This window comes from Corapipo altera, unplaced genomic scaffold (genome assembly GCF_003945725.1).
Source record: "Corapipo altera isolate COAL_440 unplaced genomic scaffold, ASM394572v1 146, whole genome shotgun sequence".
Taxonomy (NCBI): Eukaryota; Metazoa; Chordata; class Aves; order Passeriformes; family Pipridae; genus Corapipo; species Corapipo altera.
This window is the reverse complement of record NW_020884981.1, coordinates 292,341-361,650: the sequence shown is the minus strand read 5'-3', so window position 1 is coordinate 361,650 and position 69,310 is coordinate 292,341. Positions and strand designations below refer to the sequence as shown.

Sequence of the window (69,310 nt, the reverse complement as noted above, 5' to 3'; positions counted from 1 at the left end):
CCATCACTGACATGATTTTGAGTGTAAGCCCTGTGCTCACAACAGACCCGACTCATAAATCATGTCTCAATATTTCCAACCATTCCCTAAACTACTAATCAAAAGACTTACTATTTCTTCTGTTGTCTGCAGTGTAAAGCATGGGGAGGGACAATGACCATTCTGTACCTTATAAGCCTAAAGGTCCTTTATTTATTGTATCCCACCTCCCTGTCAGGCTCAGCTGTTGTCCCATGGCCTGAGTGACTCCTTGGTGCAGCATATGCTACAGGAGGCAGGAACAGAGCACAGTGATGGGCACTCCTTGCACAGGAACCACAACATGCCCTAGATGTGCCCCAAAGCCCCCTGCACTCCCCAGCTCTCAGGCCACAGGGCTCTCCAGGAGGTCCAGACAATGACACCAGGATGGTGTCACAGCCATGCTGTAACCCCAAACCTGGCAACTGTGCTCCACAAGAACCTCTGCAGCAGCAGTGAAGAGACAGGGACTCTGGGGCTTCTCCAGAGCTTCAAGAGTTCCCCTCTCCTCCTCCTCTCCTCCAGTTCCCCTCCAAACCACTGGGCAGGGTGCAACTGAGGAGAGCACTATAAGGCTGAATCAAAGGGATGGGGTGAACAGCTTTCCTGTCCTCTGCCTGTCATGTAGTTCTATTTTTCCAGGTCACTACCACAATAAATAAATATTTAAACACAGGAGAACTGAAAGACAGGTTGCTTGTACTACTGTGGCCACCATTTCTACCAGCATAAAAGAACTAATAAATTAATTGCTGGTTAAACTGTGAATTGAAAAGCACTCCACCAGGACTGAACGCTCCACCAACTGAAGGTAGGCCTGAGGGCTCTGTGGCGCTCGTCCCCACCCAGAGCGAGGAGGGAAGGACTCACCGGGCCCCGTAGACATAGAAGCAGTAGATGTGGAAGGTGAGGAGCGCGATGATGTCGGAGAGGATGCACAGAGCCACAGTGAGGCCCAGACAGGCTGACAGCCCCACATACCACAGGATCATCTCGATGAAGGGCGACATCAGGTGGATGTAGCCTGGTGGACATGGCAGAGGGTCAGTGTCACCTTCCTCCTGGCACTCTCAGAAGTCTGATTCCCCCTACTCTAGAACACTGCTCCAGAAACCAGAGCCATGAAAACATGGAAGTGAAGCTGGAAAGCTCCTTTAGATGTCACCTCCTTTTTAGGAGGGCTAACTAAAACTCTCTTTCAGCCCAGGTTTCTGTCCAGGTGTGGCAGCTCTGTGAGGAAGGCGAGGACACACTTACCTTGAACAGAGCAGCCACTTGCTCCACATGTGATTCATAGAATCAGCATGGCATGGTTTGGGTCAGCAGGGACCTTAAAGCCTATCTTGTTCCATCCCCTGCCATGGGCAGGGACACCTTCCACTAGACCAGGTTGCTCCAAGCCCCGTCTAACCTGGTCTTGAACACTTCCAGGGATGGAACATTTGATTTTCTACACCCGTGTCTGGGTTCTCAAGTACATTTTTAACTGCACACATCATCATTTACTGCAACCATTCCTATTTTCCTGCCCTTCCCACAAAAGCCACCCCATATGGCTTTTATAAAACAAAACAGTGTGGAGAAATAGTCTCATCACTAAAGTGGGGCAAAGTCACACAAACAAGACCATACTTGATTGGTGAGCAAAGTAAAGCAGTATAATAACTACAGGTTTCATGTCCATCATGACTGTACTCCTCCACCAAGGACAGAAGGAGGGTGTTATTTCAAGGGGGAACCTGAAATAATGAAATTGCACTAAGCTCAAATTGGGAATAGAACAGGGCTGGTGTTTGCATCCCTGCACATTCCTCATCCCTACCCCATCAGCTGCCTTCCATATGGTAAAGGCCATGTAAACGGTGTGTCAGACCCTGTAGAGGTGCCTTCCCTCGGACATCCACCACCAGTGACACCAAGAAAGCTCCATGGTGATCTGCACTTCTTGCAGAGCATCAATACCAGCACTTTGCTTAATGTGCATGATTTCCTTGTGTGGGAATCCAACTTTGGCTTCAGTTCCCACAGCAGGAAGACTCAAAGACAAGTCTGTACTTGCAGAAGAGCATTTTGATTCATTACTCACCTCCAGGCAAACATTAAACACTCAGAGGAAAGAGATGAAAAGGGAGGCTGGGAAGTTAAACAACTGCACTTACTAATCCAAAGATGGATGTGGTAGAGGAAGAAGCGGCCCAGAACCTGATCCAGAGCTCGGTTCATTTTCAGTCCAGCTGGGGCTCCCATCAGCCACTGGAGCAGGTCCTGGAGCTCCTCAGCTACGTGCTGCAAACAAAGGGAAATAGGGACTGGAGATAAAACAGTGCTACCACACCAAACAGGAACTGTGCACTGTTAGTGCCCCCTCAAAGGATTCTTACCACAACCTTCAAACCCATGGAAAAAAATCCAAACAGCTACTTTACAGCCGACCAGTCAAATCAGAACTGCACCTTCACTGACTCCTTACTGACTCAAACACAACAGCTGAGAGGAACCTGCACTGCTTCCATGGTCTCAATGCTGGGAACATGAAACTGTGTCATCTCTGGTAGACTTGCACACTGTGAAATGAGAGTTCTGGAAATTGATGGCAAATACTGGTGCACAAATGGACTTCTGGAGACAGTCAACTGAAGAGTCAGAGCTGAGCTTGGGGAAGGCTGCCAGGATTGTAAAAGGGGGGAAGATGGCAGTGCAGTGAATTTTTACAAACAACCTTTATGTGTTTAGAGTAGGGTAGAAAACATCATTATATAAATGTATTTCATACACAAAATTTCTTGATACTCTGTGGAGTACTAGGCAAAATTAACCCTGCTTATAGCACTGCTCTTGCCTATCACTCTTGTGTCTCTCTGTAGGCTCCATGGAGAGGTACCTATGGCATTCCTGAAACAAAGCAGCCTCTGAATCACTGATGAAAAACACTAATGGAGCTTGTCCCCATATCACAGAATCAGAGACCATTATAGTTGGAAAAGACCTCTAAGATCATCAAGTCCAACCACTAACCTAATATGGCCAAGGTCACCACTAACCCATATCCCCAAGTGCCACATCCACATCTTTTAAGTCCCTCCAGGAATGGGGACTCCACCTCTGCCCTGGGCAGCTCTGCCAGGGCCTAACCACCCTTTCAATGAAAAAGTTTTCCCAATATCCAATTTAAACCTCTCCTGGCACAGCTTGAGGTTGTTTCCTCTCATCCTGTCCCTTGTTCCCTGGGAGCAGAGCCCAATCCCTCCTCCGGCTCCCCCCTCCTGTCAGGGAGTTGCAGAGCCAGAAGGTCCCCCCTGAGCCTCCTTTTCTCCAGGCTGAGCCCCCCCAGCTCCCTCAGCCACTCCTGCTGCTCCAGTCCCTTCCCCAGCTCCGTTCCCTTCCCTGGACATGCTCCAGCCCCTCCATGGCTTTCTTGTTATGAGGGACCAACACTGTCCCAGGACTGGAGGTGCAGCTCCCAAGGGACTCTGGTGCTGAGCTCCTGGACATGTTCCCACCTGCCCTGTGTGCTGCCACTTCGATGCAGCAGAACAAACCAAAACGCAGCTCTGGGATTGTTATTCCTTACCTCAAACTTGTGCTCCAGATCCTTCACAGGGGGCTTTGACTCACAATTTCTGGTGATTTCATCCCAGGCTGAAGTTATTTATTGATTTTCTCTCTCCACCCCACTACTCCACACTCCCCTTGCAGTGGGCTCTGCTGCTTGGTGCTTCTCACCTGCCCTACTCCCCTGAGCTGAAACCAGAGGTGAACTCCATCTACAGGCTGTGAACTGAGGTAGCTGAGAGTGGTAACCTTCAGCAAAGAGCTGGGGAACGTACCTGGAAGAAGGGACCTCTGACATTGTCCCACACAAACAGATTGTGAGGAAAAGCCCTCTACCTCCAAAAATCCCACTGACAGTTAAGTCCACGCAAGTGAAGGGCACTGAAAACTGCCCACATGTAGAACCACCAAACCACACTCCCTGAAGTACTGCAGCCTACTTTCCCCATCATTCATATGAATAATTTCCCTACAAGGAAATTGTTTCCAAGGAACAATTCCACTTTCTTTATTAACCAACAAGATCCTGGCAAAATGAGTTTGTAAATATTTACTTTCAGTGCAGTGGCAAAATTAATGGCTCCATCTCTAACTTCTCCAAAAGGCTGTCTTTCTGTTCCCTCCATTTTTCCTCTCACTGCAAGTCAGACTGATTGGATCCCATGGAGCTCACCTCTGTGGCTGGGAAGCGTTTGCTGCTTTATAAATAGACTGGGTTTAATATTTAAAGTGTTGGACTGGTAACTTAGAAAAAGCATTTGGGGATTTTAATGAAATATTTAAATGCTTGAAAGCAGTCCTTCAGCAAGGCTGGTTTTCAGCAGGCAGTATTTCTGGAGGCTGCCAGTCCCAGAGGTGCTGCTAAACCCTGACAGGGGCATGTAGCCCTGGGAAGGTGCCCTATCTTGCTGTTATTTACCTGGGCAAGGCTTCCCAAAGCACAGTCCCAAGGCATAACCTTGGAGATTGTTTTCCAAACAGATATTTTAGGATTGATCGATAGCCAGGAGAATCAGAAAAGGTGACTGGGAGGCCAATTCTCCTCCTGCAGTCATGAATACTGAATGTGGGCAGTATTAATAAATCACACACAGTGGGTTGAAGTGTTTCATAACAGGGTGCAGGGACACGACCAAACTGGAGAGAGACTGAAGCTAACAAAGGCTAGATGAGCTCACTGTGGAAATATTCCTTTACTGTCATGGTTTTTCTCGTTTCCATATGCAGAGGGACTGATGGTGATGTGACATGGATAAGGACACACAGGACACCAGGAAACCTGCTGATGCTTCAGGGAAGGGAACGGAGCTGGGGAAGGGGCTGGAGCACCAGAAGCAGCTGAGGGAAGTGGGGGGGCTCAGCCTGGAGAAAAGGAGGCTCAGGAGGGACCTTCTGGCTCTGCAACTCCCTGACAGGAGAGGGGATCTGGGGGGGGGTGGGCTCTGCCCCCAGGGAACAAGGGACAGGACAAGAGGAAACAACCTCAAGCTGGGGAGGGGAGGTTTAAGTTGGATATCGGGAAAATTTCTTCATGGAAAAGGTCATAAAGCACTAGAAAAGGCAGCCCAGAGCAGTGGTGGAGCCCCCATCCCTGGAAGTGTTCAAAAAGCATGTGGATGTGGCACTTGAGGACATGCTCTAGTGCTGAACACAGTGGTGATGCTGGTTAATTGTGGGATTTGATGACCTTGAAGCCTTAATGGCTCTATCTGGTGCAGGTTGGAGCACACAGATCCAAAGCTCTTGCTGCCAGACACCCCTACCTGTGTCTGCTGCAGGTGTTTGGGGCTCTAAGACACATTATTTTACAAGTTACCATCTATAAATATTTTCCAGGAAGTGTTCTCTCTGCTTGCTTTGTTTATGCATCAGCGGAACAAGGCTGAGTAGGAATGTACATCCAGTTATCTCCAAGCCCCAGTAAAGCTTTTGGAGGCACAATCCATGATAAATATTTAACTGTTTCAAAGAGATTACAGCTTTAGAAAAAGAGACATCGGCGAGGATCAAAGAGATGAAGGAGGTAAAAAAGAAACAGAAGATAGTTTATAAGTGAGTGTAGTGCTTTGAGTCAGGTATTTCTGAAAAAAGGCTGTCATGGAAAAGGGACAACCACTGGCAAGCCTGGTGGGATCAAGGGGAAGGAGGAAGGTAGGAGTTGTGTGGGCACCTACAGAGAGAAGATTATTCCCGTTTTCCATTCTTGGATTTGAAAGCCTGCTCCAAAATCAGTCCTTGGTACTGCACACAGCTCCTTGCCAGTGGCTCCCTGGGTGTCTGTGAATCACATCTGCCTCACTGCCTGACAAAAGCAACTTGTTATTACAGCCAGCACAGCACAGCTCCTCAAGCTGTGAGAGTGAGATGCCTTGTGCAGCATCAACAATTGCCAGCTAAGTGCTGATTTGAGAACCATTTCATCAGGGGATGAGGAATGATGGCCAGGGAACAGGGATTGAGCCTCCTGGTAGCAGCTGACTGTGTGACCTGTGCTGAGAGTCAAAATACCCCACCTGGACCTCCCTCCTTCCAGAGAGATGTCTGCTAGGCAAAAAAATGAGCAGTTTATCCAGGCACAGCTGTAATTTTGTCAATATTAAAATCAATCAATCAAACCAATGAGGTTATATGTTATATAAGGTTAGTTTGTCAACAGGAAAATCAGTGAGGTTAAAATAAGGTTATGTATGATTTATAATATATTAGAGTACATAATAATCTTATTATAATAGAATTGGGGAATACCCTGAATGGGAAGGGACCAACAAGGACCCTGCCTTCCACGGGACACCCCAACAATCCCACCATGTCCCTGAGAGCGTTGTCCAAACACTCCTGGAGCTCTGGCAGCCTTGGTGCTGTGCCCACTGTCCTGGGGAGCCTGTTCAGTGCCCAACCACCCTCTGGGGCAAATGATACATCCAATATTCTATTTACTAACACACAGAGGTGTAAGGCCAATGCCATCAGCAGATCTGGAGCACAGCTCAAAAGCAGAAGAGAAGGAGCTTTAGGGAAGGAACAGGAGCTCTGTTACTGAACTTGGCAAAACACAAGCACCTGAGAAAGCCCCAGTGATGGGAATAATGCATTCCAGATGGACACTCAGCAGCACAGAGGAAACCTACTGCTGAATGGCTAAGGGGAGATTTTGCTGTCATACTGGAAAAGAAGCGGAGCTGGCTTGCACAGCACATGCTGAAGTCATCGGTATATTTTGGGATCGCTCAGATCTGCATTTTTAAGGCCTGCAGAATATGCATATAAATCAATACCCAGCAAAGGCAGTAAAAGGACTCCATATGATTTTGTGTCCACAGTCTAATATGCCTGAAAGAAGAAAGTAAGGCTGGGAAGTAAGGAGAGTTGTGAGTGGCCCGAACTGATAAGCCTGGATAAACAGGGAAGAAAGGCACTGACTGGCTATCAGGGCCCCCCACACATGGAGGAGTCAGCACTTCCAGGAAGGAAAGCAAACAGCTCCTGGTGATAGCCAGGTAACCAAGTCCACACACGTAGGAGGCCTGTGGAGATAACTGACACTGATGCACGAGCTGAGTGACAGGTGAGCTAAATCACTGAGAGAGGAACAAACAAGCAACCTCACAAGCCAGCCTGTCCAGGACAGGTGCTGGGGTTGGACATACCTTGAGCACGGAGAGTGTCCATCTGCCAAAGACACTGGGCAGATGGAATCCCTCCCAGAGCCTCCTGTGCCACCAGGAATGCAGCCAAAGCCACTTCCCTGCAGACTTGTTAAGAAAGTAGATTTCTGAGAGCTGGGCACTTACAATAATTGCATAGGGAGAGCTCTAGGGAACCTGAACTTCTCCAGTTGTAAGGAAAAGACTTAGGAATAAGGCTTAGAAAAATATTTGTAGGGTATAGCTCCTGCAGGAAATGTGGTCCTTTCTACCCACCACTGCTGGTGAACAGTGGCTGCAGCAATCCTTAAAACATGCTATCCTTGAAAGTTTGACTATGGAAGATAAGAAGAATAGCAATAATCATGATCCACAGCTATGCTGGACACTCTATACATACTTTGTGAAAGCACAGCACGTCCAAGAATGATCAGAGACTGATGGCTTGCAACAATTAAAGGGTTAGACACAGACCAAGCAGATCATCATCAAGGGAAATGGGAGCCCTTTTCAGGAAATGCAGCATAAGTAGGAAAGATAAACTGCTGCTGGAATTCTCTAATCAGAATCAAGAAGCTGGAGAAAGAGCAGAGAGAAGATGTTCTCCAGCTGCTAGAAAGAAACCAATGGAAAGATCCACTCAGAAATGAAAGAAAAGTGGGCAGAGAAAGGATTAGGCTGTGCAGCTGCATGGCAGGGCTCAAAATTGGCTGCACTTGTATTCCCAAGACACAGACGCTCTTAAGACAGAGTTGACCTCAGATTAGTGGTCTGGTCTCCAGCTTCTGAAGTACATTATATGTTCCTTATTGCCACTAAACAGATATATTGGAGCTCTGCACCTAAAATGAGCCACCAGAAGAGCAGGACGGTGTGAGTCAGACTTGCTCCTCATGAATTTCTGCTGATGCTGAGGGATCTTCGTGGGCAAGAGGAGTTACGTTTGACAGAATCACAAGACACAGCAAGTTTTCCTAATTTAGCCTCTGTATCCCAAAGCTCTTAGGCAGGATTTCAGGTGTTTGTACCCTGACCAGCCAAACCCTTTGGACTTCCCCACGAAACCCCTTTCACAAGCACGGCTGCACTGCTTATCAAGTCTGACTTTTCAGCAGTTTATCAGATTCAGCCCAAGTTACAGCTTTGTTTCCCCCAAACAATCTGAGGACACTTTCTGTTGACTCAAGAACAAAATAAAAGTATTGTGGCTCCATAACCGCTCAACCTGCAGCTGCAGAGCTGTCCAAGCCATAATTGTTCCTTCAGGACCTGGAGCAGCCCTCCAGTAAACACCTAATTACCATGCACAGCACATGCAAAGCAGAGCTGTGTTCTTTTTGAGCAGCCCCAACAGGCTTGATTGAAGATTTCACTGTTCTCGAGGAGACCTAATTTGCATGACTTCAGACAGGACTCTCTGAAACCCTTGTGTGGGAGGCACTGCCTCCTTCCAACTACCCCAGGCATCGAGAGCTGCTCAGCACCCAGAGCAGGTGAAAGAGGAACAGCCTTGGCCAGACTTACGTCAGCCACAGGGATGAGAGTGTCAGCAAGGTGACCAATTCGGTTCTTCCTGTAGAGCCAGGACATCAGCAGGATCCCCAGGGCCACATCAATCAGTAGAGAGACAAAGATGTTGGCTTTCCTGCATGCAGGAGAACGAGAAACAGTGTTAGAGAAAAAGGAAGGACGGTGTTTAATGTTTCAATGACAACTGTTGGCTTTGCTTACATTGCATCTCTAATTCCCAGGGACAACAGGACAACCCAGTGAAGAGGAACAGTGTAGGGACCTTTCGACCTTTCCTGCTGTGCTGTTCCTTCTATGTTCAGCCAGGAGAAGAGAAGACTGAGGGGAGACCTCATAGCAGTCTGCACCTTCTTCATGAGGGGCAGTGGAGGGGTAGCTCTGATCTGTGCTCTGTGACCAGTGACAGCACCCAGGGAATGGCTGGAGCTGTGCCAGGGCAGGGTCAGGTTGGATCTCAGGAAAAGGTTCTTCCCCCAGAGGGTGGCTGGGCACTGACCAGGCTCCCCAGGGTAGTGGGCACAGCCCCAAGGCTGCCAGAGCTCAAGGACAATGGTCTCAGGGACAGGGTGGGATTGTTGGGGCGTCTGTGCAGGGCCAGGAGTTGGATGGATGATCCCTGTGAGGCCCTTCCAATTCCGGATAGTCTGTGATTCTGTGATTCTAAACATGGAGCCACTGAGAGTCTGCCACACCACAAAACCTTTTTTAGTAGGGAGTAAAGACTGGATTGAAGCTACAAAGAGGAATGTTAGACTGAAAGGTAGAGACGTACTCAGGGGGGGATTTACCAATTACCAGCCCTGAGGGCACCAGCACTTGGAGCATCCATGTTGAGATCAGATGGTTTCCCAACTCAAGGTAATAAATAGTGTTTCTGGGTTCATACACAAACCCAGAAGGACTGCTGAGTTCCCCCTTCCTGCTGGAGTTTCTGAATGAAATTTCATGACGTGAGTTATTCAGGAAATCAGATTAAACAATCACAGTTACTTTTGGCCTTCAAATCTGCTAATCTATTTTAAGTGTTCCCTGGGAGTCTATTACTGCAGGATCAGAGAAGCACACAGAACAAGACTGGTTGTGGAAGGGCCGCAGGGCATTCAATATCTGTCTCAGATCTCTGCTCTGTTCCACTCACTGTGCTGCATGTTTGCTTTTTCTCTTACACTGACTTTGTTACTGATGTCAGAGTTTCTGCAAGAAAAGGTTCCCCAAAAGAGTGGGTGAAAGAAAGGAACATTTAAACCTTTCTGCTCTTATGGAAAGTGCCACTGAACACTGATGGCAGTTTTTGGTTAACAGCAGCACACAGGAAAGCAATGAGTTTGTGGGATTTGTGAGAGCAAAGCACTCACACATGGGTGCAGGACAAGCTTTTGGGGGGCAATATCCCAGTTGCTTTTCTGAGGCTTGGGAAAGAGGCAGATATCTGGCAAAAGGCATAATTAGCATATAAAGTTATAAACATATATGCATACAAATGGAGTGCAGAGCAAAGATGAGCAAATGAGCACGGAGCAGAGCAAGGGGTGCAGTGATGACCCCATAGTGCTGTGTGACCATGGGATCCATGGTTTGGGCTCCCCAAGGGAGACAGGAATAGAGCAAAGACACACATGACTTTCCATGTACCCCATACCTCATCAGCTGAGTCTGGGTTTGAGCCTTCTTGTTGCTGCTGATGACCTGGAGGTGCTGCAGGCGATGTCCCAGCTGCTCACAAGTTGAGAGTTTGCTCCATAAGAAAGACAAAGGCCAAAACTTCAGCACCCTGTAGAAACACATGGGAATGTCCCCTTTTGCCTTTGCCATGCAGCAGGCAGGCCAGTATCCCAAATCCATGCAAAACAGTCAGGGCACAGTTAAGGCTGTGCAAGCAGAGATGGTGATTAGATGTTAAGGACTCTCTGAAAGGTTAACAGAATTAAGGAGCCTTGCCACACCAAGACATCTAAAGCAGACAAGCCAACCTCCCATTTCCACTCTGTCAAACCACGTGCCTTGCTCTTCCAAGGAAGCCACAAGGCAATCCTGACTCCAGCCTGTGCTTTGCAATACATCACTGGGCTTGCACAATGCCCTGAGCCTCCAGCAGAGAGAAGCCAAGGCAGTTTTGTGTGCAGGGCAACAACACAACATGGTGTAACTGCTGCACAAATCCCAGTATTACCAATCATAGAATCACTGAATGGTTTGGGTTGGAAGGGACCTCAAAGCTCATCTCATCTCAATCCCCTGCCATGGGCAGGGACACCTTCCACTAGCCCAGGTTGCTTCAAGCCCCATCCAGCCTGGCCTTGGACACTTCCAGGGATGGGGCAGCCACAGTTTCTCTGGGCAACCTGTGCCAGGGCCTCCCCACCCTCACAGGGAACAATTCCTTCCCAATATCCCATCTATCCCTGCCCCCTGGCAGTGGGAAGTCATTCCCCCTTGTCCTGTCCCTCCATCCCTTGTCCCAAGTCCCTCTCCAGCTCTCCTGGAGCCCCTTTAGGCACTGGAAGGGGCTCTCAGGTCTCCCTAGAGCCTTCTCTTCTCTGGGTTGAAGAATTCCAACTGTCCCAGCCTTTCCTCACAGGAGAGGGGATCTCTGTTTTGCGTGAGATTGGTATAACAAAGAGCAGTGCTCTCTGTGCAGTTTCTGTCCCTTTCCCCCCTTCTTTTCTTTTTTCTTCCAATTGATCCTTTTTTCTTTTTTTCTTTATTACTTCCAAACTCCTTTCTCAGGGTCTTGATTTCTACCTTCTCTCCACAGCCTCCCAGTGACCAGCATTATGCAGATAACACGACACTCGGCACTTAATTAGGTTTCAAAGTTAACATTCACATGAGGCTTGTAGGGGAGGAAACAGTCACACGGTTCTTTTCTTATGACTCAGAAGAAAAGTACTAAATGATGCTCAATTATTTTGGGGAGTTACTTTTATTGCCACACAACCTACAAAGCAAGGACTGATAGTGCTTTGTGTGGGTTAAAATGACACACAGCACTGGGTGCAGAAGCCACAGCAACAGAGAGCACTAGGTTTGCTTTGGGAGCTAAACTCTGATGTGGACATGATCTGAATGCCTTCTCTCCTGTACACAGTTATTGTTGCACTATTTTCACAGTGTTTCACTGTTTTCTGTTTAGGGTCCAGGGATCTACATTCACTTTTAGTCACTCCACCTACTCTCCTGGACTGCTTTGCCACGGTCCTGCAGTTCATGTCAATCCACACCCCAACATTATTCCTTGTATCCTGCTTTGCTTTTGAAATTGTAGAGCTGCTTGGATCATTACTGAGCGTGACCTGGAGATGTGTGTCCCTGCAAAGTGTGTTGCCTTCCACGGATTTCACCAGAGGACATCAGTCCACGCCCAGCAGCAGAGTGCCCGCAGGACAGTCTGGGATGGACAGACTATTTATACATTTCATACAAATCACAAGGGTATGGCCCCTCCAAACCTCACTCAGCTCCCCATGGCTGCTATCCCCTCCTCCCCACATCCCCCTGAGCCCTTCCACCCACCCTTCGTGCAGGTTTTGTCAGCTTGAAAACCCAAGTGCTGAAGTGCCCCCTTCCCCCTCCCTCCCCATTCAGATTTCAGACACATTGGCTTTGAAACACACGCAGTGTTCTGTGAATCATTCTTAATTTGAGGTCTCCAAGTTACTCAGCTCTTCGCTACAGCCTCCCACCTTGGAGACAAATGAAAGCACTGCTCCTCAGCTGCCTTGCCAGAGGAGGGGTTGAGGAAAGAGCTCTGTGCAGGGGGAGGAGAGAGGGGGTCACTGATGCAAAGACCTGGGCTCACAGATTCACAGAGACACAAGAGCAGACGAGCTTTCTCTTCCAATTATGCCCCAGCCCAGCAGTTACAAATTCTGCTGTTGCAAAACTTGACTAGAGCAGAGAACTGCACTTGAAATGCAAAGGAGGGGGAAGGAGAAACGCTCTACCTGTGGGATTATGTCCAGATGGCTGAAGGTGAGGAATTACCAGTCAAACCCCAGCTGCCAGACCCTCTCAGCTAAGGCAGAAAGCAGCAGATCCAGGGCCCTGTGCCACACACTCAGAGTGACAGTCCCACATCCTCTCCCAGCACTGGGTGTCTCTCACCATCCAGGGCTGCTCCTCAAGCAACAGACACACCAGACGGATGCGCTTGTCTGTGCTACAACTGACTCTCTTTTCTTTTCACCCAACACCACAAGGACAACCTCTACTCCACTCACACACCTTCTTTGCAAAGGAAATACACATCCTTATTGAAATAAAAACACAAACATACTGCAAAAAGCTCAACAGAGCAGCTGCAAGATGTGCTACGGGAACTCTCATCTCTAGGAGGGCTGAGGAAGAAAGCCAGAAATACTCCCTGCGTGGTCTCCTACCCCTTTGCACATTGCCAGAAATGCTCCCACTTGTTTACCACCCACTATATAGAATGATTTTCAGAACTTCAATGGAAAACCAACCAGATTGAAAAACCCAACAGAAATCCAGTGATGTTGTGTCATTGCATTATTTAAGCAGCAGGAGATCTTTGGGGTATTTCCAAATATAAGGAATTTTAGCAATAAATTAGCACAGCCTCCATGAGTAAGTCTTGATTTTCCAATTCAGTTTTTTCCCAGGAGTGAGAGGGGATTTTTCAGATAACAGATGAAAAGTAATCTTTCCAAATCTAGATCACATGCAAATATTAAGCTCCATTAACCAGAACTCCCAGAAACTGCAGGAACAGTGCCTCCCTTTGGATGAGGGATCAGACCTCATGGTGTTTATAAACAGACTTTTTTCACAAGGAGCACACAGAACTTCTTGTCCCAAGACAAAATCATCCTGATGTCCCCAAGAGTACAGAGACCTTCAGGGATAATGGGAATCCTGCCCCCAAGTCCCTCTGAAGCAGAATTGCAATGGCCACCCCTCAGCACACGGTGGTGCTGAAGAAATGGTTTAACTCAAGATAAGGGAGCACTGGGTGAGCTTGGATGGGTGTCAGCAACTCACTTCCCGAGATTTCCAGCTGCTGCCCTGCTTCTCCTGTGCAAATACACAACAGGGTGTATCCAAAAGGTCTGCAGCCCCAGAGGACATTGCTGATCTCTTTCTTTAGCTTTTCAAAGCTGACATCACAAAAACCAGGGAAAGAATGAAGTCCTGTGACCTGAAGAAGCAAAAACCTGGTAAATCTTATTCTATGGGACATCCTGTCCCAGCATGGGGAGGAGGGGACTGGAAGGACACCTGCCCTTGACACCTTGAACCCTCCCTGCCTTGAGGATGCTGGCACAAGGGAGGTTGTAGCACACACCACATGCTGAGTGGAACCAAATTCCTTTAAATGACTTAGAAAGTTGAGCAGGAGGTTTGTTATAAAGCCAGGTACTAATCTCTGTTCTCTAAGACTGATGCTTTGTAAGATAAGTGAGTATAATGCTGATCCTATGAGTGAATAAAACAGAGAAGAGAACAAGCTGTATCTGTCTCCCAAGCCCAAGAACAAGCTCAGCCCAGGTTTGTGCACAGCCAGCCCCACATTCTGCCTGCTGGCAGGTACAGCTGGCTGCTGCTGTGCCTCAAAACATCCATCCTGGGCTTAGGAAAAGCTGAAGTCAGAATTCCTGAGAAGCTGGAGAATTCCAGACTGAGCTTGAGTTCCTGAGTTAGACTCAGACTGTGGCCTTCTGGGGACCTGTGAGGCTTGGGTTAACTGGACTCTAAGCCTGACTGATCAAGTCAGGACCTTTTAAGACAAAGAAAAGGATCATCCTGTTTGTTGGTGGTGGCACAGCCCTCGGACAGCCAGAAAAAGGACCTTCTGAGCTGACTCCCAATCTTCTGCCCAACCACAAAGTTGTGACTTAGTCACCATTAACAGCCACTAACACAGAGTCAGCATCTACAGGGCAGCCCCAGGAACCAGTGTCCTTGATTATATCAGGTTTTGGCCTGATCCTAAATCTCTTCCAATAGAATAGTCCAAAACTGGACAGTTTCCCCTTTATGTACCAAAATAGGTAACTCTTCTGTTCAGAAAGTCTTTGCATGGGAAGAGTTTCACTGTAATTCTTTCACAACAGTATCACACAATTGGAAACTGTTAAAACCCTCCCTTCCTCCTGCCCTTAGGCTGCACTTGAGCAGATTTATCCATGAATACAGTAGTAGCTGTTATCCAAATTTCATCAATTAAAGTGTCTCCCTGCAGCTTGGAACCAGAACTCCACTCTCCTCCCTGGCACAGCCTCTCCAGGCAGGCTGATCAGGGGAGTGGTGGAATCACCATCCCTGGAAGTGTTCAAAAAGCACAGGGGGACATGGGTTAGTGGTGGCCTTGGCAGTGCTGGGTTAATGGCTGGACTCCATGATCTTTCCAGCCTAAATGATTCCATGGTTCTAAACTTCTCCCCTTCAAATCTGCTCAGAATTCCTCATTAGTGCAAGCACTTGCCACACATTACATGTGGATCATCCCAGTCAGTCTCCTGGTTGTGAGAACAGGATTTCACCAAGGATTCAGGCACAGCAGCAATCCCTATGACCTGCTATACGGCGCCAAGGCTGCAGCACCACAGTCTCTTGGAGGACAATGGATTTAGAAATACTATTTGCTGATGTTTGACAGCTGTGGAGGGATTCACAGCAAACAGGGAGGAGGGAGTCCCAGCTGTGAAGCCATTAAGGAGAGGCTCAAGGCATTCTGTCAGCCATGGAATAGCTGGAAATCCACTGGTCCAGCTGTGATGAAAGTGAAGTGGGGCTGCTGCAAATGCCTCCCCAGAAACCCTCCCAGCTCCATGAAGAGCCCTATCTGAGGGAGACTTTGGCCTTGTGATTTCAGTGGGGCTCCCCAAACTCCAACAGCAGCCTGCTTCCAACAGAACCTTTTGTATCAACCATATTTCTCACTGGGATTGAGCAGAAATCCCGTAAATGCCTAAATTGCACTTCTACACAAAACAAGCTGGCTGATATCACATCACTTACCTGCTCCTGCAGATCCCAGAGACCAGTGAGAGCAGGAATGTGAGGAGCATGCAGGCAGGCACAGAGGTCTGTTTGAGCAGCTCCACGATGATACTGGCCTCGACCCCCTCCGACTGCCAGTGGGTCAGCTTGATGGGCCCCTCGTCGTACCTGTCCGTCATGAACAGCACCCTGCTCCTGGCCACGGTGTCGAAGATGGCAGAGAGCTTGGAGGCATCCTCTGCCCTCCCATCAGCTGTGTCCAGAGGGGGGTGCAGATGGGAGAGCATAACTTTGCGCTGGTCATAGTACACCAAGATGACTTCTTCCTCCTTAGGGCTGCTGGAGTGTTTCTGAAGGGTAGAGCAGCTCCAAAACTTGCTGTCTCCCTCTTTGCTTATCTGAATCCAAGGCTCATGGGAGAATATGGTCCCAAGGTCTTCCAAAAACTCACTCAGGCCCTCCTCTTTCTCCTGTTTGCTGTTGCTCCAGGAGCCGAGCACAGAAAGGGTGACTTTGGTCGCGCGCTGAACTTCCCCGAGGAACTGCTTCACCTGCCCAGGGATGAAGGGGAAGTGCACCACGGCCAGGACAACTGCAGAGCTCTGCTCCGACAGCCAGCGGCCGATCAGGATGCCGCTGTCTGCCGAGGAGCAGCACGACGGGAAGAACACCTTGAGTACCATGGCAGGGACCCTGGAGGGACGGGACACCTGCAACAAACACAAAAATAAAAGCTGAGAATGGCGAGTAAATGCAAGAAAACCTGAGCTGGCCAAAGTCGCCGGGGAGAAGAACCAAGCGGGTTTGAAAACACTGAGCCCAACCACTTGTGTAAGGACAGTGACAGCCATCAGACACACACACGTTCGGGAGGTTCCTGATGATCTGCAGTCTTTGAAGTGAGGAAAGGTGAGCCTGGAGTCACCTTTTCTGAGTCCTGGAGAGGTCTTTCACTGATAAGCACAGCGCATCAGACCAGATGAGATCAGGAATTCATCCAGCCTTGGATCTTAGATCCCCAACTGGATGTGCTGGAGCACTTCTAGAGTGCACCACAGTGTCTCTGGGGAGTATTTCCTGCTATTACCAACAATCAAATATTGATCCATGCCATAAAGCCAGATAATTTCAGACTCTCTTTTATCACCTCAGAACCCAGAGCTGCGCTCTGCAACAAACTCACTGAGCAACCTTAGTCAGATCACTCAGCTCCTCATGCCTCACTCACCTCATCTGGAAACTGCAACAACAATTTCATCAAAAGGGACTACAGTGATTAATTGAAGTTTGTGCAGCAGTTTTAATTCATTAGACACAAGAGCCTAAAAATGGAGAAGCCTCTCCACTTTATCAGTGCTCTTTATCTCCAGTGTTTTTCTCCCCATCATTAAGAACACTTCTCAGTGGCTTTGGGAGACTCTTCCCAAAAGGAGCTTTGAGGCAGTTGACAGTGTCTCTTTAAATAAGGCGGAGGTTTCTAACAGAGCTGTAATTGCAGTAAGGAGGGCGCTGGCGCAGAACAGTCGCACCCGGCGCCCGTTGTCCTTTCCCGTCCTTCAGTGCTTTGTTAGGGATGTGAAAACTCCGCAGGGCCCCGAGGCTGCCTCCTCTGCAGGGACCCAGTCAGTCGGAAAGGGAGCACAGAGGGTATTTATAACACCGACAGAGGATGCGCAGGGAAGGCCCTGATGGCTTTGTTTTCCTCTCCATTAATGCAGGACAAATCTCAGCCAGTAAATCTCAGCACCTGGGAATTTGCTACAGTGTGGAGGGATGGGGAGCAGCAAAGGAGAGTGATTAACCTCTGGGGTTAAGACTCAGAGAAGAGTAATTTGGGGAGCTGCAGCTGCCCCATCCCTGGAAGTGTCCAAGGCCAGCTGGACGAGGTTGGAGCAACCTGGGCTAGTGGCAGGTGTCCCTGCCCATGGCAGGGGTGGAATGAGATGGGCTTTAAGGTCCCTTCCAAACTTACCACACTGGGACTCTATGATTCCTCCAGTCCCCCAGCCGCAGTACAGCACTTGGAAATGTAGGAGTTCTCAGCTCCTTGAGCAACAAGGTGAGGTTCCCTTGGTGCACAGCATGGTCCTCCAATGGGAAAAGCACCACAGCTGCCTTTGCAAGGAGTAATGTTGTTCTTCCTTGGACTGAATTTTCCCTTTTACTGCAAAATAGCAAAGCACCCCCAAAATTTCCCTCAAGCAGACATAGGGGTGCTCCTGAGGGATTTTGTTGGAGTGTGGTGCTGGAAGCACAGTGTTGGCAGGTGCTGAGGGCACCCAGCACTGTCCCTTGCTGCCCCACAGACCCTCCAGCCCCTGGTGAGATCTGGAGGCCACAGAGGGATAACCTTGGAGACCTGGAGTCTGCGAGGAAGCAGGATCTCAAAAGAATCATAGAATCACAGAATGGTTTGGGTTGGAAGGGAATTTAAAGCCCATCTCGTTCCACCCCTTGCCATGGGCGAGGACACCTTCCACCAGACCAGGTTGCTCCAAGCCCCATCCAACACTTCCAGGGATGGGGCAGCCACAGTTTCTCTCAGCAAGTGATAGAACCTCAACTATTATGTGTTTTCCCAAAGGGTTTCAAGCCTCCAGCAGGAGGGAAGGGAAGCAGAGAGCTGTGTGAGGGAGGGCAGAAGTGGCAGCTGTGACACCCCGAGGGTGTCGGGTACAGCACACCAGGCCTGAGCAGGACAGAGACCTGCAGCACAGCCTAAAAATGGCATCTTTCACCAAAGCCTCATGACTATCACACTCAAATGGACTGAAAAACAAGACCTCCAAGCTTATTTTTCACTTCTCTGGAAATACAGGGAATAACTTCTACGGAAAGAGTCAAGTATTTTTGGTGTTATTTTTCTGGAGGACCACGGAGACGTCGAAGGACAGATGTCCTATCCAGAAGTGGTGAAACAGACACAATTAATTAGATTAGTCCTTAAAATAGTTTGATATAAAACCTGTCCCCTATATTTCGCCTTCCTTCCCTTCAGTATCCCTGGTCTGTCCAGGAATACTGGCCAAAGTAGTGCTCCCTTCACTACCTCTCATGCCTCCTTGCTTAACTCAAGCTGTTATGGAAACATTGTCAGGCGAGATGAGGTTTTGCTTTAGATTTGCAAAAGGATTCTAATTCTTTTCCCCTAAGACCCACAGACATACTCCCAGGAAAAAGGAAATAAATTATGTAAATACAGGGGGTCTGAAAGGCAAAACAACAGATTGAATGTGTCAGGAACATACATACACACATATGCTCAGATACTACTTAAAATAATATAAATTTAGCTAGTGATAACATTCTAGTTATATCACAGTACCAAAACTTGTAAGTGAAGTTGCCAATAGCCGAATACTCTAAAAACTGAGATTGAGTTCCATTTCTGAAAGAAAAAATAGAAAAATTAAAACAATAAGTACTTGAAGGAGGTTTTCAGTACTTATATCAGTAATATTGGACAAGTAAGTTTTTAAAGTTGATTTTTAACTGTTCTTTTACCTCAAGAGATGTCAGAGGTGTCTGAGTGTATCCCTACAAGAGACTTCCAGTGTCTCTGCACAGCTGACCTTAAAGCTTTGTCCATCCATCGGACATTTGGAAGAGGAATTGTCTACTGACTCTCAATACAAACATTTACTTTTCACTGAGATTTGTTTTTTTTAAGATAGCCACAGTCATCTGGGAAAACTTCTCATGGAGCAGAAACACTTATCCTTATCTTCTCTATTTTGGGAGTTTTTCCTCTTACACCTTTCCCAACTTTTTAAATTAATATCATTTTATGCACCCAACTAATCTGGCTATAGCTCAGGTCAAATCATACCTAAGCACATCATCTGCCCTTTGGCTGCTGCAGAGAAGATTCTGATACAATTTTCAGGCTGTACAAAATATCTTGATAGCTGAAAACCAGCTGATCAACTGTTCTTACGTTACTGTGGTCTGTATTCCCAAATCCACAACTGGCTGTGTATCTCACCTCATTCATTTCAATACACTGAAATATGAAGTTCACCTCTTAAATGTCATCACAGTCAATTGTTTTCACTGCTGCTAATTTGAGCAGAAAAATCCTACCAATGTGCTTAGTCCCTGTTCATAAAGTGCCTAAAATCTTCCAGATCCACCCATTCCTGCTGGAAACACCCAGCCTTTCCCTGAGATGCCGCAGAGCATCAGCACAACGATCTCAGGCGACCAAAACAAAAAAGGGACACCACCTAAAATGTGTTAAGGTGACCAAAAAATGAAGACAGGACCCCAGGATGAATTAATTTCAGAACTTTTGTCAGAAAAGCAAAGGTGAACAGTGGGATGTGGCCCAGGTGTCACCACATGAGCTATCCTGTGGCCACCAGCAGAGCCAAGGGATGCTGACCCTGGGTCAAACCCACACCTGAGCACTCCGAGGTCCTTCCAGGGGATGAGGGAGAGCAGGCCAGGAGATACACAATCATAGAAACATAAAGGTTGGAAAGCCCTCCAAGACCGTCGAGTCCAACCATTCCCCCAGCACTGCCAAGGCCACCACTAACCCGTGTCCCCCGGTGCCACATCCACATGGCATTTAAATCCCTCCAGGAATGGGGACTCCACCCCTGCCCTGGGCAGCTGTGCCAGGGCTGGACAACCCTCTCCATGAAGAAATTTTCCCAATATCCAATATAAACATCTCCTGGCACAGCTTGAGGCCATTTCCTCTCGTCCTGCTCCTTGTTCCCTGGGAGCAGAGCCCAAGCCCCCCCCAGCTCCCCCCTCCTGTCAGGGGGTTGCAGAGCCAGAAGGTCCCCCCTGAGCCTCCTTTTCTCCAGGTTGAGCCCCCCCAGCTCCCTCAGCTGCTCCTGCTGCTCCAGCCCCTTCCCCAGCTCCGTTCCCTTCCCTGGACACGCTCCAGCCCCTCAGTGTCTCTCCTGCCGTGAGGGGCCCGGCAGTGCCCCCGCCCGCGGTTCCCGCGGCTCCCCCCACAGCCCCCGGCCCGGCCGGGCCCGCCCCGCTCCTACCGCCCGCCCGGCGCCGCCGCTTCCGCCCGCGTTGCCCGGAGACGCGGGAGCCGCGGGGCCCCGCAGGGAGGGCCCGGCCGCCGCCGCCGCCCGCCGCCCGCGTTCCGGGGCTCTCGGGGCCCGGCTGTGCCCGCTCCCCGTGAGGGCCGTGAGGGCCCGGCTGTGCCCGCTCCGCTCCCTGTGCCCGCTCCCCGCGCTCCTCCCGGCGCTTTTCCCGGGCCGGGGAGCGGCGGGGCCGCCTGGGACGGGCGATAAGGGCAGTCAGCGTGCCCGTCCTCCCCTGGAGCGGGGCCAGGGGCTCGCATGTCCTCATGGGACCCCCCTGCCCCCGACCCCACAGCCCAGGGACTCACCTGTCCTCACCAGACCCTGTAGTCCTCCATCCTCCCAGGCCAGAGGCTCAGCTGTCCTCGTGGAACCCAGTTGTCCCCCATTCCCACATGCCAGAGGCTCACCTGTCCTCACAGGACCCTGTCATCCTCAGTTCCAAAAGTCCAGGGACTCACCTGTCCTCACGAGACCTCAGTGCCCCCCATCCCACAGGGTTCTCCTGTCCTCATGGGATCCTCTTGTCCCCATCCCACAGGTGAGGGACGTCCCTTTCTAATGTCCTGATGTTCACCATCCCCAAAGGCCAGGGACTCGCCTGTCCCCACAGGACCATGTTGTCCCATGTCCCCAGAGGCCAGAGGTTTGCCTGTCCTCATGGGACCCCCTTGTCTCCCACCCCCAAAGGCCAGGGACTCGCCTTGCCAAGTGGGATCCCATTCACCCTCATCCCCAAAGTCCAAGGACTTGCCTTTCCTCAGGAACCTTGTTGTCCCTCATCCCAAAGGTCAGGATTTGTCCATCCCCATGGGACTCTATTATCCCCCACCCCCACAGGCTCACCTCAACTCCCACCCCCAGCACCTCAGCAGCTCCCTGGCCTGGCAGAGGCCCATGAGTGCAGATGGGTGCCCAGGAGCTTCCCTCCTGTGACCCAGCGGCGGGTTGGGGCCGGCGAGCTTGGGAAGACTCTGGGCAACGTGAGGGGGTCTGACATGGAAAGGGAGAGTGGGTGTGGAGGTGGAGGTGAGCTAGAGAAGAGGTTTTGGGGGTTTATTTTTGTTGCTGAGTGCCACAGAACTGTAAATAAGGTGGGGGAAGGTTTGGTTTTCTGGGGGCTCAGCAACCTGGGATGGGACAGGCTCATCCCTGTACCTGCAGACCACATAGACAGGCCCCTTCCCTATTGCTGGGTTTGCTCTGGGGCTGCCTCGTTCTACAGGGAGAGGAGTCTGGGAGGGCACCATCTTCAACATCTTCAGTGCTTGTTCCAAGACCAGGAAGGAGCAAGGCCCTCTCCAGGGATTGTTTGGGTGAGAGGTGGTGACTGGACTCAGGTCTCAGACATCAGCAGAGGCCAAGGAGCCGTTCAGCACCATGTCCAACCCGAGGGCTGGAGATGGGAGATGAAAACGCCCTTCCCTGTGCCACCACACCCTGCCCACTTTCCCCTGTGCCACCACACCCTGCCCGCCTCTCCCTGGTCTCTGCCGATAAGGGCAGTGGCTCCGAGCCCTCCCCCACAGGGGATAACAGACAGCCCAGCTCGGCAGTCTCAGCCCCGGGATGGGATGGGGGGGGGTAGGACAGTGCGAGCAGTTCCACATTCCCATATGGAACTTACTCTGTGCAGTGGTTGTTGCTTCCCTGTAGAGGTCAGGAATGCAGCACAGAAGCAGTTCCCTTCATCCTACCCTTCTGAAGTCTGTTACAGACCCAGCGTGCCATTCTGTGATTCCAAAACTTTTCCTAATATCCTGGGGATGACTTAGTACAGACCAGTTGTCTCAACCATGCACGGCTGGACGGGGCTTGGAGCAACCTGATCTAGTGGAAGATGTCCCTGCCCATGGCAGGGGGTGGAATGAGATGGCCTTTAAGGTCTCTCCCAAACCAAACCATTCTGTGATTCCATGATTCTCTGACAGGCCACGGCTGCCAGCTCTGGCCATACTCTGGTCATACTCTGGCATCAGGAAGGTGGAACCATGGTACATCAAAACAGTGTGTGGGGAAGAAAAATATTCATATTAGCTTTGCAAAAACACACAAGGGTTCGAGGGTGTGGTGGTAAATTTACCAAGGCACCAACTTGTGGCCAATTCTGAGTAGCTTGGTCATCCTTTAGCTATTCTGGTGCTGGTTTAGCTACTCCAGAGTTGGTCTAGTCCTTGCTTCTGCCATCTGGAGAAGCTGGGGGCCGTCAAGAGGTCAGGTCTGGGGCAATGCTCTGCATCCGTGGAAGCGTTCAAGGCCAGGAACTTGGAGCAACCTGGTCTACTGGCAGGTGTCCCTGCCCATGTCAGAGGGGTTGGAACAAGAAGAGCTTTAAGGTCCTTTCCAACCTAAAACATTCCATGATCCTATGATATGATTCTGTGTGAAGGAGATGGAGCTCACAGCCACCACCACCCAACTCAGCTGGGCTGCAGTGGAGCCATCCTCCCTCCCCTCCTGGGTGTTTGGTTGGGGTGACCACCAGGGTTGGTGGGATTGTAAGGGGGTCTCACACAGTACTTAAAGACTTTGACACAGTTCTCCCCTGTGTCTGCCACAAAGAGGTGCCCGAAGGGGGAGCAAGCCATGCCAGCAGGCCTCCGCAGCCCCATGGACACCAGGCAGAGGGGAGCCCCATCCTCTGGGAACAAGTGGACTGTCCGGCGCTGCTCATCTGCCACCAGGATGCTGCCATCCCTATCCACACACACCCCAGCGGGGTTGCCAAACTGGTGTCCATATTTGCTGCTGAGGGAGCAGAGGAGCTTGTGGCTGCTCGTGAAGACCTTGACGTCCCCACACTCCTCACTCACCACAAAGCCCCCGTTGGGCACTGGGCTGACGAAGCGAGGCCCCTGCAGGTCAGGGACTGAGTGGACCTTGAGTGTCTTGAAGGCGTGGTCCAGAGCAAAGCTGTGCACTTGGCCTTGGGCATAGTCTGCTACCAAGATCTTGCCCATGGAGTTGACTCCAATGCCCCTGGGGGAACCAACCTTTCTGATCTTTATCCATTCCCTCTTGGAGAGGCTGGTGTGAGGGTTGAAGGCCCAGATGGCTTCATTCACCAGGTCAGCCACAGCCACCATTCCCATGCGAGTCACAGTCACATCTTCTGGCAAGAAAGTGCCCTTCCCCCTTTGCTGGCAGGGCAGGGCCTGCAGCGTGTGGCCTGTGCTGGAGAGGACGTGGACCCAGGGAGCGTTCTCGGCTGTCAGGTAGATGGAGCCATCTGGGGAGCAGTGGATTCCACGGACACCCCCATAGCGGCTGCCGGTGGGGTTGGGGATCTGCCGGACCAGGTTATCCTGGCAATAGTGGAGGAGGTTCTTGATGTTGTCCAGATCTCCACACAGACTTCTGGCCTTTTCTGCCAGCTGGTGGACTTGGTGCTGTGTCACCATGCCCACGTTGGGCTGGCTGCTCAGCAGTGGGCTGGCTGTCTGGAGAGTGGCAAATGACTTCAGCTGGAGGCTGTAGATGGTTTTCAGCAGCTTCTCCTTTAGCTGGCTGGTCTCCAGCGTGCAGTCCATGACAAATCTCTTGTCCCTGTTTGGGGAAAGCAGGAGGACCATGATTGTCCCTGCCTGTTGTCATCCCTGGGGATACACTAAGGTGTTTGCTGCCTACCCAGGGTCAAGGTGTAGACACTGGTCTGGGTTAACTTCAGTGCCAAAGAAACCACATCACTGTAGTGCCAGCTAATTATGTGCTCGGGACATAAAGACAAACAAGGACATTGGCATGAAAATGAAAGAGTCATCAAGCTGGATCTGCAGCTGGAGGAACAGCCGGAAAGGTCTATTGGCTTCAATGACAGCTCAGCTGGTGTCAGATGTGGCCTGAGGATTTTTGTGTAAAGGTGAGCCATGTGTGAGCCCACTGAATGGCATCTCCACTTCTCTGGTTCCTTAGATTAGTGGCTTCTCTCAGGTCTTTAACACCTCTTAACCCTATTTTATGTGAGCCTCATCTCTCCAAACCATGCTCAGTCTATGATAACACTCAGGACACTGAGGATGAGTATTCCTTAACTCCCACGTGGGTCAGATGTCACACGTGGCCAGCACACCTCTTTGCTAAGGGCACCCTCTCCGCATCCAAATAGATTCATAGAATCACAGAATATTCTGAACTGGAAGGGACTCACATGGATCATCAAATCCAACTCCTGGCCCTGCACAGACACACTAAGCAGTGATGGGAGCCCAACTCTGCTGTGTGTTCCCAGGGCCTGGCTGGAGCACAGCTTGTAGCACACAGCCAGGAGCTGGCAAGGGAAATGTGGCCTCATTAAAGCTCCTGGGGAGGCAGAAGTTCACCTTGCTTTAACTGTGATTATAATTAATATTATAATAGGCACACTTGGCTGTTTTGAGTTGTCTGCAGGCTGTCACTCCACTTTTATCACTCCATGTCCCGTGATTGCCTGGATCATGTGCTCTGTGCTGCCTGCAAAAGGGACATTTCCCCAAACCACAGCTGAAGGAAGCTAAGGCATACTCTGCCAAACACTCCTTTCCGTGTGCAAATCCCACAATTATCTAAACCCCATCCCCTGAATACTTGCAGAGCTACCAAACACAAATGCGTGATAGTGGGGATGAGTGTGAATAGAGATGGAATCCAGTTTCTGCTGGGTTTGGGGTCTTGGAACAGCTGTTTCTTCCCCAAAGTGGCTGTGCTTTGTCTCCAGCAGCAGAGCCATGCTTGGTGGAAATAAGCCCTCCACCCCCACCCAGAACTGCATGTCAGGGTCCTCCTTCAACGCTGGACAGAGTCCAAAATCCAAACCACTGGATTTTACAGATCGGGAAACTGAGCCACCACCAGGGAGCTGCTATGCCAGCCACCACACCCCCTCACCATGAGCATCCACCTCCCTTCCCGGGTGCTGGGCACCCAAAGCTGCCCTCAGACCCTTGATGGTGTGTCCTGAGCCAAGCCTGAGCTGCTCATTCAGGGGTCTAAGCCTAAAAGAGGTCTCTGACCTGTCTCCCACACAACTCAGGGCAATGACCACGAGCCCAGCTCAACAGACCTTGCACCTCAGTCCTGCTGTCCGGGGGGCTGCCTGTCCTTCCCTGGCAGTGCTGCCCTCCCACCGGCTCCGTCCTGCTCCGTCCCACCGGCTCTACCCTGCTGCCTCAGGTGCAGGAGTTGTCCTGCCGGGCTCAGGGAGCAGGACCAGGGGATCTTGTGTTGTTAGTGACGGCCGATTGCCCTCGGGTCTGGGTAAACACAAAAACTCCTTGTGCTGACAACCAGAAGCAGCGACACAAGGGCTTATCTGCACGGGTTTTTTATTCCCTGCTGGTCTCCTGCCAGAGACAAGGTGCCTTTCCCGCAGGATCGGTCTGTGCTCCAAGGTGCCCAGCTGCAGGGATGATTTGGGGCTTTTAAGGAGAGGCAAAGGGGCTGATTTGCTGCACGTCACCCTTGGCAGCTGCTGGGGTGGGACAGGGACCCTCACTGTGGATCAGGGCTCCTGCCTGGTCTCGTGGCTGTGTCGCTGCCTCCCCATGTGCTCCCAGCCTGGGCACTGTGCAGCTGTGTGCCTCAGTCTCCTCTCTTGCAAAAAGGAGACTGGGGAATTTTACCACATCAGGCTTTGAGGTGCAGTGATGGAGAAGTTCCAGGAAGAGGCAGATCAGCCAGGACTCCTGGCACAGCCCCCCTCTCCATCTCCATGCTGCTCAAACCAGGCTCCCCCCAGCTGGGCAAATCCATGTTTGGAGTTGATGGTCACTTTTATCAGTTCAGCTCCAACAAAGAGGGTCAGGAGTAAAAGCAGAGTTGGCCAGGAGCAGCCTGCAAGGGGCTGCTCAGAACCTGTCCTTCCTCCCTGGCAGTGATTCCTGGCAGTGCTTCCTGTCCGTGCTCCGTCCACCTTTGCCAGCAGTGAGCTCAAACCACCCACCTTAAACCTGGTCAAGGTGTGAAGAAGTTTGTGTCTATTCATTCCTCAGATGGGCCAAAGGTAAGTGAAGTTTGGATCAGACTCAGCTACCTCTGGGATGCTTGGAGGGGCTGCAAGTGCCTGGCCCTTAGGGCTTAGGAAGCAGTTTGGGATCCAGCTGGCTGCAGGAGCTGTGGGATGGGGATCTACCTCCAAAGCCCCAGGACTGGGTGCTCCTCTTGCCATGTGTTTAGGGCCCTTCTGGTCCCATATCAGACTCCAAAGCTCACAGTGCCTGGGAAGCTACTTCAGACCTATTACCAGCCAAAATTACAAAAATAATTTGACACGACAAGCACCGCGGCCGCTCCATCCGAGCCCCAGCAGGATGGAAGGCTGCTTCAAAAACCATCTCCCAGGGCAACAGGGTCTGACCTTTTGTTTTGCTGTTGTGAGCTCCATCACCAGGATAAACAAACACAGCCTGGCCCTGGGGCTCCTGTTCACCTTTCCAGGACTGTGGCTCTGTCACAACCTGTTCAGAAGCCATCCCTGGACCCCCAAAGACACCTGTGTCATGGCAGGGCCTGGCACAGCCCATGCCCACACCAGCACCGGGAGCTACAGGGTTCAAGGACGAGGGCATGGTCAGCCCACTGGCTCTGGAGATGGACCAAGGGAAAGAGAGTTTGGGTTCAGTTCAGGCTTTCCTGGTGCACATTCCTTGCAGGTATGAGTGATGAACTTCTCCCCTTGCAACTTTTCCCACCCTGGCGCAGAGACAGCAGATCTTGGTTGAGTGTCCACAGGGAACACACAAGCCCTGGGTCTCTGCCAGTCTCTGTGCCCAGGGATGCTTGGTGCCCACCTGGCACTGTGCATGTGTGCAGGGAGCCAGTGGGAGATCCCATGGGAGCAGCCAATGTCATTGCTATTGAGTCACAGATTTGGGGGGAAAAAATATTTCTCCATCTAGAGCACAGCTCCTTGGCTGGGGAGAGGACTGGGGGGACACAGATGGCCACAGTGTCAGTGCAGTGTTAATTGTCACGGTGCAATGAAACCCTCCTGGGGCTCAGGTCCATGCTGGACACTGGAGCACTCCAGCCCTGAGTCCCAGCACTCCCCAGCCTGCTCAGGTCACAGAATGACATGATGAGTTGGAAGGGATGCACAAGGGTCATGGAGTCCAACTCCTGGGCCTGCACGGGCCCATCCCCAACAGTCACACCATGTGCCCCAGAGGATCAGCCAAACACTCCTGGAGCTCTGGCAGCCTTGGGGCTGTGCCCACTGCCCTGGGCAGCCTGGTCAGTGCCCAACCACCCTCTGGGGGAAGAACCTTTTCCTGACATCCAACCTGACCCTGCCCTGACACAGCTCCAGCCACTCCCTGGGTGCTGTCCCTGCTCCCCCAGAGCAGAGCTCAGTCCCTGCCCTCCTCTGCCCCTGCCCAGGAATTGGAACTGCAGTGAGGTCTCCCCTCAGTCTCCTCCAGCTGAACACACCAAGTGCCCTCAGTGTCCTCACACAGCTTCAATCAAGGCCCTTCCCCATCCTCGTTGCCTCCTTTGGACACTCTCTAACGGCTCAGTATCTTCCTTCCATTGTGTCCCCCCAAACTGCCCCAATATTGCAGGGCAGGACAATCCCCTCCCTGGCCAGGCTGGTGATGCTGGGCCTGATGCCCCTAGGACAGGGTTTGCCCTCCTGGCTGCCAGGGCACTGCTGACTCATGGCCAAGTGGCCATTGCCAGGACTGCCAGGTCCACGCTGGATGTCACAGCACTCCATCCCAGAGGGCCTCAGCAATCCCCATCCTGCTCCGGACCTCTGTCAGCGCAAGGAAGTTGCAGCCAAGGGCCGTGATGGTTTGCAGGGACTGAAGGGGCGATGTGGGGAAGAGGTGAGATGGTAGCAGCATGCGGCTGGACACGGGCTGGTCATTGCTTTGCACGGACACCAGGCGGCTCCGTCTGTCCAACAACCGCGGGTGATTGGCACTAATTATCAAAAAGCTGTGTCTGTGTTTGGGTGGGTGCAATGGGAAGTGGTGCCCCAAGACTGCCCAAGAGCTTTCAGTGGGAAGCCAGAGCATCCCCTGCACAGCCAGACAGAAAACATGATTCCCAGCCCGAGCACAGCCCCATCCTGGCTACACTCCCCCACTCTCCATGAAATGCCTGCAGTGTCCAGCTGGAGACACACAAGGGCTTGGGGGACACTGGGGACAGTGCTCTTGGAGGTTGATCCCCCCCACAGGCTGGGACTGGGGTTGGGGCTTCCTGAACCTGGTTCCATGGAGCTGAGAGCAGGAATTCAGTTCCTCTTCAGGCATCACAGAAATCCCTCCAGAAAGGAAAGTTGTAACTACTCTGGTCCCTAAAACCACCTTGGCCCTGTCCTCTGGCTGGCATGGGCACCCTGGAATCCCCACTGCTGGTTACCACACCCATGGAGAAGATTCTCCAGGGTCTGACAAGGGCTGAGCTGATGCCTGGGCTATTCCCTTTCTCCCTCCTCCTCTGAAGCCTCCTGCTCTCACCAGGCTCACAAGAGGATTAGGGAGTTAATCCTCTTTGAGACATCAAGCTCCCTGTTGAGCCTGACAGAAAGGCCCAAAATCTGTGAAGCACAGTAGGGCACTGCCACAAAGCCCCCTTCCTGCCACAAGCAGCCCCCTGGATGAGCCCCAGCCTGCCCTGGGGGCAGTGTCCCCATTGCCATCCCTTCCCCACCCACCCTGGGCACCAGCCATGGCATCTGGGCAGTGGTCCCACCAGGCTGGCTCCCTCCATCCCAACCTGACCTGGCTCCTGCAGCCTCTGCACACTGGCCCAGGAGGGCAGTGGGAGGAAAGTGAAGCATCCTCCTGTCCTGGCAGGGAACAGCAGCCCGAGGCCATGTGGGAAGCAGGAAATGTACAGAAACTTTCTGCAAACACAGCTCCATGTTCAGCCTGCTGGGGAGGGCTCTGGAGGTCCAGGAGCTCTGCAGAACTCCAACAGGGATATTACTGGAGCAAAGCTGTGTGCCAGTAACCTCCTCTTATGGCTGGTACTGCACCATTTGGTCTTCCAGGAAGCATTGCCCCAGCCCTTCCTCTGGCAGGGAGGTGTGCAGGCTGGCGTTGCTGCTGAGCACCACCTACAAGCAGGCAAGGAAGCACCTGCACCTGCATTTTCAGCTCCCCCTTCCCACCCAAACCACAAACTGCCTACATCCTTGGGTACCCCACACCTAAACTTAGGGAGGAAATAACAGTGGCTGGGTGGTTTGACTCCCTGAGCCCCAGATATGGGAAAATGATGTGGGTGTTTGGGCTTTGCAGCAGCTGCTGCCTGGAATGGGGGACCCTGGGCTGCCCCGGGCACTGTACCTGGCCATGCAGGTTCTCCTGGGTCTTCAGGCAGCTTCTGCTTTGCAGGATTGTTTCCTCCTTCCCTCTCAACCCTTCGACCCTGAGCATCTTCCCCTGCACCCCAAGGCAGCCGTGGGGAGCACCCAGCCCTGGCGCCTCGGCACCTCTTGGCATCTCCCATGTTGCCTCAGTCCCAGCAGGTGCAGGTCCCTCCCAGGTAGGGAAGTGGGCAGGAAGACAGGAGCTGATCAAACATCATCAGCAGCTGGGATCTCACCCTGTCTTAGCCTGCAAAGCCTGAGGGGAAACTCTCTCCCCACTCGGCTTGGCTGCCTCCGGGAGCATCAGCCCTGTGAGAGCCAGAGCACTGCTCTCCCTGCCCCAGCTCTTTCAAGTACTTAAACCTCAGTGCTTCCCTCCGTGGGCCTTTGATCCAGCTCCAAAGCCAGAAAGGTTCTGCCCTGGGCAAATACCCAGGGAAACAATCCATTTGGAGGCATCCAGGAGCAGGGAAAGGAAACCTCCAATTGCAATAACAGATGGGAAAACGCAGCAGGGAGATTTTGTAGCTTTTTATACTGTTTTTCCTCATTTAAAGCTGAGGAGAGGGGATAGCTGCTCCTCTACACTGGCTGCATGCCATGGGGGGATGGAGAACACAGGCGCTGCCGGAGCAGCTCTGGAGTTGCGGTCCCAGGAACTGCTCTGCAGCTCAGTGTTTGTGGCCGATGGGGTTGAAGAGTTCATGTTGGACTCAAAACACTCCAGGAGTGTTCCCGTCAGAGCCAGGGGACAGTCAGCAGGGCATGTGAGATGGCTGGAGGCGGTGATGCCACCACAGTGGTGAGAGCGGTGAGGAGCAGCAGTGCTGCTTCCACAAACAGCTGGGAGCAGAGGATGCAAGATGAGCCACAGGCAACGTGTGGAGTGATGCCTTCTGGCTGTCTCTGCTCCTATTCCTCCCACAGAGAAGCTCCCAGGAGGATGAGGACTTGTGGTTCCTGCACAGGAGCTGCAGTTTGGGTGAGAGCCGGTGGCTGGGCTGTCTGTCCGATCTCATTGCCCTCGCAGATCAGCCCCTGCCAGCTCTCAGCACATCTGTGCTGCTTCCTTGCTCTGCCACCAGCCCTGGGGGTGACATTTCTGCCTCGAGGGGAGCCACATCCTCTCCTGCTTGCTCCTAGTGTGCAAATGCTTCCAAGCAAAGGGTGGGACAAGGCTGAGGAGAGCGCTGAGGAAGAGACAAAAAGGGAATGGTGTTCTCCAGGTGTCTTCCAGGACACTTTGCTTGGAGCTCCTGAGAGCACCACCACTCCATACTTAAGGTCATGGGGAAACTCTCACCCGGTGTGCAGTCATTTGGCAGAAAGGAAGCCTTGCCAGCCTTTCCCCAGGTGGGAAATGCAAGGTGGGCTTGGACAGGCCCCCTGGCCCCCTGGAGTGATGGGAAAGGTTCTGGGGCAATTCCTGATTTGTCTTCCCAGCTCCAGAGTCCTCCAGCCTGAGATCTCTGCCTGCCCTCAACTCACTGTTGAAGTTGCCCTGTCAGTGCTGCAAAGGCAGGTCATTGCCCCCCTCCTGCCCGAGACGGAGCAATCCTGCTCCAAGTTGTCTTTGCAGCTTCACACGTCTCAGAAATCTCCTGCCCGACCTTGGCCCTTCTTGAGTCCACGTTTAGTAACTTTCCACTGCTCTGAGCTCTGCTCTGCCCACGTTGGGGTAAGAGAGAACTGGTTGTGCTGGGCAGGAACCACTTCTTGTCCCCAGCTGGTTCCACTGTTACGAGTGAGTGCCCAGAAATCCCAAGGGAGTTTTCTGTTCCCTTCCTTGGACTGTCATTTCCCCCACCAGGCTGAGGTGCAATGGGAGGAGGTGATACCCACCACAGCCCCTACTGTCCCTCATGAAACCCTGGGAACCTCTGCAGTGAAAGTCCTCTTCCAGCATGAGATCCATCCCCAAAATTTACCACTGGCCCTTTGCTGGGGAAATTTGGGGACACAGCATTTTCATGGGGTCTGTGGCATGTTCCCACCTCATGCTCGAGACGAGCAGCATGACATGACCTGCCACCCTTCCCTACAAACTCTAGCCCCATCCCTGTGCCCCAAGGTGCCTGGGTTGCCCCTGCACTGTCTCCCCTTGCTGTTGACCCTGAGGGCATCCAGCCAGAGGTCACAGTCACACCGATGCAGCTGGAAAACTGGTTGGGGATGCAGTGAACCCACCTCCACTCTCAGCTTCCCTAGGGCCACATCCTTGTGCCAATGGGATGGGGAGCATAACAACCTCCCCTTTTACAAGGAACCTTGAAATCTGGTTCCTTCCACTGCCTTGCCCGAGATAAGCCTTCCCTCAGGGTTTGTTTATTAGGAAACTTCCCTCCCTCCCAATCCCTGAGCTCTCCTTTGCTCTTGAACCCGGAGGAGAGGGAATACTTGAGCAGGAGCAGCTGTACCCACCTGGGGTTAGAAACCCATAAAAGTTGTGCAGCTCCATTGACCAGGAGCTGCTGGGCTCTGAGGGACCTGCTGTGACCCCACATCCCCCCAGCCCCAGGAGCAGGGGGGCTGTTGGATTCATCAGGGTGGGGGAGGGATTTGTCTGGGTCCTCCAGTTGTCAACTGGGACTGCTCTTGGCTTGGCAGGAAAATGGGGGGGACACACAAGCAAGGGGAGTTTGGTCAACCCTGACCAGGAAAGATGACTATCAGTGGGCCTGCAGTAAAGGGCAGGTAATGGCTCCCTATCAGATGCCTTTAGGGTGACCAAATAGCCGTGTAATGGGCGCTGTGCTGGAGTGGGCTGAGGGCCCTGGGGGTGCAGATTGCAGACTGGATAAGCCACCCCGGTAGTTCAACTCCCATCCATTATTTAAATGCAAAGGCAAATGCTTTCATCTTTTCAGCTGGAATGGTTCCACCAGCTTGGCCACCTCCAGAAAGTCCCACCCTGCTGCTCTGCAAGCAGCAGTCCCTGGGCAGGGGGCTGCCTTGGAGAGCCATGCCAGTGCACAGAGGGGAGCCATCCCTTCTGTAAGGGTGCCACCAGCACCCCTGAGGACAAGGTGCAAAGGCTGAGCAATAGGGTGGCACTGGGATGTGCGATATGACCCTACAACCCCCTTCTCTGCTCTGCCCTGCACCAGTACTCAGGGACTGGCACTGCAGCCCCAAGGCCCAGCCATGGTAAACTGTCAATGGAGATGGAAGAAAGAGGCTCTGTGTGTGTGTGTGTGTGTGTGTGTGTGTGTGCAGGGACTTCTGCAGGAGGAAGGGTAGTGATAGGACAAGGTAGAACAACTTCAGACTGAAAGAAAGTAGGTTTAGTACTAGTTAGGGAGGAATTCTTTCCTGTGAGGGTATGGAGACCCTGGCACAGGTTGCCCAGAGAAGCTGTGGCTGCCCCTGGATCCCTGGAAGGGCCAGGTTGATGGGGATTGGACAAGCAAGGATAGTGGGAGGTGTCCCTGCCCATGGCAGGGGGGTTGGAATGAGATGAGCTTTAAGGTCTCTTCCAACCCAAATTGTTTTGGAATTCTATGATTCTATGAATTAGGACCCTTGTGGCTCCTGTGAGGATGTTTCTTCCCCTGACATCTGCTACCAGACATAATGGGCTGCCCCTCTTCCCAGCACGGGACAAGATAATGGTTTCCCAGTGCTGATCCAGCAAAATGAAACAGTCAAAACCCCCCCAAGTAAATACTGACCACATGCAGCCAGAGCCAACATCTGGCCACGTCTGGTGGCTAACCCAGCACCCTGCAAACACAGGCTGCATGTTGGAGAACCGTGGCCAGGGACTGCTGCAGGATCTGGCTGGAGCAGACAGAGCTCCATGAAAAGGAGAACAAAGCAGGCAACAGCAACTCCCACTCGGAGGTTTTCCCTTTAATGGTTTGGTTTTTGTTTTGTACATTCGTAAAACTGTGAACAATAAATACTGTGTGATCCACCCCCAGCTCCCACCTGTCCCCAGCTTTCTGTGGAGGTGAGGGAGATGGTGGGTGACGTGGTGAGGGCTGTGGGCACCAGCTCTAGTCATGGGAGAGGTGCCCAGCTCACAGCATTGGCACCACAGAGCAGGGCAGCATCACAGCTCGGGGCAGCAGGATGGAGTCAGGGGCTGGGGAGGGCGAGGTGACAGTGTGCAGGCAACATCTCAGCTAACATGGGGTGAAAGGCAGCACTGCTTGGAGGTCTGGGCAGGGATCTCCTGCTGAAGGCCAGGGCTGCTGGTTCCAGAGCTCAGCTACCCCCCTGGTGTCCTGGACCTCCAAGGTGCCCAGGTTCAGACAGGGATCTGCTGAAACAATGGGGCTGGGAGGAGATGGGGCTCCCAGGTGGGCAGAGGGACCCACACATCTTGTTGTTCCTCAGAGGAGGTAAAGGCTGTGTGGGCAGGAAAGGATGTCACGGGCAGATGGAACTCCATCTTCCTGGCTGTGCCTATGGGGGCCCTGCTGTGCTCTGGGTGAGGGTCCAGACATGAAGGGTGCACAGAGAAGTGGGGGCAGGGGGGATTAGGGAGCCCTGAGATATGGGAACAGGGAGGTGCTGGCATGGGGACAGTGGGTGCCAGGGCTGGCTGAGAGAGGGAGCTGGGGAGAGGGAGCTGGAGAGAGGGGGTGACAGAGGGGCACAGGGTGACAAAGGGGCACAGGGTGGCAGAAGAGGCTGAAGAGAGACTGGGAGCCTGGTGGGAGTGGGTGATGTGAGCAAGGTGCTTGGTGTGGGGGGGGCTTCTGTGCTGATGGTGCTCTGGCATCCAGAGATGACAGCACTATTCACACCCAGAAAGAAAGGCCCAACATCAGCTCCTCTGGTCTCTGGGATCAAGAGTCCTGCACCCAAGCCCTGGGGTCTGTTCTGGTGGAGTCTCATGACCTTCCCTTGGACCCTGAGGGACCAGGGCCATGCTGGGAAGCAGCAGGACATGGTCCATCAGGAAGATCTGGGGCTGGCTTGAGAGGGCCACAGTGCTGAGCTGATCATTTTTCCTTCCTTTCAGAGAGAAGAGACCAATAATCCCACAGGCCCCTGTGCCTTAAGAAAAGTCTTACAGTGAGAAATAAGCTCCTTTGATGAGGTGGAAGCTTTGTCCAGAGAGCAAAGCAGTGAGAAGAGCCAACTTTTCCTGTTGTCTGGGTCCATCAAAGTACTTGTGAATCCCAGGTCCCATGTGCAGGGTTGCCTTCTTAAGCCACCACAGTGAGAATATCCACTTTGTGCCCAGAGTGTCTAAAGCTCCTTGGATGCACTGTGCAGGTCCCTTATTTGTGGCTTTACTTCTGTCCCCTTAGTCCTGCCCTCCTGCCCCCCCCCCCCCCCCCCCCCCCCATCCCAGTGTTTCTCATTCCAAAACACAAGCCATCAGGTCAAGGTGGTGAAGGCCCTGGGTGCTACCAGGACACCCCACCATGTCCTGAACAGGAAGTGTGGATGGGAAAGAAAGGGTGCCTGGCTTTTCCAGGAGGAGAGCACTGGAGGGAGGGACTCCAAGAATTCCTGGCCCCCAAGCGTGATGACATCCTGAGTCAGAGCCAGAGCCAGAGACAGATGCTGCTCAGCAGGGTGGCAGGGGACAGGGTGGTGTGACTGCCCTGTGGTGGGTCCCAGCCTGCCCAACAGAGGCAGGAACATAGGGAAAAGGTGGCCCTTTGGGAAGGTTGATGCTGATCCCACAGGCATCAGGCACCTGACTGTGTGGGTGGGTCCCCAGTGGTCTGGCTCAGGGGTGGCACTGCTCAGCCTTGTTCCAGCTTGAGGCAGGCCAAGTTTGTCCCTTCAGTTGTTTTTGGGGTCCTTGTCCCTTGAGCCGTGTGGTTCATGGCAGCATCATCTCACCCATTTTGCTGTCCTATGTGCCATCATTTGGGGGATTAGGACTAGTGGGCAGGAGCACCTGGGAGCCGAACTCTGCAGAATCAGGGCCATGGTGAGGTATGTGCATCATGTCTGCTTGGGCAGAGGCCAAGGGGCAGAGGGAGGGAAGGTTCTTTATGTGTAAAGGCGAAAGGGGGAACCAGACCCTGGATGATCAGTGGACAGGAGCAAGTCCCCACAGCCCAGCATTCCCCACACATGGCAAACGCCCCTGGAGGAGAGCTCAGGACCCAAGTGTGGAGCTGGCAAGGTGGCTGCCATGTCACCTTATCACTGTGACTGGGAGGATGTTCTTGTCTCCAGAGTGTGGAAAGCACTTGGCCTCTGGATCAGTCCAGCTGTGCATTCGATTCCCTGCTGTGACCCTCCAGCCTCCGTGGGATGAAGCCACTGTGTCTTTGCTCTGCACAAGGTGACAGCCACGGTCTCTTTGAGCACAGCCTGGAACAAGGCTTGGCCCTCTGTAGTCCCTCCCCTGTCCACAGATTATGGGAGCTGGGTTGAAAATGTCCCTGAGTGTCCCTGATGAGAGGGCTGGATGAGCCTTTTGCTGAGAGCCTGGTGCTTTTAGCAGTTGTCCATTGTTGTGCTAATGATTTCCCTTTGGAAGGGAGCTCCAGGAGCAGGGTGCTGAGGCTGAGGAGTGTGGAGAGCCCAGAAGCACTGTCTGTGACACTGAGGGAGGACAGGGACTGGATTTTTACATCTTGTGGAGTCATCCAGGGGAGCTGGCTGGACCACCAGAACGTGGCTCCAGCCAGGCAGTGGCTGAGCTTTCATCCATGGGGAAGAGGAGGAGTGGAGAGGTGGGACACTGGCGAGGTGAAGCATGAGGTGCTCAGTGAGATCCAGGAGCTTTCGAGCAAGGTGGATTTAGGGGTCTGCATGCAGAGGGCTGTGGACACACACGGTGTCGGTGTCACCGGGAAGGCCACGGGACAGGGAGCGCTGCATGGCCCGGCAGCCCAGGGGCCCGTCCTCAGCAGGGACCGGGAGCTGAGGGCCCTGGGTGGTGCTGGACCTGCCATCGGAGCAGAGCAGGACGCTGGAGTCGGCCTCGCACTTGGTGGTGCGGCTGTAGTAGGGCTCCATGACGTGCCGCAGCTCCAGGGGCACCGAGAGCGGCAGCACCTCGGCCTTGATCACGGTGCCCAGGGGGCCCTCGGACGAGGCCGCCCGGAGGCTCTCGGAGCGGCTCATCTTAATCAGCAGGTCGATGGTTTTGTTCTCGGCCTCGAGGAGGCAACTGGGCAGCCCCTCCCCATCTCCGGCCTCCCCCGTGGCCGGACATTTGCTGAGGGGCCCTTGGTCTTTGCCGTGGAGCTTCTCACTTCCCAGGCTCATGTTGCAGGGCTCCTTCTTGGCCTGCTGGACCTTCTCCAGACCTTCCGAGGATCTCTTCACTGACAGGTCCAGCGGCCCCTCGTGGGGTTTGGTGGCTTTCTCCAGTGCCTGGTGGATGTGGTAGAGCTCCCTTCGTATTTTGACCAGCTGGTCCCTCAGCTCTTTTTGCCCAGGGGTGTCCTCCTTTGCCAGATCAGACAGTTTCTTCTCCACCTCCTGGTACTCCTCCAAGGTTTTGGACAGGTCCCCGATGAGCACGGTTGTTGCCTCAGAGTCTGTCATGGTGGCAGATGTCTCCTGGGGTCTGCTCTGCTTGCAGAGACCGTGGTCCAGGGCAGCACCCACAGAGGGAAAGACTTCGGTGTCATTGCCCCTCTCTGGTTCCTCAGGCTGCCCTGCAAGGACCTCTGTGTGCCAGTGGTCGAGGACCTTAGGGATGTGGCCAGCGTTGGCCCTTGAACCGCTGCAGAAAAGAAGCGGATACAGTCAGTAGGGAAAATAACAGGAAAACCCTTGGGCACAGGTCCAGGGCCAGATACAGTCAGGGTTCCTCCACTGGCTGCTGCCAGTGTGGGACCCTTCCAGGAAGGATTTTGGTCAAAGCGTGAAGAGCCCTGGCTGGACCTGCTCCTGGCATCATTCTCCTAGGAGGAGGATGGGCCCTGGCACACACTGTTTCATGACACCCACCAACCAAGGGAGAGACCAGCCTGGGGAAATGGTGCTGATCCCACCTCATCTGGCCAAACCTGGGTTCTCCCTCTTCTTGGAGCACTGGAGAATGTTGATGGAAATTACCATCCTACAGTTCTGAATGAAGGCTCAGTTGGAGGGGATATCTCCATCCCACCTGAGAGCAGGGAAAGGGCAGGTGGAGACAAAAACACAGAGAGCTTCTCCAGAGAAAGTTCCTCCAGGTATCAAAGGGGTGGGTTTACTGTGACATTTTTCTTGGAGCCACAGTTGGTCTTGCACAACCAAGGGAGGAACCAAAAATCTGTTTAAAGGAGCTGTGCACATTTCTTGCCCCAGGTAATAGGAAATGTTTGGGAATGTGACCCTCCTTCTGGGCTTTGAAACCAGAAGGCGAATCAAAGGAATGCAAATGGGCGTGTTTAAAAATAGGCAACGATTGTTCCAGCAAACCTGGGATATCTGGGGACACAAGAGGAGCTTTCCTGGAGCCTGAGGAGCACAGTTCTACACCACACAGACACACATGACCTCTAGCTCTATATAGAATAGGGGAAAGCAAGGGACAGCACGTGTGACATAGCCCAGGTGCTTGGACACACCTGGAGGCCAGAGAGTCCTGCTCTGAGTGGGTACTGGTGTGGACCACCAGCCTAGGGGATGCTCAGCCCTCTGGAGCTCATCTCACAGATTAGTGGGGGGATCAGTAATACAACAGGGTACGAAGCTGATGTTTAAGGTCAACCAGATGTCAGGAAGAAGCTGAGAGATCACAGGCAACTTACCTGCCCTGGTAGCTGAGTTTTTCAGGCATCATCCTCTCAGATCCTATCAAATCCAGCCTGTTGGCTGGGAACTTCCTCTTCAGTGGGTTTCCTGGAGGGCTGCTGGTCTCCAGACAGGTCACCACTCCCAGCTCTGTCTTCTGGATGCCGCTGTGGGGGAAAGCACCATCCTTCACCCCCACCATGGTTTGGTAGATGTCAGTGGCTGGCTTTTTACGCAGGTTGGTGAGGCCCAAAGCTGGGCTGCCCTCCTTCTCCTGGGACAGCCATTTCTCTTCTTCTTCCTGCTCCAGCATGGCAGGGTGGCTGAGCTCAGAGCCTGGCTCCTCCTGGACACCTTTGGACCAAGGAAAACCTGTCTTCAGGATGGGTACCTTCAGCAGCCCGGGTTTGGTTGGCTCATTGGGAGGTTTGGCCTGGGGTGGTGTGGGCATGACTGAGCCCACCAGCTGCTGGGTGTCTGGCTTGCTGGAGGACATCTTGCTGTCAGTGGAACCGAAGCTGTGCTCGAAGAGCAAGGGGTAGTAGAAGCGGGGAAGGAAGGCTGAGCGCTCGGGGGTCTGCAGAGGTTGGAAGTGGGAGGCATGTGGGTGCATCAGCTGGGCTGTGGAAGCCAGGAAGGGCAGCTGAGCCAAGTGTGGGTGTGTTGTCGTGCTGTTGGCCATGGTGGGGCTCAGGTAGGAGAAGAGACTGGGGTTTAATGGGTAGTTGATACCCAGCAGTGAGAGGTTCAGGCCCTGAGGTTCGTGGTAGTCACTGTAGGCTGGAGGTGGATAGCACGGGATGATGTTGCTGTCAGTACAAGGTGGGGAGACCTCAGGTGTATTCCTCCTTTGCCCATTTGCCACCAGCTTCCACTGCTCCATGAGGATCCCACCACTGGCCAGGCATTTCTTTGGCACTTTGCAATGCTTTGGCTTAGCATCTAGGTCAGGGGAGGCCATTTCCCTGCTCTTCATGACATGGTTCTTGAGGGAGAAGACATCCGTGATGATGAAGTCGGGCTCCACCTCCTTGCAAGGCTTGCTGTCCCTCTTGTTCTTGAAGCCGAAGACCAAAGCATTCACTTCTGGTTCAGCTGGGTCACCTTGGCAACCTGCCTCTTCGCTTTTCTCTTTCTTCCCCCCTGCATCCATCTCCCGCAGCAGGCCTGCAACGTCCTCCTCCTCCTCCTGGAACTGGCCACCCTCTTCACCAGCTCCTTCAGCAGGCAGGATCTCCACTCCTGACTTGTCCTCATGGCCATCCCTGCCTGGGGTCTGCTTGGTCCGGCCCGACCCCACCGAGGTGGCCGAGGAGTCACAGGTGTCCTGCTCATCCCTCCGCCCACGCAGCCGGGAGGGCTCCGTGTGCAGGAGCCGCAGCTCCGGGTGCAGCAGGTTCCCCTTCTTGTAGGGCCAGTCGGACTCAATGAGGAGGGACAGGGAGTTCTTGCACAGGCTGTACTTCATGTGGTTGTAGAGGTGGGACTTCTCCATGCAGGTGAAGGGGCACTGGAAGCATTTGTAGTTGTAGGGTTTGCCCCATGGCCTTGGGATGTAGTGAGGCTTCTTCGGCTTCCTCTCCTTGTGCTTGTAGACCGAGGTCAGCTTGCAGCCCACGTCGTCCTTGGACATGGCGGTGGGTGCCTGGAGATGGCTCCTTGTGGGAACAGAGGGGCAGGGTGTGTGAATCTTCCCACACCTCTCCGGGAAGCGCTGTGTGCCCTGGAAGAAGGACAGCATGGAGGTGGTGAGCTGTGCCTGCAGCTCCCCAGGGTGATGGCTCTGCTCCATGGGCACCTCCTGGACCCAGAGACTGGAGCTACTGGGACCTCAATCTGGAGCTCCCATGTTTGGAATTGAAACCCAGCTCAGTGATGGAATTTTTGCCCAAACCCTACAGGTGTTCCTGTACATGCTGATTCCATTATTGACCCTCTTCTCTCAAGCCACCCCAGAGGAAAAGGAAAACAAACACTATTAAAGGCATTGAAGCTAAACCACCTTGAGCTGACATTGAGGCACCCAGCTGCAGCCTCCCTGGGGCAGCCCCAGCCCAGCCCAGGGACCATTTACCTGCTGAAGGCAGGGAATGAAAGAGAAAAGAGTGGAAACCTAAACACTGTGCTGCTGGCTGGGCACAGACCTGTGTAGCTTTGGCTTTGCCCTCTCCCAGGCTACTGCAATGCCGGAGCTGATGGAGAAGTTCCAAAGCTGTGGCACCAAAGGTGGTGCAGAACTGGGCTAAATGCAGAGACTTGTGAGCCTGCACATGAACGTGTGATCCGGGCTCAAAGAGAGCAGTTGGATGGACAGACTAGGTGGGAGAGACTGTGGACTGACTGCCTGGAACTGGATGTCGGGGCTGGAAAAGGAGACCTGCCTCCCTGGCTGCGTGGGACTGACCCTGTCCTGTGCCACAACAGGGGTAATCCAGCCTGACAAACCAATCCAGGCTAAACCGCACCTCCCCACTTCCCAGTGTCTTCCCCAAGATCGAGATGTCCAGGCAACATCCCCAGCAGCCCCCTGACACTGTGCTGTCCACTCTGTGCTTCCCACCACAACCTCCCTGGAGACAGCAGGGTCACACCTGTCCCACAGCCCATCCTTCCAAGGTCGCTCCACCAGCTCTGGGAGTGGGCCAGGGGCACAGCCTTCTGACTCCTCATCCCCCAGAGGAGCCAGACCAGCACAGGCTGCATGGCCACGAAATTTGGCTCCTCCACAGATGGCAAAGCAGTTACGGGGCACCCGACTCTGATGCACGTGTCTGTGTCACCCCTCCAGACACAGATTTGCCCTGGAGGGACTTGCCATCTTCTCAGAAAAAAAAAACAAACATTTCTCCAGGTGGGGACAGAGTTTGAGGGCTCATTCTGTGTATCTAGGGCTCATTTCTCAAGAGTCAAATCCTTTCCCCACGCAGCAGGTCCCTGGGCAGGGCTCTGCCTCAGGAGACACTGCAGTCAGGCTGGTGTGGGGATGCAGAAGCCAGGAAGGAGGAGGCCAAAAGCAGCTCCAGATTGCCACCAATGTGGCATCTGGAGTCATTCAGGGAAACAATCTGCTCCCTGGCTTTTGGGAAGAAGGAGACAAGATTTGGAGGATGGGAAGGGAAAGAGCATGTGTGTCTGCAGCTTTAGGCAGCTGGGACAAGGAATTTCCTCGAGGCAGGTCCAGGTAGTGGCTCAAGGACTTGACAGTCCCTGAAACAAGAATACTGGTGATCCTGGGGACAGTCCCACCAGCCCCATGCCCAGGTGATGGCTGTGCCAGGCTGAAGGTGCTCCATGCTCTGTTATCCAATCTCCTCACCACAGACACCAAAGGGCATCACCTTCCCCCAGGAGCATGGTGAGAGTGCTTGCATGATGGAAGAGAGTCCTATGTAGGACCCTTTCAAATTTCTTTTTGAGGGTCATCATAAACAGCAGGAAATATTTCCCACCTACGATGGCGACAGGGAACGAGCCATGCTGTGGCTTTCCCCAGGCCAGGCTGAGCTGCAGGCAGGGTTGGGGACAGTCCTCTGCACACCCACATGCAGGCTGAGCTGGAAGCTGACCCTGCTGTTAAGATCTGGTCATGCAGAAAACAGGTAAAAACGTCCCCTTGTAACGAACCTGCAGGAGCCAAGGCTGATTTCTCCCATCGCAGTGGGATGCGCAGGCAGAGCTTGGGGCCTCCTGCCTGCAGGTTGAGGGCATTGAGGGACAGCCTGCAGGGACATACTTGTCCTTCAGCCCTCAGACACGGTGTGTGTGCGTCACGCCCGCGAGCCGGGAGAGCTCAGCACACGCTCAAGGGAGCAGAAGGGATGCAGCAGCAGCTGGGTGACATGAGGTCCCTCCCAGCATCGCTCCCTGGCTCCAGCCACCGAGCCTGGGGTGCCCCGAGCATCCTGGACCTTGTTGTCCCTGGTTCCCTGCCCCATGTCACCCTGCTGGATGGCAAGGAACCAAGTGCAGGGAGCCGGCGCCTCGGCCCTGCTGCGATTCACGTCCCCCGTTTGCAGGTCAGTTGAACAAACATTTGCTGTTTATATGCCAGAGGCAGATTAAATCTTTGCTGGAAGACTGGCACCGGTTGTTCCATTCCTGCACACCTGATCCTCCTCCTCCAAGGCTGCTGTAAAAGCCGTTGGTTCCCCTCCTGTGCCCGGTGGTGCGGGGCACGGCAGGGAGATGTCCCGTGTAGGGACAGGCAGCTTGGCTGCTTCCACCTCCTTAATGATGCAGAGAGGAACAGCAAGGGAGGAGAAGGGGAAAGAGCAAAGAAAAAGAATGAGAGAGTGGGAAGGTGCCCTGCGTGTGAGCTGGGCAGGCCCCGGAGGAGCAGAGGCATCCCCAGAGCCGGATCAGGCCCTGCGGAGCCGGGGGACAGGCGTTGTGGCTCCTGGTTGCTGAGCAGTTCCCGCACCAGCAGATCTTCGTGGTCTGCTGAGTCTCTCTCTGCCACAACACATTATTTCCAGTGGGCTGCCAGGCGCGGCGGGGGGGCCGTGCCCGGGGGCAGCGCGGCAGGGACCGCGCACCTGTGCCTGGGAATTGCGGCATCCCCGCTCCCCGCCCCGGGACCGCCCAGGGCAGGGGAGCGCGCCGGGCGGAGGGAGCCGAGTGGCAAGGGGAGAAGAAAGAGAGGGAGAGACAAAGGGAAAGAAGAAGGGAGAGATGCCCAGGAAAGAGATCTGCAGTCCCCGGTGCTCCAGTGCTTAAATATCCCAGCCTGGTCTCCAGCCACAGGGATGAGGGAAGGGCATACAAACCATTGGGGTAGATGAACTGTATCACCTCAGCTGGCCATCATGTCCCTACTAACAGTCAAAGTAGGTTCCTGAGATGTAGGAGAAGTATCTATAGTACCACTCCAATTCTCCTAATCCCTCGGCCATCCCAGTAGACTGGGTGCCACTGGATCCATCACACGGCAGTGGCCCTCCCCGGTCTGAATCTCCAGGAGCTTCTCTTGAAGCTGTGGAAGTGTTCAGCCCCCAAAGCATCCTGCAGCAGGGAGTTCTTGGCACTCTGCCCAGAGCTTCATCCTCCAGCTTTCTGAGCCTGTTCTCCCTACAAGTTTCATTCAATAGCCCCCAATTTTTTGACCCATGGAAGCAGCAACCACGGTCCCTGTCCACCCTCCAGACACCTCTGCTTCACCACCTCCTTTCCAGGATGAAGCTGTACATGGGGCCAAACCCTTCCAGACCTCATCCCTTCCCTGAGCCTCCTCCTAGGCTGTGACAGCCACATGCAGGAAGTGGCTCAATCCAGTGGGTCCTGTACCAACACAAACAGTTCCTGCCATCCTCTCCATCCGTAGGTGGGCATGTCCTGATCTGCTTTTACAGACTCCCAAGAGCTGTTCTGGCTGGAACAGAGACCCCATCTCTCAAATTGATGTCCTCCCTTTGCCACTGACCTGTGAGGCTGACTTGGGAGGCTGCCAAGGAGCTACAACGCTCCCAAGGAAATTGGTTGCCCTCAGCCTTTCCCAGATGGCTGTAGGACATGGCATGGAGGAAGGGGCTCAAGAAAGGCACTGAAGTTCTTCTCCACTCAGTGTTGTGATGAACCACCTGCCTCCACCTCGTCCTGCAGCTGAGGGCTCCTGTGGTCTCTCATGAGCTGGTCCTACCCTGGATGGGAATTCATTGGTGGTGCCCTGCACTCCAAGCACAAAACAAAAGGACAACTCTTCCCTGCTCCTACATCCATCAGCTGCTTCTTTCTGGGCTGTCTCGGTCCCTGATGCTCTGGAGGCTCAGCCTCGCTCCAGTCTGTGATCCCAGCACTGCTGTTTGTCCACAGCAATCGGCATCCCAGGGACATGTTGCCCTGGTGACTGTGCCAGGACAGGACAGCGGGGAACAGAAGGATGGTACTTTAATGGGATCTCACACCAACCCTACAAACCATACCGTTGCTGCCATCACCCGGATTCTGGCGCCTCCCGCGGGGTTTGATCCCGTTTTTCCAGCGCTGCGGCTGCAGCAGCCGGGCAGAGCGGGGCGGGAGGCGACAGGGAGCCGCTGATCAATGCAAACCACTTTCCCTCCACTACGCGCTGTTGCCGCAGGGGCTGCTCGGCTATTAGCGGCTATCGGGTCCCTTTTTATTTCCATAGCCTGGGGTTGTGTGATTTGAGCTTTTAAGCGTTTATCGGAGGCTGGGATGGAGGCAATTGGCCATGGCAAAGCAGGAGGCGCTCGGCAAGAGGGAAGCCCGGCTAGTGGGGCTGAGAGCTCTGCACCTCCCCAGCCTCTGTGGCAGTGACTGTGGCAGGCCATCCTGCCATGTCTCTCTGGGGTCCCTACTTGAGCAACTTTGAAACTATTCCCACCTCGAGGTGTACCTTCCTCTGACTTGATGCCAGTTGTTGCACCAAAATCTCTCCTCTTCCCAAATCCACAAAATAGCTTCAGAAAGGCCTGGGGTTTCCCATCTGCTCCAATCTTTCTATGTCTGCCCACCCACCACGTCCTTGCATGCGAGGCCAGAGGCTCTGACCCACATCCCCAAGCTCAGCATAGCTCTGCTGCTCAGAGGGTTCCTCATCACCTGTCTTCATGTGTGGGGTCACCAAAGCGTGTGCTTCACATCCCAGGGGCAAGCCAAAGTCAGAGTCGTGGTCTACAAATCTGAAAATATTTGGGTTCCCAGCCTTTAGGTTCCCAGCCTATGGGTTGATCTGGAGTTTCTGGTTGGGAAAGCTCAGTTCTCAGGGGGCTTTTGGTCAGGGCCACCTGCAGAGCTAAAGCCCACCCCAGACATGAGGTAGCTCCATCTGTGTGAGCATTGCTGCCTTTGGAAGTGCAGGCTGTCTGGCGTCTCCTGCTGAGCCTTGGGGTGTCCTTGAGTCAGATGGTGAACTTACTCCCTGCCATGTGCCAGAGCCACAGCACCTTCACAAGTACAACTCTTCCCTAATATTGAGTAAAAATCTTCTCCCTTTTGTGCACTTGTTCAGGAAGTGTTATTTTGTCTCTGACCTGTCCCAAGATGCTCTTCCTCTAGCCTCTATCCCCAAAAAGCATCTATCTGTCCCTAAAACTCACTGAGCCTGAAGGCTCCCTGGGGCAACGCCGGCATCGCGTGAAAAGCGTTCAACCAAGTGGCAATGGGCTGGAGTCACCACCCCTGCCTGTGACACTCACAGCACAACTCACAGGCTCCCTGAGAGATGAGATCAGGCCGTCACAGCCTCCAGGCTACTCTCCAGAGACACAAGGGTCCTCCACCACAAGCGGCCTTCCTCCCACAGCCTTTCCTGCCGCGAGCCCTTCGGGGAAGAGGCAGGTCCTGGCTCACCAGGATGTAAGACTGTCTCTCCACATTATATCAACCACCCCCACAAGCTTGTACCCAGACCCCATGATGGGAGCTTCCTACATCTTCTTCCACCTCCACTCTACCTGGTAATGGAGCCCCAGGAGACCACAGGCTCCCAGCCGTGGTGTCAGTGACTCGATGGCAAACTGACCTCCGAATCTGTGAAGACAACATCAATCTCCAAATGCAAATGGGCAGCTGGAGAGAGGAGAAGGTAGTTGTGCGAAACTCAGGAGGGTCAACAGTGTGGCTGACGCCCAGAGGTATGAAGGGGAGGTGGTGTCCAGGCTGGCTTGCTTACCAGGGGAAAGGATGGACAGCTGGAGAGAACTGGGGGGGCTTAAGAGGTCTGTGAAGGTGGAATAGGAATGTATGGTCCAACTATCCTTTGTGCTAAAGTCTGGGTCATCCCTGTGATGTGCAGGGCTACTGAAGGTCCAAAGCATTGCCTTTCCTGTCTCCAGAAAAAGTTTCCATAAATTCTTCCAGTTTCTATGACCTCTGAAGTTCTTTTCCCTACTTAGTGGTTTCTCTTCTTGCTGGTGTGACAGCCCAGGATGGATCCCACTGCCTGTGACTACCTGTCCTTGGAGACTCCCTCTCAGCTCTCCACGTAGAAGACTTTGGGTATGGCGGCACATCTGTGAGTGTGGACACAGACATTAGATCATCTCTCTGCCCCATTGGGAGCACAGATCCCCAGGCTGGGTATGGCCACCTCCTCTGCCACCTCCTCTGCAAAATGATGAGCTTTGTCACACAACAAGGTGCTTTTTGTCACCCCCTGCCCCATCAGCCCCATGATCTTCCCAAACCTCTTCAGCACCAGTACTTAGAAACCCTCTCCTCATTTTTGTTTCCATTTGTCCTCGAACAGTTCACACTCAAACCCTCTTGGGATGGGAATGATAAGAAAGGGAGGAGATCTCTGCTTTGCTTTTGCTGCCCTAGCAGAGCCCAGATCTTTTCACGTCTCCTAAGACACACCAAAGGTCAACAAAAGTTCCCATCTTGATACAACCTTTCTCACATCCTGAGCTCTCTCTCACAATGTACCTGTCGTGCTTGTACTTGCTACCCAGGTGTCCTTCACCATCAAATCAGTCTCCGTCTTGCAATCAGAAAATGCACCTTCTTTCAGTTCAAATCCACGTGGTTTCCTCTGGGGACAGGAGCAGAGAGTCTTCCCTCCCTGCCTTGCAGCCCAGCCCTCTCCTGCTCCTGTACGTGTCCATGGTTGTGTCCTCAGTTATCCCTTGCTACAGGAGAGGAGCTGCACACAAGGACATCACAAGCATTTCCCTCACCCTCCCCTGTCTCCATGTTCACATTCAATGTTTCCTACTATCTTCAGGGCCTTTCCCTTCTGTCCAGTTCTTGGCAACATTCTGTCTCTGCTCATGTCATGGATGTGGCTCCTCTCCTGCAAAGCTGCGTTTTAGCCTGTTGGCCCAGGACATGCCCTGCTGCAGGGGGTTACTCCATCCCAGGTGCAGGACTTTGCCATTTCCTTCACTGAGCTCTGGCAGGTCCCTGTCAGCCCCTTTCTCCAGTTGGAAGCTTCACCTTCCCTGGCTCAGCACAGCCCATTGAGCCTTGGCAGTCCAGCCAGATTTTGACCCACCTCGTCTTTGCATTTCCAGTTTGGCCATGATGATACTGCAGGAGGCCTTGTCCAGGGCCCTGCTGAGGTCACTTACACAGCATCCCTCTGTCCCCCCCTGCCCAGGCAGTGAGTTATCTCTGTACAGCAGTCAGGCTACTCTGACACCAGTAAATTCACCCCGACACCTTCTCACCATTGCTGAAGATGGAAAGGACTTTGAGGAGGACTCACAGTTGTCCCAGAGACATGTCTGGCCCACTCTGGGTGCTCCCTAATGTGTCTGAGCCACATGTGCCGTGGTACACCTCAAGCCAGGAGCTGTTGTGTCCCTGCAGGAACCTCTGCACATCTCAGCAGAGCCTGGGCTGGAGCAGCAGTGCCCAGGGATTGCTTGATTGTCCCACAGCTGGCCCTCTTGGGACTTTCTGAGCTTGTCAGTGTCTCCAAGGGCTTCCCAAGCAAAGCATCACTGGTTGCAGCCGCCCAGCCCTCATTTGGCATTGCCCATTTCAGCCAAAGACCCTTCCTTGGTGCATCCTTGGGACATGGGCCCCCTTGCAGACACACTCATTTCTTCCCTGTGTCCTTTTGGACCCTCCTGCCAGCTCAGGTGGGCAGGGGAGGGCAGGAAAGGGGATCACAGGGAACAGACCTTGGTGCACACACAGTACATCCCTTCTTTTTCTTGGTCAGGATCCTGGCTCTCAAGGCAATCCCCATGGCCCCCCCCCCCCCTCTCCTGCTAGAGGAGAGGTATCTTCTTAGCCAAAACATGGCTAAGATGGAGCTGTGATTTCAACCACCCCCAGAGAAAAAGGGGGGCTGTGGCAATCCTGTGCCCCCACCCAGGAGGACATGAGCTTATCCCTACTCCTGCCTGCCAGCTCCCAGCTCTGAATCCAGCAAGCAATTTTAGGATGGAGCCACAAGGGAGACATTTAAATCACGACAAGGTGTAACCAGCCACCAAAGAACTGCCACCTGCAAAGGACTAAGTATATTTAAAGTAAAAGCTACTAAAAAAAACCAGAGGGGCTTGATGTGCCAATTTGGCACAAGTTTGGTGACCACATCCATGAAATCCAGCCCATTGTAAAACCCATTTCAAAATGGTTCCAGTTAGGAATGTTCCCTGCTTCTCCCTCCCCATCCTTAGGTGACCACAAGTAACTCGACACACTAAATAAAAAACTAAAGGGGAAATGGTTCAACGCTGGTTGGGAGAGCTTGGGAACATCAGGGAAATTGCAGAGCAGAAGAGCTGATTGGGAAGGACTCCAGGGCAGGTGGAGGAGCAGAGCCAGGCAGAAGCCCTCTCACAGGGATGGGATACTCTGGCTTGTGGCCAGCAGGCAGGGACACCCACAAACCCTTCAGGAGAGAAACTCGGATTGTTCCTGGGGGATGCCACAATCCCAGCAGAGAGGAGGGAATCAGGAGGGACACAGCCCTGGGAGGAGGCTGCTCTGTGGGGACCCTGAGCACACCAGCCAGCACATCGCGTTTCTTTGCAGCCGCTTTGCAGGCAGATTTCTCTCCAAAACACATATTTAGTCTCCAAATGCATATTTATTCTTGGGCAGGAGCGTTTGTGACGCTGTGGGCAGCAGACACCTCTCTGCCTGTCCCTCAGGAATGGTTTTCGGTTGGGTTTTTGGCGCGGTGGTCTCCTCCCTGTGCTTCCAGCTCCTTCGCTCCCCCAGGAAGGGCAGTGCCTGGGCTGCAGCACGGAACGGGAGCCGAGGGATGTCGCTGACTCCGGAGGCGGAGACGCCGAGCGGGCAGGTAGCACTTGGCCACCAAATCGCCCAGCAAGGTCTGCACTGGCCAAGGGATGACCAGGAGGAGTAACAACGGCCCGAGGCAAAGCCACTGGGACGAGGCAGGGATGTTATTAGCTGGAGCATGAAGCGGGAATGCAGCTCGTTAACCTGTGCTGTGCCGCAGGACCGTGTGGAGCGGCCGCGTCCCTGCAATTCCCGGGTGTCGGCAGCGCCGGAGGAGCCGGGAGGAGATGCTGTGACAGTCCCCGAGATGCCTGTGCAGGAAGGGGGGGATTTCTGCCTCCCCCCTTCAAACGGAGGGCCCCCTCCCACTGCCTCTAGAATGGGCAGGACTCTCAAATTCCTTGGAGGCTCCAGGAAAGGGTGAGAAGACCAATGCGGGGTGATACATTCACAACCTCCCATCGCGAATTTTCACAGAGGGGAACCCAAATCCTCCCCTTGGAGGAAGGATGAGAGCAGGGCAGCTCCATGAAACCACGCAGGGAACACCCAGAGGGTGCCCAAAACCTGTCCCCATCCCAGTCCCAAGGTTTGCCACCACCTGGATACACAGCTGGGCCTTACTGACCTGATTTCCTTGTCTCTTTTTGTAAGAAGCCTCTGACTGCTGTGAACTGTTCCTTGTTATGTGACCTTTTGATTTAATTACCAAAATTTTACAAACAGGCATCCTTTGGCATGAGGAAGTATATTCCTAGTTGACACTATTAGGCATTTCAATAACACACCTCCTCTGAAAATTCAATGGCTCAGTTTAGTTTTCACTTCCATTAAGAAGGATTTGGAGGAAGAAAAAATTATGGATAATACGGATAATACTGTGCTACTGTTAAATACAATTACAAACACTCATCATATCTCCGAACCTGCAGAAAACCATTGTTATTGATTATTACACAAACAAGAAGAGGTAAATATGTTTAAATTAACCTGCCCTCCATGTCCTCTCAGGCTGGTTCCCTTTTCCCGATGTATCATTTCATTTTTCAGTGGAAAGAACAGTCAGACCTCTGCCACCCATCACACGGCCGTGGGGAAAGCATCCAAAATCCTCCACAAACTTTCTATTGTCAGGGACTCACGAAGGCAGTCGGACATGTCATTAGGAGAGCAATCCAAGCAGAAAGGCCCCATATGACCTCCCCGGTGCCGAGTGCCTTTAATAAGCAGGAGTTACACGGCTTGCAAAGAAACAGGAGAGCGGGATCAAAGAGCATCCCTCGGGAACAGCCGCCTCCCTGCACCCAGCGGGTTCGCGCATCCCCTGTCCGGGGACCAGCTCCCGCTCCTGGTCGAGCTCGGTGTGGCACTGGGCTTCCCTGGCACTACCAGATGCCTGGGAATTTATTTGGGAGAGTGCAAAACTGACAAGAGAAGGCAGTTTGTAACAGGGGGAATGTTTTCCCCTCCAGGTCCTTGGTGGGTTTTGTTTCCTGCCTAGACCCGCAGTGGGACCCCTGTGCTGCCTCCATCACCTTCTGCCCTCCGCCCACCCCATCCCTCCCCAAAACAGATTAAAATGTCAGGACTTACAGCTCGGTCCCTTTTCCGTCCCGTCTGGGTCCCTGCTCAGGGCCGGGAGGCTGCGGGGAGGCTGTGGGAGCGGGGTGAGGGCTGTCCCCACGCCCGGGACCCAGCGTCCCCCAACCCCGCCGAGGCAGGGGCCAGGTGATGTCCGAAGCCGCTCCTGAGCATTTACAGGGTTGTTTGCAGGAAACATCAAACTAAGCAACAGAAGCGCCAACCCAAGAGTCATCCCCCCCCTCGCCGTCCCTCCCCACCCTCTTGCTTGGTCTCATTTGTACCGATTTGCCCCGCAGGCTTCGCGCTGATTTGCCATGTCCCTGGCAGGGCTTCGACCGGGGAGGGGGAGCGGGAGCCAGACGGGGAAAGGATCGGGGGGAGCAGCCATGGGGAGGGTGGTGAGGACCAACAGGAGCCTGGCTTGCCAAAAGCAGTTCAGACCTAGAAAAAGCTTTAATGTGCACAGACGGAGCAGGCTGGGAGCAAAACCAGCTGGGCTGGAAGCGAACGTGCTCGGCAAGAGGCTGGTTTGGGGCTGGGTGCGTGCGTGGCTCCGGGCCGGCTCCCTGCTCCAGCCCTCTGTCCCTGGGGGGGAGGCAGAGGAGGGAGGGGAAGACTAGACGTGAAAATTCTCCTTCCAACATCAACTTTTCCTGTCGACGAGTGATGGGCAGGATGCCAGCCTGGTTTTCTCCGGCATTAATGATTTACCTGCTCCAGCCACCACCCTTGCCCTGACAGCTTCTGTGCCACATCTCCAGCTCAAGATCCCCCTTTGTGTCGCAGGACGGGTCCCCTCGAGCTGGGACCGTCCCACCATCATCCCCACTCCGTGCCCATCCTGGAGGTGATGCCATCTTCCTGATGCAGTGTCCACCCTGGAGCTCGTGCTCTGGAATCCCTGTGTGGGGCTGAGCACCATCGCGGTGAAGAGAGGCCCCCCCTTGTCCCCTTGCAGGTCCTTTTCTCCTAGAAGCGAGCCTCACAACACCCAGCTGGGGTGCCTGGCACCCCCTCCCCCCCGGGTGTTGGCTCTGGCTGGAAGGACCGGGGGAGCTGTATCCTGAGAATATCCTCTCAGGATGCTGGACCAGCCCAGATATCTGCATCGTACTAACCCTGCACGGCATTGTTTAATGCAATTCCTTAAAACGGGACCCTCCCAAAACCGCCTGATGTTCTGGCTCAGCTCATCTCTTCGGGGCCAAGTGAGGGGACCTCGTGTCCCTCCCGTCCATGGTTTATTATTTTACGGGGCTCTGGTGCCAGTGCTGAAGAGCCGGATCCAGCACCGGGCACGGCAGTGCGGGGACCCTCTTGGTTGTGCACCCCCTGCGCCACGGGGGGGCCGTGGCTCTGCTGCTGTCCCCGAGCCGCGGCAGGGGTGCGGCGCTGCCCGGGCACTCCGCAGGCAGCCGGGCCCAATCTGCCGTGGCACAGGGCCACCTGTGCTGGCTGCCCACGCCATCTGCGAGGGGGGGCCGGGGGAGCCGGCTGCCAGCGCCCCCCACCCGGGTCAACGAGCAGGGGGACAACTGGGGAGGGGGGAGCACGGCTGCCTCGCTCCATCCGAGTGGATGCCACCGCATCCCAGAGGGAGGAAGAGGAGGGGATGGGGGCAGCCTCCACGCAGATTTCTCCTTGGGTCTGCTGCCATGGGGCTTGGGGGCATTTTTCTGAGCCCGATAGGGACAGTCTGCACCCTGGTACCCCCGGATGGCTGCCGCATCCCACTGCAGCACCCTGCTGCCTCTCAGTGTCCCCGGGTGCACGGGGGCACAGGGGGACCCCGGCCGAGGTGGGTCTTTAGGGGTGAATTGGATACGAACTCTCCTGTGCTGTGCACGGTGGGTCCCATCCCGTCCTGCCCTGTCCCAAGGGAAGCAGCCCAAATCGCCCGCGGGAGCCTGTTAGCAGAGAGGTGGCTCTCTCTGCCCTCCTGCCCGTGCTGGTGGCAACTGCCATCCTCCCCTCCCTCCCTGCTCAGCTCCGGGAGCACCCTGAGAGCTCCCGGCCGCGGCTGGAGCCTCCCGCGTGTGTGGAGACGCACACCCGCCGGATCCAGGCACCGGCAGGTTCATTCCAGGAGCCCCCACGGGCGCCGCGGCCCTTCCTGTCCTGCTCGCAGGGGACGTCGTCCTTTGATGAGCCGATAACGGAGCCTGCCCTGCGCCTTCCTACAGGTAGCCGGAAAGTTTTATTCGTCACCGGCTGCTGGAAAGGTCACGGCGTCCTCCTCCCCCTTCTATTTCTGGTCCGTGCCCTTTCGCCGGCGGAGCGGGGGAGCGCTCCCGTCCCTGGACCCCGGACACGCCGTCTCGGTGCGGCTCCGGTGCCTCGGCCCGGGGGGGTGGGAGGGCTGCGGGGGGATGCTCTGTGCCTGCCCGTACTCTGCCAACGCCGCCCGGGCTCTTCACGGACCAGAGAAGCTGCTGCGGGGCCGTGGGAGCCATCAGCTTCCCAGGGAAATAGGGGGAATTTGGGGACGCAGTGGAAATCTTGCTGCAAAACCCGCAGGAGATGGGTCTGGCCCCGATTGTGACGGGCACAGGCGTGCTCCCAAGGTAACGGGGCTGAAGCAGTGCCCAGAGTGGGGTGCCAGGCATGCAGTGGGAAGCGTGGGTCTGAAGGGATCCCGGGAAGCGCTGAGCCCTCACCTGGGATCGGTCCCTCAGCACACACATCCCCGCAGGCAGCTGCCCGGTGCTCTCGGCATCCCTGCACAGGCAGGGCTGGAACCGGTGATGGGAGGGAGAGTCACAGGAGCCCTGGCACAACAGGGGCTGTGGGATGCTGCTCCGTCTTACTGGTGCCACCCAAAAATAAGGAGCAAAAAGGGAGCACCCCTCACAGACAACAGGAGAGAGAAAAAAAAATTCACCCTGAAAACTGCCCTTTGCCCAAACCCTGCAGATTTTTTGCTCATTCTGGGAAATACCCAAACCTTCATCTGAGCTCTCTGTGGGGGGCCAGGCAGGACCTGGCCAGGGATCCACCAGCCTTACCAGCCACTGTGGCCTGGGATCACCCTGGACCCAGCTTCACATGCATGGGTTGACTTGCAGCCATATGAGGAGCCCTGGAGACCCTTTGAACCCGGGGGGGGACCCCCATTGCACATCATCCCAGCATATCCTGGGAGGGCTGTGAGCCCAGGAAGAGCTGCAGAGGAGCCCAGCTCCCCTTTCCAGCCTCCCCAGTTTGCCCAGACAGTGTTGCACCATTAGACCCCTCGCTGTACAGAGCCTTTTCCTACTCTGGGCCAAATGAAGAGGGTTAAGAAAAGCCCCGGGGAGCTTTTTCATCCCTCTTTGTTCATGGAGCAAAGATATTCCCAGCCTGAATCTATAGATTGGCCCTTAAACTACAAAAATCTCTGAGGACCAGAGAAACAAAAGTAGGTTTTGGTTGCGGTTTGTTGTGTTTTGCGGTTTTTTCAGTTTCTTTTCCTGCGCAGACAGCCTTTGCCCAGGAGGGGTTCGCATGAAAAATGCATGTGGGGACTGGGGGAGCGGGGGGAGCGGGAGGAAGGAGCTATCGATCAAGTATCTCTGAAAGCCACACAGCTGTGCCAGCCCCGCTGCCTCTGCCAGCCCTGCCCCGCGCTCCCGGTGCCAGGCTCGGTGCCTGCCCCAGATTTGGGGTGGGGTGGCTGATGTTGTGCCCAGGAAATCATCCTGGATGCTGGAGAGGAACCTGTGCCACAGAGTGATGGGATGCCTCTGCAATCCCTGCCCCGTCCGTGGCTCGCTCCATCCAGGCTTGCACTTGCTCCTTACAGCACGTCAGAAATGGAGTCGGTCCCTTTTCTCCCCAGATCTGGAGGATGCTCCTCCCAAGCTCTGCAGGACCATAAGGAGGAACTATGGAACACCAACAGCTCTGCCCATCAACCCACCCACCAGCCCCACACCTCTGATAAGAAATTATGATAATTGCAAACAACAACGATCCGAAGCCTGATGCAAACACAGACACAGCTCAAGTACCAGGATGGGTGGCCAGGACCAAGGTGGGCAACCAAACGTTAAAGTGAGTAAGTCAATCCACCCCCCAGACCAAAAAGAGCAAGTTGAAGCATTTCTACATCCCAAAAGACCTGGTGCTGGCAGGAGAGCAGGGACACAGGTCCTGCTCTCAGTTCTGGATCTGTGCTTGGTCTGGTCCCAGCAGGGCTGGTGGTCCCTTACAGGCAGTGTCCTCACTCTGTGTGGGGGCTGTAGGTGTCACCAAGAAACCCTGGAGCAGAATAAGGCACTGCAGGGGTAAAACTCTCTGCAGATGGTGCTCATTGAGGTGGGAACATCAAGGGATGGCGCTGGAGTGGATGCTTCATGCTCTTGATGTCTCCCCCATCAAAACCATCACTGCTGACTGAAATCAGCCCGGGGTCTGGGAGAACAGGAAGCACTGATTTTAGGCTTCAGTTTGGCTGAAATTCAGCTTGCCCTGAAATTTGTCCCAGATTCGAAATTTGGGAAGGATGGGAGAGGAGAAAACACTGACAAGCAAAGCAGGGGAAGACAGGGATAATCTGATCCCATGAGGGAGAAAAAATCTCTGACATCTTTGCTTCTCCCTCTGGCTGGGCACTCATGTACAGCATTGGGGACCTCCTGCCTTACCAGTGGCACTGGGATGGGGGCACCCAGAGGTACCCTCTTGGCCACTCCTTTGCCTGATTTGGCTGAGACTTGCTTGGTTCAAGTGCACAGGGGGAGCAACTCAGTGCCCTGCTCACAAATGGGATTCTGGGGGCTTAGCGCTACACAGGGGGGCCAAAAAAGCTGGAGAGGGCTTGCACTGTCCTCATTTCAGCAGCACAAATCTGAGAGCATTTGCCACCAGGACGAGTTTTCAAAGGTCCATCCACTGTCCCCTTCCTGGAACCGGGGGGTGAGGTGTCCTCTCTACTTCCTGTGGTCCAAGCCAAGGGCGGGGCACTTCCTGAGCCCCTGACAGCTCTTCCTGCTCTGCCTGATCCCGGTGGTGCCATGAGATTTACCGTCCTTTCCCAGGAAAAACTCATGGCAGCAGAGAGAGAGTTTGGCCCAAATCACCGACTGCTTGGCAGGACATCCAGCACAGATCCTCGACTCCCTGGGAACCCCCCAGCACGTCCCTGGCCCTGCGTGTCATGGGGGCATCAATCCCTGGCTCCACACACGATTGCCTTGAGGATGGGCAGCTCCAGCCGTGCCTGGAGCCTCGGTGCCCACAGACGGGGTGCAGGGTGCTTTCGGGGTGACCCCCATCCTGGTTCAGTGTGGAGGGGACGCAGCTGTCCCCCTCCCACCCGTGTCACCCTGCAGAGCTGGCTCTGCTCGCAGAGGTGCCTCTGCCTTCATGCTGCAGGTTCTCTGAGTGCCCTCATCTAAACACAGCCTGGATTCCATCAGTGCCGGGCTCTGCCGCTCTCCTGGGCTGACCCCTCGTACGTGCGCGGGGGCACCGCGGCAAACGCTGCCCCTGCACGGGCAGCACTGGGGAAGGGGAACTGCACAGGGGGGAAACCAGGGCACAGAGCAAGGCAACATCCTCAGCCTGGCCTCACACAGAGCGTTTTTTTCATCTGTGCTTTCACTGGGGGTGTATAAGCCAAAATGCCCCCCAACATTAATTTTAATGATTTTGTACCTCTTTATCCCAATTACAGTCACAGCAGCCCTTTTACCCGGGACAGCCAGGTCTTGCCCAAGAATCTGGGAGTTCATGGAGATTCCCCAGCCCCAAACATGGCCAGGATTCTTCAATCCCACATCTCCCTCAGGCACACAGTCGGTACCCCAAAGCAAACAAACCCCACCCCTCCATAAACTCGCGAGGCCCCGCGGAGCGCGGAGCGGTTGCTAGGATGATTTTCCATTCAGCAGGACACAAAGTATCTCCAGCACAAAGCCTGGTCCCCCTCCGTGGGGCCGGATATGTGGAACAGGGACACCGCAGCATTTGGGCTGTACAGACCCCTCATAATCCCACACACACACACACACAGACCCCTCACACTTTGCGTTTGCCACCCGGTTCCCTCCAGCCCACATCCCCCCTTCGGTCCCGGCTGGGAACAGTTTTCCTTGCAAAGGGAATTCCAACGCGGGAAGGTGAAGGCAGCCAGGAAAGTGCTGGAGGCAGCGAGAGGGATGTGCAAGAGTGCTTTTCAAAGTTGTTTGGTAATTCTTTTTGCTGCTTTATCAAAGGCAAAGGGGCCCCCGGCGCGGCCGGGCGGGATGGGACGGTGATGGGCGGGAGACGCCGGAGAGCAGCCAGGCAGGAGCCGTGATCTTCCCGCAGCCCAGGCAAACCCCGACAGCAGCTAACGAGAGTAAAGGAACGCCGGCTGGCTCAGGATGCTCTCCCACTCAAGGCATCGGTGTTTGCAGGGACAGGGGCTGAGTCTGTGGTCTGCCAGGTTCTATCTCCCACTCTCCCCACCACCGTCCTGAACTCCGCTGGCACCAAAAAGGCTTTAAAAAATCCCCACTAATAACAGCAGTAACTGCCCCAGCCCTCCTGCCAGCACAGCAGCTGGGCACAGAGCAGGTCCCTCGCACCTTTCCCCTACGTGGGACATCCTCCTGGAGCAGGAGATGAGGAGGACTTACCTGCACACAGGACTCCTCTTCCCTCGCTGCGGCTCCGCTCTGCCTGATGTTCACTCTGTGGAAGTGGGAAGCGTTTTAGATCATGCAGTAGGTTATATATTGTCTGCAAGTCTGGCCCTAGGGCGTCCATCAGTTGGTCTTGGTTTGCTCCTGCCCCTATATGGAAGATGCATCACATGCTCCACAGCTCCCAGCTATCAGCCTGGCAAAAGAGGAAAAGGAGAAGGAGAGGAGAAAGGGGGAAGAAAAAAAAATTAAAAGGATCTTCATCACCATGAAAGAGGCAGAGAGAATTTCTCAGTGGAAAACCCACCAGCCAGAAATCCCTGCCTGACTTGAACTTTCCCCGTTCTCCTTTTGTTATCCCCAGCTCCCAGTGCCCCCTTTCATCTGCTCTTCAAGGCTGGTGAGATGTGAAGGCATTTTCACCTTGATCCTGCTCCTGCTTCACCTCCAGCAGGTGAGGGGCTGAGGCTTTACTGCCAAATGCCTCTGTCCATCTGCAGCTCTCCAGCACAAATTATTTACCCCTCCCCAGTAATGCCCCCAGTGCTGCCAGGCAGGGCAGGGACGGGGCACTCCCGGGGCTGTGCAACCATCCTCCCCCAAACACACCCAGAGACCAGGTCCTGGGGCACCAGGGCCATCACACATGTGCAAAGTTGCTGAGATGGCACGTCCTGGAGTGGGGGGCTAGCCAGGAAAAGCTCCACGTTCTGCTTGGGGCTGCCCCCTTCACCCATCCAAGGGAAAGGGGGTGGTGGGGAGCTGCCAGCACAGGGTCAGGCATGTGTGAGTGTCCCGACCACCACCACGGTGGGGACAGCAAGGACAGGCAGGAGTCTCCCTTGGAGCCTGATGTCTTCTAGTGGATTTGGTCACATGCAGCACAGATGGACTGTTTTTCTGTCCATAATGATGGGTTCCTGCTTTTCTTATGAACATTGTGTTGCTCTGTTTCAACTGGTTTTATTTGTATTTTGTTTAAGTTCAAAATCTAAGAATATTTTCATTAAAAATTTTGTTTACTCCCTTCCCAAACAACCCAACCCTGGCTGGACTGACAGTGTGCTTCCAAGGTCCCAGACCCTGCCTGTAAGCCTGCGTCTTCTTCTGACCTGCATTTCTACCTCCCTCAAAAATATTTGGGAAAAAAATAGCCTTGTGCTACACCACTTAATAGAAACAATTCTGGAACCTTGGGTACATTCACTGCTGAACATGGGTGAGGGATCCCCCATCTCCAGCTGACACAAAGAGGGGGAATTTAACTTTGAGGTGGCATCTGGCAGGACCACCTAAATACATGGCATCTGGAGCTGAGCCCCATGGGGTTGTGAGCAAAGATTTCCTTGTAACACCTTGGGAGCTGAAGGGCCAAGGGGCAGCCTGGTGATGTGTCTGCACTGAAGGGTCTCTCCGGGCAGAGGCATCTAGAACCACAGAGTCATAGAACCATGAATATCCTGAGCTGGAGGCACCCATAAGGACCATCCAGTCCAACTCCTGGCCCTGCACAGACACCTCAACAATCCCACTCTGTCCCTGAGAGTATCATCCAAACCCTCCTGGAGCTCTGGCAGCCTTGGTGCTGTGCCCAGTGCCCTGGGGAGCCTGTTCAGTGCCCAACCACCCTCTGGGGGAAGAACCTTTTCCTGAGATCCAACCTGACCCTGCCCTGACACAGCTCCAGCCACTCCCTGGGTCCTGTCCCTGCTCACACAGAGCAGAGATTGGAGCTGCCCCTCCACTGCTCCTCGTGGAGAAGCTGCAGACCCCGATGAGGTCTGACCTCAGTCTCCTCTTTTCTAGGCTGAAGAAGCCAAGTGACCTCAGCTGCTCCTCACACAGCTCTGTTCCTCTCTAGAACCTTCACCATCCTCGTGTCCCTCCTTTGGGCACTCTCTAATAGCTTTAGATCTCCTTTATATTGTGGCACCCAAAGCTGCCCCCAGGGCTTTGGGATTGTGTCTCCTGCCTTTGGTTCACCAGACCTGGCCTGAATTGAGATCTACCCTGGAGCTCACACATCCATCCTGCTAAAGCTCAGCCTCACCAGTCCTCATCGCTCTGAGGATCACAGAAGGAAAGTCCTGGAAAGGGCAGTACCTGGTCTGACCATGCTTTGTCCAGATGGACCAGGATTTCCCCAGAGTGCCACATTGTCACAACATAATTGCTTCTGATGTCCCTGAGTGTTCTGGAGCCTTGTGATGCTGCTGTAGAGGGGCCCACATCAGTGCCAGAATGCGTGGTCTTCCCAGGCTCAGTTCAAATAGCTGTATCAGAGCAAAGGCTGTGACCCTGGACATCTCCAGGGACAAGCTGCAGTGTGTCCATCCAAAACCTCCTGAGACTTTGCAAGAGCCTTCTCTGCAGCTGAGGAGCACAGTGCCCCCACGGGACCCTTTCTCACAGCCACTGCTGGGGCCTTCTGACCTGGGCAGTCCCACCTTCTGGGGTCAGACAGCCCTGCTCAGAGATAGCCTGACGGAAAAGTACAGGTGCCAGTGACAGAGCAGGTCTTTCTTTTCCTTTCTGGGGTGCTCTCATCGAGAGGAAATGGCACTGCTCCTTTCTCTTGAGTTTCAACTGCACTTTGGTCCATCTCAGCCTCTTCTTACGGTTTTCGGTGACTTTCAGTAATCTTGAATTTGCAGTTCTGATGGTGGACTTTCCTGCTGGATCCATACTTATCTTAATATTTTGCCACACAGGGAGGTGCCTTCCCAGCTTTGGCACTGGGGAGGTGCCCCATCTCCCCTGCCAGGACCCCCATCCCACCTGAATACCTTCCTCTCATGCTGATGCTGCCTTGGCATGACCTCCCACCAGGCTGGAGGTGTCCTTGCCAGGATAACAGAGCTGGATTCAGCCAGAAAGCTCAAAGGCAACACACTTGCAGCTCAGACTCTGGTGGGAGACACTGTTCTTGCTGCTGAAGGACCCAGGAAAGCAGAGTCCTGGCACAAGCCAGCCACACCTTCTCCATGTCCTGCTGAGCAGACTCAGCCTGCTCTGAGGGGTTGGGAACAGGAGTCAAGGGGTCAAAGCAACCAGGAGAACTGATGTCCTGGCATTCTGTAAATCTTCCTGTGTATTTAAATGGCTCATAAAGACTTTGGAAGGGGATGGGTGAACAGACCTCACCCAGGCACTGCGGGAGTGAGAACTCCACCAGGAGTTACTGGATACAGAGAAATCCCACCTGGTTCCTGAAGTCCCTCAGCTATAACTGGTTGAAAGCTTGGAGAGTATCCAAGAGGAGTCTCATGTAAGTTTGTTCTGCCTGTGTCCTCTTCCCTGGATTTCCACTGTTGAGCACTACCCAGAGACCTTTCTAGAAGGACTTTTTTCATGACCTTGTGCCACCAGGTTCTTGTGTCCCATGGGGCAGGACTCAGACATGAAGAAGTTGGGGAAATCTCAGGCCAGTTCCAGAGGGACCCAGATGATATTCTCTAGATCTAGTTCAAACTTTTCCCTTTTGGGAAGACCTATTCTTTTGACAACAGCCTTCCCCAAGTCAGATGGAGAAATAAGAGCTGTGCATATATGTTTTCTGAAAGGAAATTTTTTTCCCTGAAGACCAAAGGAAGGACCAGTTCCCATTCTCATAGTGTCTGGCATCTGGAGGATTTTGTTCTTCTATCCAGAGCTAAATACTGTTTCCTCTGTTTTGCTTTTTCTGTCCACCTGAAAGTCCCACCAAAAGGTTTTGTTGAAGGTCTCAGAGCTGAATACTCAGGTGTTGACATGTCAGTACCTAGGACAGGTGTGGGTGGTTGGGACCTGAAACTGTGAGCCTGAGTCCAGTTAAGGACGGAGAGCTTTGTTCTCCAAGGAGCCAGCCTTGCCTAAGTCAGCCTTACCTCTGCAAATGGCCTCAAGCTGGTGAGAGGAACCTCCCTAGGAGCTGTTAGGACATCCTGCCCCACTGCCCTGTGAGGTGCTGGGGTGGGGGGGTGGGGGGAAATCCCTGCCAAGGTTTCCATATTGCTGTGTGGGCCATGGGTGATGGTGACCAACATAAGTGATGGAGGCCACCACTGGTGATGGAGGAGACAGAGAGGCCTGAAGGGGCTGTGGCTGCAAGAGTTGATCAGCTTTTGCTGTGACAGAGGAACTCAAGAGGCTGGAGGCAGCTGCTCTGACAGAATGAAGCTGGAGCCCATATCCCTCCCTCCTACAATTAAAAAGGCGGAAAAGGGGAAAAGAGCAGCTTTGCTGGTGACCTTTCCCTCTTGCAAATCTCCACCCGCCTCACTTCATACACCAGCATCAGGAGCAAACAGCCGGGCTGGGACCTGGCAGACCAGTAGTGGCACAGAACTACCCAAGGAGGTTGGCCGTGCCTGTGTGTGTGTGCACACCACAGTGGCTGCTTTCTTCCAGCCTGCAGGCTGCTCCGGGGAGGGGGAGCGGGAAGGGCTCGCTTGCCAGCTCCTCCTGAGGTCCACTGAGAGGTGTCTGTAGGGCTCACATCGAAGAATGTCAGAGTGCATGTGCTCCGCGAGACGGCCTTTCAGAAGGCATCAGTCCTGCTGTCACGCAGTGGACCACAAATCGGGAGTGACAGCTGTCTCCGTGTGCACCATCCATCTGTGGCAAATGTGTCAGCTAGCTGAACACTCCCGAGGAAACTGCTACGGAGCCGGGAGAGGAGGAGGAGGAGGAGAGAGAAAGGGGGAGTGAGAGCGACAGAGAGGGGGGAAAAAGCAGCAGCAACAGGGGCGAGGACCAGCAACATGTTACCCCGGCAAAGCCAAGGGTCCTAAATGGTCTTGGAAGAGAGAGCAAAGGGCTGTTGTGTGGTGGTGCCTCCAGTGCTCCGTGGAGGTGCCCACTAAACAACAGGCCTTTGCCCTCCCAACCCAAGAACCTCAAAGCTCTCCATAACCATCAATGATGCCATAAAGGTGGTGTTATCAGTAACGGCACCACAGTGGTAAGGGGAGGACAGATGGGCTTGTCCAAGACCACAGCTGGAGGTGCAGCAGGCCTGGGAAGGGGATGCAGCAGAGCCAACACTCCCCCGGCTGCTCAGGGCCAGAGAATGGGTCGGGCACTGAGGACATGGTGGGACAGTGTAGCAGTCCTCTGATGGGTGTCCCTCTCCTCTGATGGGTGTCATATCCCCCTGTTCTCCTCTCCCCTCTTTTCCATTCTGTCACACTGAATTCCTCCACCTGGGTGAATTTGGTGCCATTGGAACTGCTGTTGTTTTACCCGCTTCTGAAGCAGGTACCACATGGTTACCAGAGAGAAGTCACCGCTTCCCTTGACTTTATCCACTTGAATATTGTGCTTGAAGAGGTGATTTCTTGGGCTGGAAGTAACTCAGTACTTACAGACACTCACTCCCCTTTTAGATGATAACAAGAAAGTTCAGTCACCTCACTTGACTGTATTTTGATGCTTTTTTAGTAATACCTATTGAGATCCTCTACCACAAATTTACCATGGGCAGGAAACAACCTTGGGGTTGTTGTACCAGCTTTGGGGAGCTACCTACCAAATTATACATGAACTGGAGCTTTTCCAATGGAAATCTGATTGGAGATGTATTCCCATAAACCAAGGAACTGGAAGCTCCAGGCCACCAGCCATAGATACCCCAACAGAGACATCTCATCACCAGCTCAACCTTGAGAATCGACAACAACCTGAGTCTTTCAGCAGCTGGAAGTCCAGCCTTCATTTTTTGGGTGAAAACAGTGCACAGGCACCTTCAGGGCATTTTGGAAGGGGGAGAGACTTACTTTGTTCCAGTGGAGGTTGGAGGACAGAATTAGAAGAAGGTGCATAGGAGATCAGGCTATGGGTCTCTACATTATGGTCTCAGCTCTGGACTCCAAATTCCGGTTGACAATGGTAATTGGGTTGATTCTGGTCATGGATGGAATCACAGGAACAATTTAATTTCCAGCCTTAACTTTTACAGCAGCCCACACACACATGCTGCAGAGAGGAAACTAGGCCAACCCCAGTGTATGGGTTGTGTAATGATAAAAATACCAGTTTCCCACCCCTGGTCCAAAACTTGGGCTGGACATCTCAAACCTGGGGGCATTTCCTGGCTCTAAGTGTTGTTGCAATGACTGTGAAGCACTTTATCCATGCTCCATTCTATCCCATCCCATAGAATGGAATGGGGTGGGATGGGATAGAGTAGAACAGCTCAGTTGGAAGAGACAAACAACAACCATCTAGTCCAACTACAGTCCTTTCAAACATTTAACATCTGGAGCTGGGAATTACAGCCAGACAAAGCTCTGTTTTCCTCTGAATTCACTGGAGTTTCCAGGAAAACTTTCCAACAAAGGAGGCATGAAATCCCTGGCACTAGTTAGGAGAAGCTGGACATTGCCCTCCCCACTACAGTGCTGCTGAGGAAGCTCCCAAAGCACGGGCAGTGACATTTCCCCCTTGGCAGCCCCGTGCAGGGCTGGGGATGCTCACGGGAGTGGAGCCGGTGGGGCAGCCAGGAGAGCATCCCCCCAGCTGTGAAGAGGGAGTGTGGTGATGAGGATCAGTGATCCCAACCATTTATCACAGTCACATGAGATGCTAAAAACTCAATGCAATCAGAGCTAATTACAGTTTAAATCCCAGGATAAGCAACACATCACTCCTCCCATTGGGTCAGAACCAATCCCTCTAGCAGTCCTTACTTACAAATCACTGAGCACCAAACCTGTAGCTTATAACCTGGTCTGGGAGACAAGAACCTGACAGCCAGCAAAGCCCATGAAAACTGTTTTCATAGGGAAAACTTGGAAAAGACATACAGGTAATTCCCAGATGGTTTCCAACACCCGGAGTGGTTGGAGGGAGAGTTGCACATCAAGATAAATCAGAAAGTTCAGTGACTGAGATGCCAAGAGCCACACTGGTCTGGCAGAGGTGAGTCCCCATTTATGGATGTGGGGACAAAAGCATTGAAAAAGTTAAATGATTTATAGAAGGGTTAATTCCATATTTCCTAGCCATCTAAGGACAGTTGGGAATCAGGGAGGATGAGTTAAAACAAGTTATGGAATAAAAATTGTCCCCAGAAATGTGGGAAAGTGAGAGCAGAAGCAAATATAATACCAGCATAAGCTGTCATGGGCAATAGAGAATCACAAATCAGGCTCTAAACAAGTGACTTCCTCCGTATCATTAAAATTGCAGCTTCTCTGATTTCCTTGCTAATATTTGTGAGTCCTTCATCCCCAGCCTGTGTTTTGAACAAAGATCACATCAGGAACAAAACACAGGAGAGTCAGGCTGGGTGGGATCAGCGGGATGCTCTCGCTCTTCAAACAGCTCCCAAAGGTGCTTCAAAGAATAAATACTCAGACCTTCGAGGGATTTCCAAAACAGCAGAGTGGCCTCTTAATTTGGGTGTGGGGACCTGAAGAACAGAGTGGAAGAAGGAGGACAGTGTAGCAGCATTCAAAGGGAAAGTAGCTCCAGTAATTCAATAAAGCAAGAACTGCTCTGATCATAGAATCATAGAATCATTGAGGTTGGAAAAGACATCCAAGAGCATCAAATCCAAACAGTCAAAGGCGTCTGGGACACCAAATTGACCGAAGGTGGCCTGAACAGTGATCCAAAATGGAAAGCTGAAATCTTAATTCTCTTAGTGTGAATCTTCTCGATCTCCTGTCTGTACCAAATTTGTGCCCAGAGGTGTTTCATCACAAAATCTGAGCTGCCAGAACTACTGAAGAATGTGTACCTGCCCAGAAAATACAATAACAGTGTGGATAAAGAAATGCTCAGTGACTCAGAGAGAGGGACTGACTTTGCTTTTGTGTTCAGGGTTGGTGTCCAAACCCCTCCAGGAGTACAGGAGCTGGGAGAGGCTCTGCACAGGATCCCTGTCTGCACCTTCCCAATCCAGCTCACCCGGTGCATCCTCACTTGTACCATGTCTTCCAGAGATGAGGCTGAACAGAGATATCTGACATCTGAAGCATTTTTACCCATCTAATCTGCTGTTAAATGCTTTCACAGATGTCCTGGTTGCCACAGGTCTTTGGTTGGCAGCATTTCACAGGGACACGTGACTTGCATATCAATAACGCTCCCCTTGGCAGCTCTTTTAGCTGTGTGCTCTTCCTTTCTCCTCAAAACTCCCCCACAGCTGAGCTGGGGTCTGTATTTGGTGGCCTGGCCATTTTTTTGGCACCTGGGAGAGATTTAAACAGGCAGGGGGCAGGGTTAGATTAGTAATTTGGGAGAAATTCTTGCCTGTGAGGGTGGTGAGGCCCTGACACAGGTTGCCCAGAGAAGCTGTGGCTGCCCCATCCCTGGAAGTGTCCAAGGCCAGGTTGGAAGGGTCTTGGAGCAAACTGGGAAGGTGTCCCTGCCCATGGCAGGGGGTGGAACAAGATGAACTTTAAGATCCCTTCCAACCCAAATTATTCCATGATTCTCTGGAGCCACCAGGACTCTGGCTGCAGACAGAGCTGGTCCCACTCTCTGCCTGCTGGGATGCTCCCACACCTCATATTGAGGCACAGCCTTCATGGGAGAGCTTCTACCTCAGATCTTGTCACACTTCCTTTTGGGGAAGGTGCTTTTCACCTGCTCAGTAAATATCCAGACTCCTCTCAAAACTCATCTCCTTCACTCTGCCTTCCCTCTCTGACTGTATGGATCTCACACCTTCATTTTCTAATGAAGGACCAGGCTGGGGTCTCACCTCCCTTCCTTGCACACAGGTATCTGTGCTGTAGGACATCCCTAGCTGGATCACAAAGTCACACAGCAGGGACCTATTTCATGTGCTTAATTCCAGCCCCTACCAGGAGTCTCCTTGTCCATCCCAAAGCCAAAAGAGAAGCAAAATGGGGCTTACACTTCTGTAACCCCTTCCATTCAACCCAGCCAGGAAGCTCTGTGACATCTGTCAGCTGCAGGCTCAGGTGTTGCCCTCTGCTCCTGTGTTCTGCCCCAGTCTCAGTGTTCTTGGGGTGTCCAGCACGTGCCAGATGCAGCGGGATCTCCAGCCAAAACTCCACCACCCAGCTGAAGGCACAGCTGGTGGATCCCCGGCCAAGAGCAAGGCAGAAACAAAGCTCTGAGCACTGTGCCCCCACCACAGGCCCATCCTCCAGCTCACCTGCTGCCAGGGACAGGCTGGGACACGAGGACAGTTCTGGCGGTGACAGTGGCAGCGCTGACCCTGCGCAGGCGGGTCCTGCCCGGGGGCACCCGTGTCCACTCGATGCACAGGTCACCCCGTGCTGCCTGATGGGGCCAGGCTGCCTTCATGAGCCATTAACACCATGGCAGGGAGAGAACAGCAACAAAAGGCTCTGAAACCTCTCCTTTAGTGCCTGGGAAAGTCCTCCCCGGGCTGGGGGTGCCGAGGCCTGCAGAGGGCAGGTGCTGGACAAGAGTGAGACTCTCACAGATGAGAAATAAGAACAAAATAAAAAATTCAGAAGCAGGAAAATGACAAAAGGCCCTGCAACCTTCCTGGGATGGTTTTACCACCCAGGGAAGAGGAAACCAGGCTCAGAGCCCCAGCAAAAGTGGTTATAAAGTGTGGGAAAAGCCACAGTGTGAGCAGCTGCTTTCCTGGGCTCACATCCCAACCTGTTCCACTTTTGCCCCCTAGAATCTCTCCCCTGGGGCACACTTCATTCATCCCACTTTTCCAGCTCTCAGTGAGACCTTCCCATCCCTGTCACCTGCCATACCCTCTGCTCCTGGGAGCTGAGGCAGGAACTCCTGGGACGCTGGTGCTGGTTGGGTGGCCATGCACACACTGGTTAGCCTGGTGGTGGTTCTAGAAGATCCTGGCGACTTCATATGGCAGCATTTCTTAGGAAATATGGGGCAGCACTTTAGGTCTTTCTCTCTGACAAGCCCAAGAAGCTTCAAAAAACCTCTCTCTACTTTTCAGATTTTGACTATTTTGTCTAATTCAGCTGAACTGGGAACCAAGTTCAGGGAAGGTGAAGGCTGGGACAGCCATCTTTATGGCAGCAAGCTAAAACCTCAGCAATTAAACTGGAAGAGGGACCAGGACAAGCAGGAGGTAGGGGCAGGGAACAGAGATGAACTGGCAGGACCTGCCAAGTTGCCATCAAACGTCAGCACCTGGCAAAGTCAAGGGTTGCTGGAGCCATATAACAAGGAATTGGAGAGAAGTCCATTTCAGTTGACACAAACTGGCTTCCTTCAGCTCCTCTGACATGTTTTTGGAGTGGATGAAGCTTGGCCAGTGATAGGACAGCTCTGTGACCAGCTGCTTTGGAAGTGCCTGCTCTGGTACCATGCAATGCATTGAATCAGAAAAGAGAAAGAGATAAAAATAATCTGCTGCACACTGAACAAGCCAAACCCTGGTTTGGGAATATCTCCCAGGCAGGGACACAGCTCTGGCAAGTCGTGTTTGGGTTGTCATTTTCTCCTGCTCCACCTACTTTATAAGGCAAAAATGGAAATCTGAAAAATGGCAGAGTTGCAGGTGATTGGGAAGATGTGGGAGCCACAGAGAGGGAAGAGGGCAGGTCCTGTTCTCCCAGTAGTGCCCAGTGCCCAAGGCAGACAGCGGGGAAGGAGGCCCCACGGGAGGGGAAGAGTGAGGAAGGTCTGGGTGAGGGTGTGGAGGAGCCCACCTGCACTGCTCCCAGCACTCAGTGGGGTTGATGGAGGCAGCAAGGTGTCTGCAGGGTGCTGAGGAGGGTGCAGAGAGCAAGGGGAGCACTGTCATCCTTCACTGTGACCCACCCCAGGGGACAGCAATGTGCACCTCATCGAGCTCATCTTGGGTGTTGGAGACAGAGCTCTGTAACTTCAGAGCAGCAAATGGTCTGTGCAAAAGCCACAGACCAGAGAAAACGGGAGGGTGAGCAGCTCCTCCAAGCAGCCAGGGAAGAAAAAATAATCAAAAAAAGCACTTTGGCTAGAAGGTGCTTTACAAAGTATTTATGAGGTGTGCTCGTTAAAAATGGATAAGCTGTGCAGCGAGGCTGCAGAACTCCTGCAAGCACCAGGGGTGGGAAACTCTGCTGCCCAAGGAAGGCCAGGAGGATGAGCCTGTGCTTGGGGAGCAGGGAGCACATCACTGCTGAGCAGCCCACGAGGGGCTGCAGGACCTGCACTGCCCCCGTGGTGCTGGTTTATTCCAGCTCAGTATCTGGACTGAAAGGGAAACCATCTTCCATGCCCTTCCTGAGGAGCTGGAGTAGGACCTGACACTGGGCTCACATCACGCACATCTTGAGGGGCTGCTGCATCCAGGGTGAACTCACCACCAAAGCTTTTCCCTGCAGGAAAATGGAGTAGGCTTGGGTGCAAAGTGGAGGAACACTGGGCACCCTCCTCCTACAGCAGCAAGACGCTTCAGGCCAGGACTGGCGGTAGGTTAGATGAGCCAGGAATAGCAAAGGAAAGGTACACCGTGCTTGGATGTGGCTCTGGAGGCGGCAGCTGAAGAGAAGGGAGGAGAGTTTTGCAGGGCACGGCTGGGGGAGCACAGACAGGCGGGACCTTGTGCTGGGTCAACACCGTGAGGGTGAAGCTGCCGCGCTGTGTGGGGCCCTGCCTGCCCCCGCCCCTGCTCGCCCCGGGTCTGCAGAGAGCCAGACAGATCCATCTCCGCCCTGCCCGTCCTTCCAGGAGCATCCCCATCCCGGGGCTCCCGGCTCCCGGCCAGGCACGGGCGGTGCGAGCGGCACAACGCGATGTGATGTGGAACAGCTGCTCGGTGCAACGCGACTCCCGCGGGGGGCTCCGGGGGTG

General features: G+C 53.6%; 3 protein-coding genes and 1 long non-coding RNA gene across 9 annotated transcripts in view; all 4 read right to left on the bottom strand.

Moving 5' to 3' along the window:
• Positions 1 to 20,758, bottom strand: part of PIGQ (phosphatidylinositol glycan anchor biosynthesis class Q) — a 34,675-nt gene extending 13,917 nt beyond the window's left edge. For 3 of the 5 annotated variants that reach the window (XM_027665826.1, XM_027665829.1, XM_027665830.1), the window contains exons 1-6: positions 20,717 to 20,758; positions 15,729 to 16,420; positions 10,387 to 10,518; positions 8,742 to 8,862; positions 2,181 to 2,307; positions 892 to 1,045 (exon numbers count right to left, since the gene is read on the bottom strand). In XM_027665826.1, the coding sequence (XP_027521627.1) occupies positions 892 to 1,045; positions 2,181 to 2,307; positions 8,742 to 8,862; positions 10,387 to 10,518; positions 15,729 to 16,393 (1,199 nt within the window). In that variant the 5' untranslated portion in view covers positions 16,394 to 16,420; positions 20,717 to 20,758. Of the gene's footprint in view, positions 1 to 891; positions 1,046 to 2,180; positions 2,308 to 8,741; positions 8,863 to 10,386; positions 10,519 to 15,728; positions 16,421 to 17,682; positions 18,075 to 20,716 lie in introns of those variants that run through there. The other 2 variants (XM_027665828.1, XM_027665827.1) reach the window with 2 other exon arrangements.
• A 2,423-nt stretch (positions 20,759 to 23,181) lies between these two features.
• NHLRC4 (NHL repeat containing 4) lies at positions 23,182 to 23,726 on the bottom strand. The gene has a single exon (XM_027665822.1). It carries the CDS (start codon positions 23,719 to 23,721, stop codon positions 23,182 to 23,184), a length of 540 nt encoding a protein of 179 aa, XP_027521623.1. The 5' UTR covers positions 23,722 to 23,726.
• A 10,177-nt stretch (positions 23,727 to 33,903) lies between these two features.
• On the bottom strand, positions 33,904 to 51,397 carry PRR35 (proline rich 35). 2 transcript variants are annotated; one of them, XM_027665912.1, is made up of 3 exons: positions 50,967 to 51,397; positions 38,729 to 40,434; positions 33,904 to 37,713 (listed from the first exon to the last, which is right to left on the bottom strand). In XM_027665912.1, exons 2-3 carry the CDS (start codon positions 40,342 to 40,344, stop codon positions 36,780 to 36,782), a joined length of 2,550 nt encoding a protein of 849 aa, XP_027521713.1. In that variant the 5' UTR covers positions 40,345 to 40,434; positions 50,967 to 51,397; the 3' UTR covers positions 33,904 to 36,779. The 2 variants fall into 2 exon arrangements, with proteins under 2 accessions (XP_027521713.1, XP_027521714.1); XM_027665913.1 differs by lacking the exon at positions 50,967 to 51,397 and having other exon boundaries at positions 38,729 to 40,439.
• Positions 51,398 to 54,426: 3,029 nt separating this feature from the next.
• LOC113957912 lies at positions 54,427 to 59,747 on the bottom strand. Its single transcript, XR_003531321.1, has 3 exons — positions 59,669 to 59,747; positions 57,560 to 57,761; positions 54,427 to 54,799 (listed from the first exon to the last, which is right to left on the bottom strand). It is a non-coding gene; the product is annotated as an uncharacterized LOC113957912 (long non-coding RNA).
• Positions 59,748 to 69,310: the final 9,563 nt, after the last annotated feature.

Coding starts and splice junctions, on each gene's coding strand:
- NHLRC4 (XM_027665822.1), bottom strand. CDS start 23,721: ATGGGCAAGATCTTGGTAGCAGACTATGCCCAAGGCCAAGTGCACAGC.
- PRR35 (XM_027665912.1), bottom strand. CDS start 40,344: ATGTCCAAGGACGACGTGGGCTGCAAGCTGACCTCGGTCTACAAGCAC. Junction 37,714..38,728: donor AAACTCAGCTACCAGGGCAG/GTAAGTTGCCTG, acceptor TCTTTTCTGCAG/CGGTTCAAGGGCCAACGCTG.